General features: G+C 38.3%; 1 protein-coding gene across 1 annotated transcript; it reads right to left on the minus strand.

The window, feature by feature from the left end:
• Positions 1–628: 628 nt before the first annotated feature.
• WDFY1 (WD repeat and FYVE domain containing 1) lies at positions 629–59162 on the minus strand. The gene is made up of 12 exons (XM_069104533.1): positions 58903–59162; positions 29445–29512; positions 24784–24857; positions 22940–22994; positions 20641–20791; positions 19599–19711; positions 17082–17208; positions 14152–14257; positions 9915–10016; positions 8162–8292; positions 5688–5796; positions 629–4028 (listed from the first exon to the last, which is right to left on the minus strand). The coding sequence occupies exons 1-12, from the start codon at positions 59037–59039 to the stop codon at positions 3969–3971; spliced, it is 1233 nt and encodes a 410-aa protein (XP_068960634.1). The 5' UTR covers positions 59040–59162; the 3' UTR covers positions 629–3968.
• Between the last annotated feature and the right edge of the window lie 1786 nt (positions 59163–60948).

Below are 60948 nucleotides of genomic sequence, written 5' to 3' on the forward strand. Positions count from 1 at the left end.
GCAAACAGATTTGCCTGACAGTTCTTCATAGTGGTACAGATGTAAATCCATTCTCTTGAACGATAATTCTCAATGTCTTTGAGGTAGGACACCTATCATTACCTAGATTTTTACAGCATCCTTTCTTTGAGTTTTATTTGAAATAAAGACTTTAGTTTTGAGAATTTCATGACATGCAATATAACTGAAAAGATCCCAGGTCATTATAAGACCAAGATTAACAATCATTTCTCTAGAGACTGATAAGAAATAAAATAAATCAAGGGTTACTACTTCTTTCAGCATGCATATTCTAGCACTGATTAATTAACTTTTGGCACACTACTGGTCTCACAAAAGCTATCATAATAACTGACACCTCTTTTAATTTCCTAAAAACAAATTTGTTGTTCAGTGGAATTCAAACACCATTTCTCTCTTAAAGCAGAACTTCTTAGTTAGAGTGAATAAACAGGACAGGCTGATAAAGAAGTAAAACTTAATTCTGACTTAATTCTACTGTATGAAAAGCGTCCAGATAGTTTTGGATTTCTTCAGAGCTATCCATTACATACATAGTTGGTGAGCATTATACTTCAGTATCTAAACTTTGTTCAGATGTATCCAGATAAAACATCAGGACAACATATTAACAAGCAAGAAACATTTTTTATTGTACATGTATTCCAAAAAATCCCCACAAAAACAAAACCCACAAATAGAGAGGAGCAAGGGAAAAAGTTTACCTAGTCTCTCCAAGTTATGCAGGGCACAGCATATGGCAGAAACATAGCTAGTAAGAGACTAAAATACACAACTTAACAGTACCCTAAACTCCCCCATTCGAAAAAGACCCTACAAGAAAAAAAACACTTAAAATTGTATCCTAAATACAAATTTCTTACACAATTAAATTGGTATTGTATAGTAAACTGCAGAAAATACAGTAGGCATTCAATAATCTGCTTGCATTTAACAACAAAGCAATAGACACTTGAATACATATACTACACATTACTCACTGTTAAACCTCAAGTTTAGAATGAGTAATTGGTATTTCACCAAAAGCAACGATGAGTTTGTTCAATTTCTGGAGGTAACAGAATCAATAACTTAAACATGTTATTTAAATTCAAATTGGTTTTAGAAAATAACTGTTTAGGTTTTAATCACTATGTATATGTATACGTATACATGTATGTGTGTCTGTATGTATATTTTTATATGTATATTTTAACCACAATTAGGGCAAGTTTAACAAACTGCAAATTTAAGATACAATTCACTTGGATTCTTCAGGAAAAGAATAAGAACTGGAAAGTGCAATAATAATTTTTAATTGCCCTAGACAGCAAAATAGGAACTAGGACACACTTTTAGAGAGATACTTGAAGTTATGAATTATCTGTATCTATGTGATGCTGAGGGGTTAAGGGGATTGGCCCTACCACTGAGACTGACACAGGGAAATTAAAGAATTGTATTAAATAAGCAATTGGTCTTTCTTCATCACAATCCTTTCTACTAGCACTTAACACAGGGATCTACTTTCCCAGTATCATGAGCCTGAAATTCCTTCATAATGCTTAGGAGTGTGAGCAGATAGGAATGAAGAGATCAATGAACTGCTATTTATGAACAATCTGAAATAACCGTCTCTTCTCCACAAAGAAAAATTAATGAACTACCTATAACATAACCTTACCAGTACTCTTTCCAACAAGCAAACTTCAGGAAATAAATTTTATTTGTTTCTCTAAACTGTATTACTTATACATTTTTGCCACTGAATTTGTGATAGTGATATTTCTGTAACATGGGGTTTTAAAAATAAAAACTCAAGTGAAAAAAAAAACTGAACCATCTTCCTTTGCTTTCCCTAGATATTGCACTCCCATTTTTGTTTAACATCCATTTCTTCCCTGATTTATATTAACCTAATACCTTAGGAGTTGCTATAGCAACATCATGTCACTCTCTGGAACACTGGATTTTTCATTAAGTATCTCAAAAATGGAAACAGTTCAAAACTGTACAGTCCTGCCTAAAGCCCTGATAATGCATCCTGTCTATCACAGGGAAGAAACATAACATTTTGACAAAGTTTAGGAAAAAAACAAAACAGTTCAGTACTTTTCACAAGGCAAAGGGTAAGTCATATGCTAGCTTCCTGGTAAGGACCAATCTCAGATCCCCAGGAAAGCACCTTCATATGGGCTGAACACAGGGGAAGAACATTTGTTCAAATGAAGTTACTATATGGTGTCTAACATTCAATGTTACATATTTTTTAAAATGACCACATTTTCTGTAAGCAACATGTGGGGCCTTTGGCAGAAAGTCCTCTATATTTTCAAAAGCTAAACCTCTTCCAAGTACAGTAACCCAAAAAACAGTATTTAATACCAAAAAGTGGTTGGTGTTCAGAAATAAGTGAATTCAAAACATGATACATTTGACAGCCCTCCCCCCAACTCCCTATCAGTTTCGTGTCGGCTGGATGTTAAAACATTTATTTCTAACTTATACTTCCTAAATTTGATATTCCACTTAACTATTACTATAAAACAGAGTCTGTGACTCATTTTAATCCCACAAAATTAACCACAAACTAGCAGAGCCTTTTAATCCGAATATATCAGTGCACAGGAACAGACACCATTACCATCTGTTTTAAAAATCTTCCTTCAAAAAGTCTGAGTATACTAAAAAGTGTGCCCATTTCTGCAGCCCAACAGGCAATAAATCATAAATATTTTAATATTAAAATGGATGGAATGCTGACATTGTCAAGGAAAAGACAAGCTAAAAAGTTTTAACAAGACTTGGCCTCTACACCAAACTTGGTTAACAACTAAAAGAAAGTGTTAGGTCTCATATCAGCAAGTTACTACTTACTGTGCAAAGTCTGATTTAGAACTATTGTCTTGAGTCATCAAGACATCTTAAAGGAGGGCCAAGAAATACTAACACTAAAAAAGCTGCAAAGCTTAAATACTACCTCAATGTTCTGAAGTGCACACTGAATTGCTACCCCAATCTCTCAGATTCTCAATTTAGAACTAGAAAGAGGTTTTCAGTATCAAATGGACCAGACTGTTAGATTGTTTCCCATACAGTCATGCTGGTACCATAATCATTCTTCCATTGCAATGAGAAAAGCGAGGCAGTTTAGTGTGTTTCCCATTTTAACAGCACCATAGAAATGTCTGCAAACTAGCTGCTGGGTGGTAAATGACCAGTTGTGAACTCTGGTTTAGGCGACAGAGAGTCTATGACTGACTTACAAACACCTACAAAGAGTCACCCATGTATATGAGCAAAAACAAAGAAGAAAGCTACAAATGACTGAAGGTGACTGAAACCACGTACAGACTCTCACACGGCCTGGAAAGAACAGACGCCTTGAGGATGCCTGTCAATCACTATGCTACAGAACATGCTCCAGCCCCTGTAGCAGATGGGACTCTGGCACTTCAGAATTCAATCACTGCCCCTCAAGAAGGACAGACCAGGCAGTCTGAGTCTTCCTTGCTCTTCCTTCTTGCTCCAACAATCTGTATAGTCAAAAAAGTGCTTTGGGAATCTGGCTAGACTGGTTTGTGAGTAGATTTAGAATCCTATGGGAACCATTTACTGAAAGTCCTTTATGTCTCTGTTCAATGTTTTCCACTAAGCTCATGTGATTCTTTTTTTTAGGACATTTTAACACACTGTTCACATGCAAACTAAGTTGAAGTTAAGTCCACTTTTCTAGGACTCACATTACAGATAATCCTTTGTACCCATCCTACCAAGACATTGAAGGCATGTCTGCATCAAGGTGGTTCCAGGAGTGTCCTACAGAACAAAAACTTTTTTTTAAACTTTGTTTTTTAAATGGTTACTGGATATTCAAGCAACCAGAAATTGTGGAGCTATTCATGGGAAGGACTTCATTTGGTGCTTGTTGCTGTACATAAGGTGCATAAATTGCCCAGGTCCTAGGGTCAGCGGGAGGAGAATCCAGTTGCAAGACTACAACCAACTACAGGCGTCATGTCCCAGATCTGTAAGAGAAAAGGGAATGTGGGAGAAAGCAGAATTGGTCATCTTATAGATAGCAAATGACAACTCTGGAAAAAACACACTTGCTCAAAATGAAACAGTACTCCTATCGAAGAGAAAAACTAGATTCTTCCCGTTTCTTCTTCTCTCACAATAGTCCCAAATCTCCTTAAGTCTATATTGGGCATTTTTTGAGGCACAAAGGAAAACAGGAACCAAAAGTCATTTTTTTTTTTAAAGCAACTGGGGTTAAGTAACTTGCTCAAGGTTACACAGCCAGGTTTTGTGTGTGTGTGTGTGGGTGGGTGGGTGTTAAGTATGGGAGGCTGGAACCGATCCTGGGTCCTCCTGACTCCAGGGCCAGCGCTCTTACTCACTGCGCCACCTAGCCGCCCCCAAAAGTCATTTCAAAAGGGAAAGACAGGAAGGCATAACAATAGATCAGACTGAAGATTTTCAAACCATGATTAAGCAGTCATGGCTGACTTACAATTGACTATGGATTGTCTCAAAATATAGTATAAAGGCTTTCTATACCTCAGATTCAATCTTACTGCTGCTCAGATCACATCCCCTAGGTATAAACTTGAGCTTTTTAAAAAATGTTTTGATAAGTATATTTTATGCATTTTAAAACATTCTGAGAAGGGGGTCATAGACTGCCACAGGGATTCCTGACAGAAAAAAGGTTAAGAACATCTGTCATTTCATCAATATAAGAACTCCATCCCCCCCCAAAAAAGGTTATAACCCCTCTAAACCTTAACATATGGTTTTGATGAATAGCTATGGAAAGAAAAAATTGCACTGTCTACTGGCCAACCTTTTGGTCCTGAGTCCATCCTAACCTAGTCAGTCTGATCCTCAGACAGCAGAGAAAAAGAGTGCTTTGCAAGGTGGGGACTCAAAGCCATTCTAATAATGCTAGGATGAGGTTCTACTACCTTTTCTTCCCACCTTCACCTCATTTCCTCCAAATAAATGCTAGTATAAATCAAGAACCATGCCAAACACAATTATTTTACCTGCCACAAGTCCAGGGATTTAATTTTTAAAATCTTGTTATGCTTTAAATTTAGAACATAAATATGCCAGTTACAAATACATAAGATATCCAAAGGAAAACCAGAAGTCCAAAAAAGAAAATTACATCAAGAAGGAAGAAAGTATGAGGAAAAATAATAATGGAGATAGGCACAAAACAAAGTTTACTACACAGTAACATGCAGGAGCTGGGGTATATGTAGACAAAGTGATCCTGTGCAGCTGCGAATGGGTCTAAGAAATATAGCTGTTTTGGCACCAACCTTGAAGATGAACATACAAACACAGAACCCCCTCAGCTAGAGAGAAGAGGAAAGAATATGCCAATAATAAGAAAGTTCAGAGAAATGCACCAACAGTGGAAGAAACTCATGGCAAAGTACTGACAATGAAGGGAAATAAAAATGATAACTGCTTTGTGCCTCAACTTTTTAAATGGACATTGTATAGTTTACAGAAAACCAGATGCCACATTCAAAATTATACTGCCAACAAATGATAGAAGACAAATTGCTTTTAATTTTAATTTTGTCAAGTCAATAAAATGGTAATAGTAGAAAAAAGAAAAAAGCCAACTCTAAATCTAGATAGTACCTGACACAATTTTTAAAAGTTACCTTTACAACACGATCAGTCCCACAGGTCACCATTAGTCCCCTAGCAACATCCATAGACATGTGAGAAATGTTATGTTTTCCTTCATGAAAGGTTGCCAGAGAAGTGCGACTAATAAAAGAGAAAACATTAGATTTAAAACTCATTTGGCAAAGTCATCAGAACTTAGTGTCATTTATACATTTCGATGGCTCTAAAAATTGTTTCACAATTAAAGGCCACAACTAAAAGACAAGACAAAAAGCAAGGCTTCTGTAACAGATTAAAGAACCTAGAGTAAGGAAAATCTGAATTCAAATACTGCCTCTGACACATATTAGCTTTTTGAGTCTGGGCAAATCACTTAACCTCTTTCAGCTTCAGGTCCCTCATCAGTAAAGTAGGAATAATACTCAGCACTTACTAAAAAAGAACTGCTGTATCATAGGAGATAATGCATATTAAGTCCTATGTATTCTTTAAAATTCTGAGGGGGAACAACTGAATAAATCAATCATATCCCACCCCAAGATGCTACGCCTTGATATGCTTATTAGGTGAAAATATCTCTTGATTGTTCATGAGAGAGGAACAAGGACTGGACACCTCCTTAGAGGCAAAAGGAAATCTGTTTAGATTGACCTTGATCATGCCCTTTGAGGCCTGTACAAAACTAGTAGGCTACCTGGAATCAGAGATTTGAGCATCTAATAGCACAGTGGAGATTCAAGCCATCTAGGCATGTTGGGTGAGCCACCTGAGAGAGAATTGTTTGGGGAAGTCAAGAGAAGAAAGGGCAGTGGCCTTCATCCCCTCCCCTTTTGCCCTGGGGAGCCTTATTAACTTCAAAGGGTTGGGGCTATTTCTTCAGGATCCTAGCCACTTCCCCTAAAATGGAGGGGCTGAGAATGAGGAGGCTACACAGTCCAGCAGAAGAGCTACACCCAAGCTAGAGAGCCCTGACAAAAGGACTTCACAAAACTGGGACGCCCCCTTTGCTAGATGTCCTGAACTCCCGTAGACGAACCTGAGTTTCTAAAGTGCAGAAGCTGTGTCTTATTTATCTTTCTATTTCTGCAAGTTCCTGGCACTATGATTTTCACATGGTAGGCATGTGGTAAATGTTTGTTGAAAGAATGAATTGTGAACCATGAGCAGAAAAAAAATCTGGAGTTGCTAATATTATAACTTCATTGTTTTAGGGAGCAGGCTGATAAAAAGGCCAAGTAATCCAGAAGATGGCTATCTTGTTATTCTAAATCACAAAACAAAACTGGAGTAGAACTCCACAGTTAGAATGTTTTCTAGGGGCGGCTAGGTAGCGCAGTGAGTAAGATCGCCAGCCCCAGAGTCGGGAGGATCCAGGATCGGTTCTGACCTCAGATACTTAACACCCACACAAAAAAAAACTGGCCATGTAACCTTGGGCAAGTTACTTAACCCCAATTGCTTTAAAAAAAAAAAAAGAATATGTTTTCTAGCCCAGAACTGTGAGAGGATCACAGGTAGTCATTTAGAAACAGACTTCTGGCCTGGCTTTGCTTCTGTACAAGAAAGCTTACTCTACAAAGTTTTCATAACTACAAAATTGACAAAATATAACAGAAGAAAAGAATGAAGTGCGTTAGACTGGCCACAGCCCACACATGGCTATTGCAGACCCCTTCACTGTAGACTAGAAACCACTAGGTAGAGAGAGAGATGTGCGCTGAGCTGTGAGGCTCAAAGGATCACAGAGTCTGATCTTAAAGGGACCCTAAAGGCCACTGAGTCAAACCCCCTCGGTTAACAGATGAGGAAAGTGATATTCAGAGAGGTCACATCATTTGTCCAGAATCACAAAGCTAATAAAGGTGTGAGGCAGGATTCAAACTCGGACCTTGCTGACTGTCAGTCCAACAATTTGTCCATTATGGCACCTAAAGTGCCTGATCAAAGAGCTTCTCCTTGCCCAAAGGTGAGAATGGCCACACACCTCTCTAGAAATAAGTAATGAAGGGGCAGCTAGGTGGCACAGTGAATAGAGCACCAGTCTTGGAGTCAGGAGGACCCAAGTTCAAAGCTGGCCTCAGACACTTAACACTTACTATCCGTGTGACCTTGGGCAAGTCACTTAACTCCAACTGCCCTGCCCCCCCAAAAAATGAAAAAAAAAAAGTAATGGAGATAACCAAAGAATATCAATAAAGCATTTTAAAAGTCGTACAAATGGGTAAAATACAGAGCTATATGCTAGTACTCGGATACATTCACATATCTGTGTGCATGTGTTTGTGTGTGTGTGTGCAATTTAATTTTTCTAAAGAAAATACTAAGTACTGTTGAAGTTTACAGTTTTTTACTATAGCCCTCTTTATCCTTCAGGTTTGGAGTTGTTTGTGGCTGTTGACAACTGAATTTTTTTAAGTTAAAAAAAATTTTCAAGTAGGCCTTTTGGTGAGAAATGGCTTCTGACATTTTCATTTGAAAAAAAAAGCCAAGACATGAAGCTCCTTACTCATCATCTTTGATGGAGTCATAGCAAGAGTCACACATGCGGACCTGGAACTCGAAGCCCATGACTGGGTATGTGGAGCGCCTGGTGCTGCACCTTCCACACACTGCCTGCCCACACTTCCTGCAGTGATGCTTCAAGTGTGATGAAAAAAAAACAAAATAAAAACTGAGAGTTTGCATTTGCATACATGTACTTTCACATTTACAATACACGAAATCTAAGAATCAAATGTGCTTTAGATATTAGATCATTCCTACCCTGGAAAAATAATTTGCAAATTGCCTTGTAATGCTTGACTCTAAATTTATTTTTTTCTTCTGTATTACTTTTTTTTAATCATGCAACAAAGGGTTAGCTGGTGTTAAAGTTTAAAAAGTATATATGGGTGAGACCAAATGACAGACAAAAAATTTTTAGAAAGAACAACCGGAACATCAGAAGATGAAAAAAATGTCTTTAGAGAAAGGTTTATATTTCCTGATTAATATACTGGTGCCAAAGGTTGTGGGTTCTCAATTTTAATCTTTCAAATTAACATAGGAAGATATGAGATTCAAGTAAACTCTACGGTCAATAACTGGATTCCCAGAACCACTTTGAGTTTGGTGACTGGGCACTTTCCACTCTCTACAGGTATTAGCTGTTAGCACAGAAAAGCACAGTTAAATTTCAATATATTCAGTTAGAAATAGGAGTTATTTTACCTATTAAATACAATGCACTGATCAAAAGCACTGCTGGGGAAACAATAAGAACACAGAGGCTAATAATAGAAGAGATACTCTCTTGATGCATTAGACTGTATACATAAGTATTTCCTGAATTGTTTGCTAATCTTACATCACCTCATTCTGGAGCAGCCTTGAAAGTAACAACAAAAAATAATTTGCCAATTCACATAAACTTTGAGACAGCTTCCCATGTAGGTATACTGGTAATTCTATTCTATTAACCAGCAAAAATTCATACTTGCCCTGGGTGAGTGGCTATTTTCAAAGCTGCTGAAGAAATATATTTTTTTTCAGAACTTTAGTATTACATGAATACCTAATTCAAATAATATTTTTTAAAAATTCTATGTGAAGTATAAGGTATTTCTTTAATCCTTAATGTTACACTAAACTGGTCTGTTACTTGAATCATGCGTCTTGAAAATTCTCTAGGTTCAAGTGTGTGGAAAAATTCAGAAGAATTTTAAATATTTATCCTATGTTCTAATCTCTTACATATTCAGTAATATATTACATATATAATTCATATAGACAATAGACACTCTTAGAGACCATGTAAGAACAAAGTTCAAATTAGGCTTCCGTGACCTGTGTGACCTTAGACAGATCACATTACCTTTCTGTAAAATAAGAGAGTTGGACTCTATGGCCTCCAGGTTCCTTCATAGCTTTAAACCTATGATTTATGATCATCCCATGAATAATTCTTCTCTACAAAGATCAGCATCTTCGTTTCTGAATAGCTTTGCTTTCAAAAGACAAGCAATTAAGGAGTAAGAAAGTACCTTTCTTAGTGCACGATCACTACCTTACATATTAAGGTATCAAATTCTTAAAGTACATACTTAAATATTTGCTGAACTGAAGCAGTCCTCCATGGAAGGACACCAAGACGCAGAGGCCATTAAAGATAGAGGAACTCCACAAAGTGAGGTTCAACATACAATCACAATGAAATTAGGAAAAACAAGATGACAAACAGCAGCAAAGGCACTAGTAAAGATCTGAAGCTGGCCTCTTACCTGTCTTAACCCCAGTGTCTTTGTGTCCCACATCTGCTTTATGTTCCAAAAGAAGGGCTGTTCACATTTTTGACAAGAATCACTTTCTAACCACTGAGGAGCCTGGATAGGAAAAACAAACAAACAAATGTATCTAGATTTTTCAGTTTGACTGCTCAATGAGAAATGAAACCATTTAAAAATGTTAATAAAGAAGAGAGAATGCTCATTGTTTCACCTTCCCATATCCAAGATTAAATTGTGACATTATATATCAATACTTCTGGAAAAGGTGTGTTAATTGATTCCCTTATGGCCCCACTCACCAGCCCTATGATGTCCCAAACCCACAACAGGTCAGGAAATGCTTGTATTACCAGTGACTTAAACTGACTATTCAAATGGACCTGTGATCTCACTAACCTGGGAGTTTGCTCCACAAGGAAGAGCAAAACCCATCTATGTCATCCCAGCCTGTACAACTCTCTTCCATATCCCAATATGCTGGGGGCCTTCCTCGCTTTCTCCTGACACTGCTCCATGGGTAAGCTATTCATCTGTCATCTCTCGTCCTTGCCAGGCCATCTTCTGGCTCATTCCTTATCTAGTACATGCTGCAGTCTGCTCACGTCCACCATGAGCCTCCCTACTGCCCACCCCTCCCACCCCCATGTGATAATCATTTTTAACTCTTCAGAAGCCGTTATATTCCTGTCTCACTGCCAAACAGCAGCATCAATGAGCTGTTAGTAATGAAAAGAGAATGGCCTTTGCTTTCATGAAAAGCTTGGAGTCAGTAAAAAAGATTTGCAATCTCCCAAAAGTAATCTATCCCAATCTCCTCTTCATCTTCAAATCTGGGCCTAACTCACTGTTCATCTGTACTGCCTGTACCAGATAATACATACTGACGTGCAAGTTCTACAGGGTGTCTATGCAAACACATGTTGAAATCTGGGCAACATTCTTCATCCACTTCCCTATGTGTCTAGACTACAGAGTCCTCTGAATGATTCTAGATTTCTTCCAGGAAGCTCTGCCATGCTACAGAGCTTGATATAATTCATACAAAGTCATCCACAAGCAGGAACATTTGAAAGATTTATTACCCATAGGGAATCCCTGTTTGACCTGGACTCTGCCTCATTTACAAGTTCTATCTCTTTATGTTTATTCTCTAATTTGGTACAGATTTTATATCATTGCTCTAACTAGGTAATAATTAGTAGTAATAATAATAAATTAAGTAAGACAAAAATTACAGCTAAATGGTGTGACAGTGCCTAGGTTTTCTTTAAAGAGTCAAAAGAATGAATGGCAGTTGATTCTTATCATGCATCTGAAGGAAAAAGAAAATGTCATTCTTTGTCATCTCATATTTTAATGCTCATGAAGAATGCTCGCAAGAACACCAAGATGGTGTTAACCATTCATTATGTTCAGTATCACAAGTCAAAAAAGAACTAAAAATACGCTTAAAATAACCTAAGAAGGCCAGTAAAAAGCACATACAGGATCAGAAAAGAATGATTTGCTTGAGAACTTTAGGAGCAGTAAACTTGCTTCTTTTGGGAATAATAGTGAATACTAAACTGCCAGCTATTTTGGGTTACCTTGTATTTTAATTCTCTACAGATAAAGTTTTATTTTTGTGCTATGTTATGTCATCTAATTGGCCGTATCTTGTCCTCTAAGAACAGTCAGAAGGATTATTAAACTGACATTCCATCAGAAGACTGTCTTTTCTATAACCTACCTCCTCTTCCTAATCCTGATCCCAACAAAAATGAGAGACCAATGCTTACATCCTACTACATGCATCCTCCTGAGCGAAGGTGTGTCTTTTCTAGAGCACTGGCTCTAATTCAAAAATGGTGGAGTAATAGATTTTCTTTCAATCCTCCAGTACAGAGAAAGCAAACCAGTAGGTAAAAAATGAGCTCCCGAAGCTTTCCCAAGGAAGTTAAAAAGCAAACTAGTCATGGAAATGTGACCTAGACTGGCTCCTCAAGTAATACAGAAATTCCCCTTTAAGGTCAAACACTTGGTAGTCATAGGTTACCCACTTTTCCTATATATTTTTAGCCAACTGTGTAATAAAAAAAGAGGATCACAACAGACAAGAATCATAGATAGGAGGTGACTGAGTCTATAGTCAAATCTTGTCAAAGATGTTTTTGTTCAATTTGCCCACTTTCATTTCCGATTTGTAACTCACTTTCACATTCCTAAGAGACATGAACTAGGCACAGCATCAGGATTAACTTCCCTAAGTAACAAAAGAATTATAGGTATGGAATATACTCTCAGCTTCTGCTACTTTTCCCTTCCCAGGGACCAGGCCATCTCCTTTCAATGTAACCATTCGTTCAGTCAGTAGTATTTTTGACTGCCCTGAATCCCTGCAATAGGCCACAATCAAGTATGTCACAAGGAACGCGCCCTGCCTTCTCTCCGTTTATGCACATCTCCTACCATTTCAGTCAAGTTGAGATTACGGTCATCTGCGTGCCTAAATACTCTGTGGAACACACAGCACATTACTGGTGCCTGATAAATATCAAATAAATAGGAATTTTTTAAAAAGCAGCATGATATACATAGTTTATATTATTTTAATTCTGGCTGAATATAAAAGTCAACTCTGAAATTCTCAAATATGAGCACCTTGCAAAGTTTTCTTTAAAAATCTACAGAATAAGGGCAGCTAGGTGGCACAGTGGATAGAGCAATGGCCTTGGAGTCAGGAGGACCTGATTTCAAATTTGGCCTCCAATACTTACTTAGCTGTATGACCCTGGGCAAGTCACTTAACCCGACTGCCTCCCCGCCCCGCCCCCCTTTTTAAAAATCTATAGACTATTACATGTGTAATATGCCCAAGAATCCAATCTTTTCCTCTCTTCTCTCACATAAGGTCATTAATCTACAACTGTGACAGAATAAAATGTGTTTTGTAAATTTCTATGGACTGTCATACCAATTAAAGTGCAAAGAACATACATTGTTGGTTCAAACTTGCCTTGAGTAGCTCCATTTCATGTAAATAAATATACCTTTTTAAATAAACTAAACATATACATCTGTAGGGCTGAACTAAAATGAGAAGGAAATAGAAAATAAAAAGAAACAAAGTGGCATATCTCCACAATAACCCAACAGGAAAATGAGAGCCATGATTGTTGATGTAGACCACCCCAGAACAGGGCTAATCTGGAACAAACACCCCTGGGTTTCCCTACGGGGAAGGATCTCCATGCTGCCTAATTAGGGCAGGATTCTGAGCTATCAAGCCATCCTGACATTCACTAGTACTTGTGGTTCACACTTTTGCTTTACAAGGTCTTCAAGTACTATCTCTTTTTTTTTTAATTATTTTTTGGCAGGGGGGAAGGAGGGGCAATTGGGGTTAAGTGACTTGCCCAAGGTCACAGGCTAGTTTTTGTGTTAAGTGTCTAATGATGGATTTGAACTCAGGTCCTCCTGACTCCAGGGCCAGTGCTCTATTCACTGTACCACCTAGCCACCCCCCAAGTACTATCTCTTAATAAGATAGTAAGACAGAGGCAGCTAGGTGATTCATTGGAAAGGGTGCTGGACCTCGAGTTAAGAAAGAAGAGTTCAAATCTGGCTTTAGACACTGACTAGTTGTGTGACTCTGGCCAAGTCACTGAATCTTTCAGCCTCAGCTTCCTCATCAGTAAAATAAGAATAATAGCAGCTATCCCCTCCACCCTGGGTTGTTGTAAGGACAAAATGAGATATGTATAAAGCACTTCACAAACTTTAAAGCTCTATGTAATTGCTCTGATGAGTTTATTATCATCATTATTACTACTGAGCACATACTGTTCTATTTGCTATTATTCAAATATGTTCAACATCTTCATAAAAAAAAACAGTGAAGAGCTCAGTAAGGAAGGGGAAAGTAAGGCAGCACCATGCTTCTCAGGCTCTGGGGAAGAAGCAGAGCCAGGAAAGGAGGGGACTTTTGGACCCAGTCACAAGAGTCACGTTGTAGAACCAGAGGGGGGCGGCCAGGTGGTGCAGTGAGTTAAGAGCGCCGGCCCCAGCGTTGGGAGACCCGGGATTGGTTCCGGCCTCAGATACTTGGCACCCACACAAAATAACTGGCCGTGTAACCTTGAGCAAGTTACTTAACCCCAATTGCTTTAAAAAAAACAAAACCAGAGGGGCGACACATTGACAAGTGGCCCGGAATGGAGGCCCCACTGCCTCTTCACAGCTCCCCTCTTACCTCTTCTCTCCGGACGTCCATATTCCAAACAGCAATTCCCCCATCGGATGAACAAGAAACCAGTTGTCTTGTGAGTGCAAGGTAACAAAGAGACTGTACCCGGTCACTGTGAACAAAACACACAACAGACCTCTTTCTCAATAGGGAAAGACAAGGGGCTGCCCTGGCCAGGCCGGGCTCAAGCCTCTGCTGTTCAGAACCCTGAACCTTCTCTCGGTGTCAAGATGTTCTCTGAAAGGGAGATTTTGAGACAAGTGACCCTACCCTGCAAAACAAGGGTAAAGACCACCTCATGTTTGCCTTTGTATCCCCTGCGTCTGCCTAGCATGCAGGAGACACTTTACAAATATTTACTGACTTGAATTTTGAAAACCAGTAGCTAAAAATTGCTAATTCCCTTGACTTAGTGAAAACGAGGCTAGTCTTCTACCCCAGAGAATTCAAAGAAAAAGGGAAAGGACCGCTATGTATAAATATATTTGTAGTAGCACTTTGATGGTAGCAAAAACTGGAAAATAGGGGTGGCCAGGTAGCACAGGGAGTAAGAGCACCGGCCCCAGAGTCGGGATGACCTGGGATCAAATCCAGGCTCAGATACTTAGCACCACACCCAGAAATAACTGGCCGTGTAACCTTGAGCAAGTTACTTAACCCCAGTTGCTTAAAAAAAAAAAAAACCTGGAAAATATGAAAGAATTGTTAACTGGGGAATGGTTAAGCAAATGATTGTACATGAACATAACTGTAAAAACACAACAAAAGGGATGGATCCTGGTAGGAACTGATGAAGAATGAAGAGAGCAGTCCCAGGAGACCAATTCATACAGTAACTACAACACAGCAAACAAAAACAGCTCTGAAAAACTACAGAAGTCTGATCAATGCATAACCATTTGTGATTCCAGAAAACCAAAAGTATGCTGCCCATCTCCTGCCAGAGAGCTGACAGACTTGAGAAGCAAAATGTGATACACATTTTCAGACATGGCCAATGTGTGAATTTTGTGACAGGAATTATTGGATACAAGGGAAGTTGTTTTTCAAATGGGATGAGGGGAACTGGTTGAGGGAAGGTGATGAAGAATTAATAATATACACAGAACAGAAGGCAGTACAGAGGGAGATACAAACGAGCAAGATGGCTCTGGAACTTACATGTTTATTATGTTGTTAAAAAAAAGAGGGTCAGGCTTTTCATGGTAGAACTCAGTTGTATTTTTTTTTCTGTTCTTTGTATGCAGAGATGCTCAAGGTAAACGCTTACTTGATAGGTGCAAAATAATAAAAATTACTTTAAAAAAGAAAAAAGTTAAGTATTTTTACTTGAGAAGATGGGAATGAGTTTCAAGATTCTCTGATTTATGCACCATGGTTTTCCAAAATGTGTATTACTGAAACACTTAACATGGAGAAAAAACTTTTCTGGCTATGGTAACCTCAATCACAAAGGCTTAGATGAAAAAGAAACCAAGAAATGGGAGGGGCCTGAAGGGTGACAGTGAACTTTTTTTTCCTTTTCAATATTCTGGCAGAAAATACAGACAGGAGTATTGAGTACAATGAACATTGGGTTCCATTTCTCCTTCTGTCAGGTGCTGGGCAGATGGAAAAAGGAAAAAAACCCTCAGCCATTCCTCAGGACTCATAGGAAAAGCCCCTGGGCAATCTAAGAATTCCTCTTTTGTCATATTTTAGATAGAACTGGGTTCTTAAAGGTCACGACATCTAATCTCCTCATTTTAGAGACAATGATGTTCAGAAAGGGACATGAACTGCCAAGGTCCCAGAGCCAATGAATGGCTGAACTAGGTTTAGAACACAGGGCTCCTACCTTTCATCCCACTATTTTAGGAGATCAAAGGGAACTAAAGAGGGGCAGCTTAACATGACATCAGTATATAATCATGACATTTATATTTGTTACAAGGGTTTATTTTCTCTGAAATACCAGAGTTTTTATTTGAAATAAAACATTAACCTAAGAAATGATGAATATGAAGAATACAGGGCATTGCAGCCCAGCTGAGAGAGAGCTGGCCTTGGAGTCAGGAGAACCTGGGGTCAAGTCCTACCTTTAGTACACCCTATCTTGGGCATGTTATTTAACCCTTTCAGTACTGCCAAGCTGCAGGAGTGCCAAGAAGCATCTGTGAAAGAAGTTGCTCACTATGCCAAATGAAATCACAAGTTCACTTGTGAAAACAAACAAACATCAAAGAAAAACGGAAAGCATAGGAAGATTTACATGAACTGATACAAACTGAAGTAAGGAGAAGCAGGAAAACAAAACACACAATGACTACAACAATGTACACAGAACAAAACAACAACAAAAATTGGAACTAATACTGTAAAACTCTCAGGACTCCCTCTGGCCCTGACTAAGTAATAGAAGAAGGTACCTCCTTCTCTTCTTGCAGAGGTGGGAGGGCTATAACACCTCCTGTCAGATGTGATCTGTGCTGCTTAATTTTGCTAAATGGCCCTTTTCCTCTTCCTTTTTTATTCTTAGTTAGAAAGGATATCTCTCTCAGTGAAAGAGATACATGGGGAAATGGAGTGATAAAAAAACCAAAGACACCAATAAAATTTTAAAAAGGAAAGAAAGGAAGAAGAGAAATATGGATATTCATAAAACAGCATTATACGAAATAAGCATCAAAAACTGAAGACTTTTATTTGACAGCAAAAGTTTTAAAAAATTAACTCTCTGAGGGAAGGGACTATGTTGTCTCTAACTGTATCTTTCCCAGAACCAAAAATGGCACTCAGTACATAACAGATACTTAATAAATGCCTGTCACATGACCGGAATAGGGCATGCAGTTGGATGGTCACTCCACTGAGTCATTCCATTAGTACATGTTTCTTGGAAAAGCACAAGGAGCCCCAAACTTTCTTTCAGAGATGAAAACAAACAGGTCACCTACTGATGGCCCTGAAGCAACAGCATCCGGCCTTTTCTTCCCCCAATGTCCCACATGATAATGCTGTTGTCAGAAGCTCCAGAGAAGAGTAACCGCTGAATAGGATCCCACCACAGTGAAGCCACACTGCCTGAGGGTATAAAGATAAACATTTACATTCAGTCTTACAAAGACAGGTAGGCCAAACAACAACAAAACACACAACTGGGTGAGGGGTTACTGGACGGGAGTTACAGACAGGAGATGGAGGCCCACAATAAATGGAATGAACAGCAGCTGTGTCAGCTGCCTACTGAATTCTGTGAACACAATATGAATATTTAAAAACATTTTCCTCTGTAGTTAACCAAAAAAATATAAGACAGCAAAAATCAAACACTAGAGAATGGCTTGGAAGTTAACGAACCTGTTTGCTTCAGAAAACAAAAGGATCCTAGCATTTAATAAATCAGGAAAGTTTTCTTTTTTTTTTTCATAGAATAGCTATAAGCCTAAGTTATTAAATTTCTCCAAGTCCTTAAGAAGAGTTTTTCTTGAAAGTTGACATGTTTAATTTCATTTCTAACTAGGTGTTTCATAGAAATAACCTACTCTTAGGTTTGCAAAGACCCTTAGTGTTAAACAAATCATAGAATCATCACTTTAGGAAAAAAAGGAAACCGAGGCCTATGTAGGTTTGCCCAAATTAGCACATAGCACTCAGTCCAGTGCTCTCTGCAGCTATCCAGCTGGCTAGATTGTGCTAATCCAACGTGCCAGACTACTGAAAACTGTCCCAAAAGTTCAGCTGCAAGGTCTAAACTCTTAGACCTAATTCCACTTGGTATTGACTAACTTATCTATTTTGACAGTGCATTCTTGTTTTGAAGCAATATTGTCTTGTCCTTTAAAAAACATTCTTTTTGTAAAATTTCCTGAACCTTCTCATTATTAATATTTATTGCTGCTTGCCTAAAGAAAAAAAAAGAAAAGAAATATCCAGAGGTGTAAAGTCCTTCATTAGATCTGAAAAACTAGAACAAGTCCAGAAAGCTGATAAAGACCAACCTTTAAAATTCTGAATATACTCAATGACTGGAGCAGCCATAGTGAGAAGGTAAACAGCAAAAGGAGTCTTCTACATTAATTTTCTTCTACTCAACCCAATGAAAGAAGGAAAGGAATAAATCTACAAACCTAGCTACAGTGGTTTATTTCATATTAGCTTCGGGCCAACTTCAGTCACTGTCCTGCCCTTTTGACAGAGAGCGTTAGCAGTTGTGACCCCTGAGTTTCTCATTACAGACACCATGAAACAATAATGGAACTCACCTTGCCCTAAATGGCCCAAAAAGGGAAAAGAGGGATCAGGAAGGAACCAGTCACAACCAACAGAGACAACAACCTGGTTTTGCCAAATCCCACACCCCATGCTAATAATGGTATGAATGTCCATCAGTCCTTCTTTCCCTCTTTCTTTTGGATAAATGTTTCCAATCTCTCCTGGGAACAGACGAGTCAGGAAGGATGCAGTTAGTCAACAAGCATCTTTTAAGCACTCGGTATTGCAAGGACTACGCTAAACAGTGAGGATACAAAGGGAGGTAAAAACAGAGTGCCCAAGAACAATATTCATCTTATTAAAAATTGCTGATTCTTTCCCCACAAACCCGAGATTTCCTCCAATTCAAACACGGCTACAAAACTTCTCATTTAGAGTCCCTATGAAAATTCTATTTTGTGGCTTGCTGGTTTTTTTTAACTGCACGAAGGGATAGTTTGCCATTGAAGGGAACTTTTTACTATGGATTTCTGCATCAAGCAATCACAAATCCAACCAAAGAGATTCGGAGCCCTGCCACAAAGGCCTACCATAATGCAGAAAGCTCATACCACACTAAAGAAATCTTCCAATATCACATCTGTGTAGATTCTACACCCACTATTTAGCTCTAGTCCTTGAGCTTTGATTAATGTGCACTGTCTCCAACAGTACAATACACAGCCCAATCTTCCTCACTGGCTTGAATCCTGAAAAACAAATGAAAACCAATTCCTCCAAAAGTTTTACCTTCCTCTGCATGAATTTTACATGTTTTTGAAAAAAAAATTTTTTGATTAAAAAAAAGTATAATAAAAAATATATTTAAGGAGGCAAAGTTTCCTCTTCACCCTCATTCAATCTCAATTCATCCTTTGGGATCTATACCCTGTAGCTCAATGGTTCTTGACATTTTTTTGTACCAAGGTCCCCTTGGACAGTCTGAAGAAACACATGAAGCCCTTCTCAGAATCATGTTTTTCAGTGCATACAACAAAATACATTAGATTACAAAGGAAATCAATTATGTTGAAATACAGCCATCAAAGTTTGTTGTTTTTTTTTTTAAAGAAGTTCATAGACCCCAGGTTAAGAAGCCCCATGCTGGTACAGCCAAAATTCAAACTTACAAATACTCAACAGGAACTAATTATGCAGATAGAATGCTCAGAATCTGGGTTCTAAAACAAAGTGGAAAAGTCTGTGTGAAAACAATTTACCTTCATGCCCTTTAAGGGTTGTAATAATTGAAGAGGTGTTCTGTTCAAGCTTTAGCAGTGTGATCTGCCCAGAATAGTCTCCAACAAAGGCATGTTGAGTATCAGAATCATATCTGAATAGAATTAGTCAAGGATAAGTAATGAATTACTATTCTCAAATTACTTCTTTAAAAACAAACCACTATCAACTTTTGTCTCAAAGCTATGCAGAAGAACATATGAATAGTAGATATGTACAAGATTAAAATGATAGAGAGTAATGAGACAAATAAACACATCTGTAAAATTCAAGTTTCTGAGTCTAAGTCTCCTGCAGCTCTTTCCTCGGTGTGTGCATCTCAGCTTGCAAAGTTACCCATGGATGGGAATTAGCTCTTTCCCAGGGTCCTTATCTGTTAAAACCCCTCCCTCTGTTCAAGGCCCAATTCAAGAGCACAGTCTATATGAAAACTTTCTTGACCCATTCCCACAACCCACCCCAGGACAAAAGATTCTTTATCAAATTTCTCATAGCTCTTTGTCTATACTTTTCTCATCTCTCACTCTTCATACCATCATAGTTATGTACTTCAGCCCCTGTTCAGTAGATCAATAAGCATTTATTAAGTGACTAATAATGCCCATTATGTTCTAGCTGCTGTGTTAAACACTGGGGATACAAAGAAAGGAAAAAGGCAGTCCCTGTTCTCAAGGAACTCTAGTGAAGGAAAAAAATACACAAACCACTATATACAAACAAGACCTATACAGGATAAATTGGAGATAAATCAATAGAAGTAAGGCACTGGGATTAAGAGAGATCAAGAAAGGCTGTGATTTGACACTGTTACAAGAAAAGGCAAGGTTCAACTGATTTATAGTGAAGAAAAAAAATTATAAAGTTGCAAAAGCAAACAGAAAATGTCTAAGAATTATTCAATAACTTAAAAATTTATTCAACATTTAGTGGCCAAAATTCAAAACTAAAACTCAGAATTATAAATATGATTTATTGGAAAGATTACCTTTCAATAAGGGAATTAGAATACTTTTTAAAGGATACTGTAAGCATGAAGCCCAAGAAGTGAAGTAGTGTCTCCCAAGCATATTTCCACTCCTAGTACACATCCAGCTGACACACTTATCATGTCCTGTGCTGATAACCCACTCTGCTCCCAAGCAGAAGATAACTGCAGACACCCGGTTCTGATGAGCTATTGAATTAGAAGGGGAAAAAAAGTGCTTATCTTGGTTAGAAATACTATCACTGGAAATAACCCACTGTTTACTATTAGAAAAGGAGGCTTAGCTTCTCAACCTCAACATTAAATTGACATTCTGCCCAAATGGACTTAAGGTGCAAAGGTTCATGGGGACAGCAAATAACCTTAGCCTTTACTGATCATTGCCTCCAACCTCTACATTCCTGTTTCTGAATATTAGTAGGTTTCAAATATTTCAAGGTTTGCCAATACATCACGGGTTCAACTGCCCTTTGATCTAAGAAGCAGTCTCATCCACATTCTTTTCCTAAAAAGGGTTACTTAAGCAGCCCTCCTTGATCAAAGACAATCAGAATCTATAAAATATCAAAGCAAGATTAGCACCTTTTCTATAATTTGAATTAATAGAGCAGTGAAAAAGGAGAGTTGAAATACTATAGGGCAAAAACAATCCCCCTGCACATGCTATTTGTATAGCGCAATAGTTAATGCCTCAAAATGTGAAGGGTAGCCTGTATACTCTTAAAATGGTTTCTAACGTTTATCACAGTGAACCCAGGCACCCTTAGATCTACAAGTACTCTTCCTATAGAACTTGTTGCAGTGGTATGTGTATAAGTAAGTACCTGATAACTTAGATGCTTAACTCAGAAATATAGCTAATAATGATAGCAAATGATAGGCAGAAAAAACTTGTAACATTATTTTAAAATGTATAGGCCACACAGGATGATCCTGGGTTAATTTATTAACTTAAGTATCTTTCTAGAACTTAGATGATGTCATATCTAGCTTTAAAAAAATTATATTATGGGCAGCTAGGTGGCTCAATGGATAGAGCACAGGCCCTGAAGTCAGGAGGACCAGGGTTCAAATCTGGCCTCAGACACTTGACACTTCACACTTAACTAGCTGTGTGATCTGGGGCAAGTCATTTAACCCTAATTACCTTGCCTTCCCCCCTCAAAAAAAATTATATCAACTTCTAAGATGTGAATGAAATATTCTGAAAAATATAAAAGGCAATACTGTTATTTATTTTATAAACAAGGCCACATCTCAGATACTGAGGAGGCAAAGTGTAATGATCAAATAGATGTTAGAAATGTAATGATCAAAGTAAAGCCATCTTCTTATCATGAGACACATTTCTAAAAGACAAATGTTAGAATAAAGCAGGAAGCATTCTTCTAGATACTTTCAAAAGATAATTTGTACAAGTGGTAACTGAGATAAATAAGCTTTCCAAAGACAGCTAACAAGCTGGTTATAAACTTGTCCATTTACCCAAGAGTGAAAAAGTATTCCATCCCTTTGGTGCAATGAAAACCCAGCCTGTACCACTGACATCCTCCAAACTGACATTACTCCACACTGTTACATCATCCTCCTGTCTTAAACATAGCCCAAATTCCCAACTGCCTTGGGAAAGGCAATTTGGCCTTATTTATAGAAATCTTTCCAGAGTTAACAACTATGTCGATTCATATAGGAAAGTAAATTTGTAGCCAAAGTAAAAGTTTAAACTCTAAATCCATTAACCATAAGCATGAACTTTGAAAAATTCATGAGGATTATGGATTGAATGACCCAATACTATGTTCTCTCAGAATGGGCAATCTGCATATGGTTAAATCTGGTGTCACTTTGCAACAATGGCCTAAAATTAATTATGTACTTGATCTCCTGGGCCCTACAAAGAACTATATGGGTTCATATTTTCCCAAACTTCTGTCTCAAATAAACAATTTTACTTTTAAGAAATACCTGAAACCTTTACATAATATTACATCATGCAAATTATCATGGGCCTAGAATTCCTAGGCCTAAAGATATCTGAGGAGTACAAGAACTGTTTTTAACCTGATAATGGGACCGCTGCCAATGGATGACTATAAAGTTAAAGGCTTATAAAAAATAAATACATTGTACCTGGCATATAGCCTAGGTGTCGGTAGGGGGGCGGGGGGGGGGGGGGGGGGAGGTTGAGATACCTTTTCTGAGAACTGATAGCCTCCTCAGTACTTCTGATAACTAAGCTATGCAATGTGAAAACTTCATTCAGATAATGTGAGTGGTACTACAAATTTTTAAAAATGCTTTAAAGAATAAAGCAAATAATTGTGCATATGGTATTACCTGGGTAGGTCTTAACAAAGTTCATCTTATTAAAATCTTCAGAGACATGAAATTCCTATAATTGAACATAGCAAATAAACAAATTATATTTTTAAACATGTGTGGTAATGATAAATGTCAGAAAAAAATAAAATGCCAGTATAGCCTATGAAAAGATGGAGGATTTTCAGGATCAGTTCTATGAATTAAGCTATTTCAGCAAAGAGGCCTCAGACTATTATTTCTAACATTTAACACTTTAGAGCAAAATGTTCAAACCTAGATTTCATAAATTTTTAATATCTTGATAATGACATCAATATAACTTGTTTTTCTTTATAACCCATATATTTTATTTTATGCATTTAAATAAATTATTCTGAGCAGGGGCCCATCGGCTTCCCACACGGCCAAAGCTATTCAAAACACCAAAAAAGGTAAGAATCCCAGGTCTACTGGGCAAAACTAAGCATCTACAATATTAATGTTTATTGTATTTGAAGGTAGAAAGTTGGACGGTCTTCTCGGAGTGTTTCCTTCTACCTTTTCTATACACCCAAAAGGTGCCGTTTATTTGTCCGACTATAATGGCTCGAGACGAATTAAGCAAACCACACTGATGAGAGTTGTTTCTGACAAAGTACTTTACCTACCCCCACCCCTAAAAGATAAATCAATAAAGTAAGGTAAATACTTCATACAAAAATTGGGGAAATGCAACAAAGGAGTATGAGAAGGGAGGCAACTTTCAAATTGGTTAGATGAGCTTGATCTTTGCATTCTCCACAACCTGGAGGGCACAGCTGGTATGAACTGCTTGCTGATGGACCAAATTAAGGAAAAACAACAAAGGAGAATCATTTTTAATCCAAAGGAAGTGCAAATACTTTAACAACCTACACCCTGTCATTGATAAGATTATATTAAACTTGGGAAAGTAACTGCTTTTCGTAAAATGGGGGAAGGATCCTCATCATATGGATTACATCATTCAGTAGAAGACAGTGCCATAATAAAGGCAAACGATAATTTGTAAATTTGACTTAAATGCATCTTTTTTTGTCAAGAGTTTCACAAGTGCTATTTCATAGCTCCTGAGGGTGAGTTTTAAGGGAAAGTAAAAATTCATTCCTGCTCCTGGCAAAGCCAAACACATGATCCTCCTCCTTTTTTGTTGCTCAGTGACTGTCTAGGAAAGCCAGTACACGAGCTGGCCTCTTTAATAAACAGAGATAGGTATCATCCTCACTTTGGAGAATAAAGAAATAAGGGCTTTGACTTCTAATCCTGAAGGATTTCTGGTTCCAGCTTAAAGATACCTTTGAATATAGATACATGTATATATGCGTATATAGATAATTTGTAAATATAACAGCTATCCCTTAGTATCACAGTTCTCCCTGCTTCCGTCTGCTGAGTCTTTCACATGTAACTCATCTCTTGCCTACAGAGTCCCCACCTTTCTTATCCCTGGGGCCACAACCATTCCTCTGCTCCCAGGCAATCTCTTTCAGGCTCAAGACTTAGAACTACTATTAATCTAGTGCCAGATATATTAAGGGCAAAATACATTTGTGGGCTGGTCAAGGAAACTACAAATTATAATTGTTTTTACAGAGAAATGTGTTCTAAGTTCCTACAGAGAAACTTTTGGAACACACCCATTCATAAATGGGGATAATTCTGTAATGAATTGAGAATGATTTTGACGGAGTCAGAATTATCTATTAGACAATGATAACTTTGCATTTACAATGTCTAAAACTAACAAATGCTTAGAGGTCAGAATACAGAGAAACTGTGATATAGACAAGATTCAAGTGGTTTATATGCATTTAATATTTCAAATTCCCAAAGCTACCTACCATTATGGCTCCATTATCCTGGCCCACAAATATCCTTCTGCTGTCATGATGGTATGCCATTGTTGAGCAAGGAGCTGCCAAAAAACCCAAGGCCACATTAATAACAGAGCTAAGTTTTTAAGTCTTTTCTCATATGATATGTCCCAAACAGCTAAACTAAAGGCAAAAGAGAAAATACTTAAGATTAAATAACTTCAAATAGTAATAAACTCGTTTTCCTCCACTGACGTGTGGTGGAGATGCTTCAGAAAACTAAGATTGTCTTACTACTTTTTAAAGAAGGCACGCAATTGTGTGATACAAACAGAAAAAAATACTTTTCTTCAAGATTTATTTTTTAATACATCACTAAGAAAAAGCCTACTCAGAGTCCTAAAACATCCATGAAAAAGTTGGCCCATTCAAATAGTTTTATGGAGGAAGCCAGAGTAGGAAAGGTTTTAAGTACCAAAGAAAAGCTTTTATATTTGATCCTGGAGATGATAAGGAGTCACTAGGATTTATCTGAACAGGGAGAATGAAATGATCAGATTTGCTTCTAGGAAGATCAACCTGACTCATTGTTATTCATATATAATACTATTACCCATTATTATTTTATAATAATTTTAATATGACTATTCTCTCTATCCCAAGCGAGGAACTACTATACTACAGGTATGTACGTAGGTAGTGGTAGAATGGAAAGAGTGCTGAATTAGTAGTCAGGAGAGACCTGTGTTCAAATCCTGCTTAAATACTTCCTAACTGTGACCCTGGGCAAATCACTTAACCTCTGTGAGACTAAGCTTCCTTCCCCATTGGTACAAAGGGGATAATAATAACATTTCCAAAGTTGTTGTGAGGGTTGAATGGAATAAGGCATATAAAACGCTTTGCAGAACTTAATTCTATATATAAAAGTTAGTTATTACAATAATTACTGTTCAGCTGGGAGGAAAGCAGGAAGAAAGTCAATCTTTTTACAGTAGGAAGCCAAAGCAATCTACCAGGAGAGCTGGTTCAAGAAGACCTGTCTAGTTCTGTGCCCTGAGTGACCTAGGTCAGGCCTAATTCCAAAGCTGTCCTTGACAGAAGGTGATGGCATTATCAAACAAGCAAAAAATGAATGGGGAGTAATGGATTTAGAGTCAGAGGACCTGTGTTTGGATCTGTTTTGCCATTTGATTTTCATGATCTGCAATAATCATAATAACAATAACAACTAGCATTATAGAGAGCACTTTAAGATTTGCAAAATACTTTACATATGTTAACCACATTTGCTCCTCAAAAAGTTAGAAACAATTGTTATTTTCCTCATTTTAAAGATGAGGAAGATTAATCTGACAGAGGTTAAGTGACTTGACCTGGATCACACAGCTAGTAGGTGTCTACAATAGGTTTAGACTTAAGACCTCTTGACTCCAGGGCCATTGCTCTATCCACTGCACCCGTCCGTACCTGCCTGTGAAATGCAGGGGCTCATTTCTGTGACTGCTTCCAGTCCTAAGTGTATGATCCTGAAGTGTAAATAGATTAAGTCATTTTAATGAGCATGGGGATTGCAACTTTAAGGCCTAAAAGAAATTAGGCTAAGATTCCTGTAAAGGGGAAAAAGCCAACAAACCAGCAGTATTAACAAAGCTTTCCAGAAAAGCTGCATGTACAGCAGCCAGGGCAGAGATCCCACTTCCTCAGATTCCTGAGTCTGAGTTTCTAGCAGTAATCATGATGATGCAGAGGGAAGCATCATTCCTTGGCGGGCAGAAGACATTTTATGAGGGGAGAAGGAGACATCTACTTCACACAAAGAGATGAGAAATGGAAATAAGAGCTCACTCAGTCAGAATGACAGGAAGCTTCCTCAAAACAGGCAAAAATATAGGTTGCAGGTGTCCCAAGACTTTCATAACCACTTCCTAATTGCTCATAGCCAGCCCCTTCTAAAGCAGATGCAGCAGATAGCCTGGGCCTCTGCCACCAGGACAGGAATGAGTTATTATAAGAACAGTTTTTTCAATGCACAGCTTGAGCTCAGAAGACTTTGGTGCCCCCAAACTTCTCAGAGCTAGCCAAGAAAGCGTCTGTGGTTATACTGTCAACAAAGAGGGTACCTGCAGGGTTCACACTATGGATATGGGTCCCACCACTATAAAAACAGAGAAGCTAGGAAGCCAGGTGTGTAGCTGTAGGACAAGCTGAGGGGTAGTTCTATTTTGTAGAGCAAGCTTTAATTTTGTTTTCTAGAAGTGCTGTTCATATGCTTCCCTATTTCTGTATTGTTTTCAGAAATTCATCTATCGAGAATAACTGTTTAGTTTCACTGAATATATAACATATGGCAGAAATAAAAAGCAGGGCAGCTCACCAAAATGGGCAATCAGCTTGCCAACAAAAACCTCAGTAGTGGGGCAGCTGAGTGGCTCGGTGAATAGAGCACCAATCCTGGAGTCAGGAGGGCCTGAGTTCAAATCTGATTTCAGACACTTGACACTTACTGGGTGTGTGACCTTGGGCAAGTCACTTAACCCCAATTGCCTTGTCTTCTCCTCTCCAAAAACAAACCAAAAAAACTCCCACAAACAAACAAAAAACCTCAGTAGCCTCTCCCCTGTGCAGAAGACAAGTGATAAATGTAATGTCAGAGGATTCAAGTCCAAATCTCACCCCTGCTAATTACAATCAAAGTGACCTTGGGCAAGTCACAGCCTCCCTGACTCCCTTCCTCATCATTCAAATGGGGGTAGGAGGGTGTTGGTTTGAAGTAGATGGCCTCTGAAGTCCCTTTCAGTTCTAAACCCTAGGACCCTGTGAAAACTTACATGGCTGATTAATACACACGCCATACACATGAAAAATAAAGGTAAGGTAAAAAGAAGCTGGTAAAAAAGAAAAAGAAGGTATTTGCTTGGAAGGGAGACTAGGGCTAAAGGCTGAAATTTATTTAAATTTTTCCTTTGTCTTCCTTTTTTTTTTTTTTGCTTTATGGTAGGGGCAATTGGGGTTAAGTGACTTGCCCAAGGTAACATGGCTAGTAAGTGTTAAGTGTCTAAGGCCAAATTTGAACTCAGGTCCTCCTGAATCTAGGGCCTGTGCTCTATTCACAGTACCACCTAGCCAGCGGCCTCTTTCCTTTGTCTTTCTAACAATTTCTGGAATTCCTCAAGAGCTCAATATTCATGCATTCAATACTCACCTGAATCATAAAAACTTAGAGCAAGACCTCTGAGCCTTCTAGTTCAACCTCTTAATTTTGCAGATGATGAGTCCCAGAAAGACTCAGTAACTAAAGTCACATATACAGTTCAACCAAGATCAACATCCAGATCTAAAACCAGGTAAGTAGGGGCGGCCAAGTAGCACAGTGAGTAAGAGCACCAGCTCCAGTGTGAGGATGACCTGGAGATCAAATCCCAGGCTCAGACACTTAGCACCCACCCAGAAACACCTGGCCATGTAACCTTGAGTAAGTTACTTAACCCCAATTGCTTAGGGGCGGCCAGGTGGCTCAGCAAGTAAGAGCACCGGCTCTAGTGTCGGGATGACCTGGGGATCAAATCCGGGCTCAGATACTCAGCACCACACCCAGAAATAACTGGCCGTGTAACCTTGAGCAAGCTACTTAACCCTGATTGCTTAAAAAAAAATAAAAAATAAAACCAGGTAAGTGACCCTTATAAAAAATGCATGTGCGTACATGGGAGGCCTTCCTCATTCTTGGAAATACTGTGAATCATTGGGTGAGTATACAGAGCAGCAAGCCCAGAGTCAGGAAGACCTGAGTTCAAATCTGTCCTCAGATACTTAATATTTGTGCAACTCTGGGCAAGTCATTTAAACCTGCCTCAGTTTTCCCAACTGTATAATGAGGATAATAATAGCACTTAACTCCCAGAGTTGTTGTAAGGATCAAAGGAGGTAACTGAAAAGTGCTTAGTACCTGGCACATAGCTATATAAATATTAGCCATTATTATATTTATTGAATATAAAAACACCCCCAAATCCCAAAAAGTTACACAAAAAAATAGCCCTCAATTAAAAAACAAAACTACAAAGCATTTGACATCTATGGACTGGCTATTTCCAATACTGACTCTAACTACCTAGGTTATCAGGGCCCTGTCAAACTGGGAGATTTTCTTATATTCAATTGCTATTAGAACTAGCATTTAATGCTCTAGCAACTTTCTACTGTGCTTAGGGCCTCACTGAAATACGGACTCTTCTATCAAAGCATGCATATGTAAGGGAATCATCTCTTCTAGGTCTGCTATGATTAATGAGATATTCCCCCAGTTTTACTTTGCAAGTAAACCTCTTAAATTTCTGAAAACCTTACTAAATGATTTAGCCTCAATGGGCCTGAGTTCCCTCAATCTATAGAAAAGGGGAGGGAGTTACATGACTACATGGTTCCTTCCAGTTCTAACATTCTATCACATACTAAGGGAAATATGCAAAAGCATAATGACCCTATTTTTATGACAACTGTGTTGCCCAACGATAGGTAGTAGCATGTTAAGTCTGATAGATATCAATTAAAAAGCACATAAAGAGGTAAATGAACAACCAGAAAACTTCAAATGCTAAAGCTCTCAATTAGCCTTTGAGGCACTAGCACTCAAATCCAGAAGTGTAGCGAGGGCTGTTAGATCCCAAACAACAAAGTTTACTTACACGCCATTGTGTGATAAATGCTGGGCCAATACTGACCACTGTCTCGTTTTAGCCATACACGGATTGTTCTGTAGAGACAAAGAAAGGAAGGTGAGTCTATACTTACATTGTCCAGAACAGTCTCATCTCTATTTGCTCTAGAAACCCCAACGAGGGGGTTGGATGAAGCGGGGCAGGAGGTTTTGTAATGCCAAACTATACAACTTGATCTTTTTTAGTACCTCTAAGACATTATTCTAAAAGTATTTTGATGCCTGGCATATAATGGGTGCTTAAGAAATACTAGTTACCTCGACCATCACATTTCCCTTATAATGTATTAGAGAATGGTTATACAAAAAGATAAGGATATTCCTAAAACAGACTACACATTTGTATTTTCTTCTTGTACCAAATCTAATAGTGATGCTTCTTTTTTGGTCATCTTTCAGCATATAAATAAGGAATGACTTTCTTCAAGTTTTAATATTCTGGGACCTGGTGATCAAGCTTGTATTAATACCATGAATATACTTAATCCTACTCTCAGAAATAGCTGGGTATAATGAAAATACTAGAATGAAAATCCAGAAACCTGAGTTCTAATCATTTTATTATCTGTGTTACCTACATAATCACAGAGCTGGAAGGGAGATTACAACAACAACAATTTACACTTGAGAAAGTGTGGTTGTACTCAGGTTAAGTAAATGCCCAGGGTCAGACAACAAGTAAGTTACAGGGCCAATTCAATTAGGGGAGACTGCTCTGGCACGTGTCTCTGACAAGCCCCTAAAATGTTTTGTGTCTGTGATCTCATCTGTACAATGTTAGTATCTGTATACCTGCCCCATCCACCTTTTGTGAGAATAAAATAAGATATAAAAAAGTGTACATGATGAGATAATATCAATGAAATCAAAACCCTAGGAATTCCAAATTCAACACACAGTCCCTTCTTTAAGGGCTTTATGATTTACTAGAGGTGGGTCAGGCACCTAACATCCATCTCTAAGAATCCATTGCTGTCCCGCCTACCTCAATGTAGGTAACACACACACACACACAACAGACACAAATTTAGAGGGCATATCTGGGTTTTTGAATTCTGGGGAATGTGTCCTGACTGGGATTTATATTGAGTACATTATTATTCACTTATTTCACTATACCTATATGTATTATATAAACACATATATATTATAACAGAAGTAATTCTAAGAGATAAGTAAGATAAAGTAATATAAAGATAAGTAAAGATAAGCTTTTCTCTAACCTCCCTTAAGGAAATAGCAATCTGAATTATAAATATGGTTTTTGGATCCCCTACAAGCTAAGAAATAACAAATTAAGAACATTAGTTTTCAAAGTTCAATCAAGATATCTAAAAAGTATTACTGGAATGGAATGTCACTGACTGAATAGATTATCACTTTTTTTCTTCCACTTTATGGTCACACGCCCACAATAATGTTTTCCTAACAGAAGGGTTGTGTCTGTCTGGAGCCTAGAAAAAGCCAGTCCAAGAGTGGGTGTTGGTGTTTACTGACTATAAGAGGGGACACTGACAGCATAGACTACTCAGTCACAAATACTCTAAGAGTGCCAAAGAAAATTCACTATACCAGAAACTGAAGGAAATATAGTTTAAGAATATCCAACTTTCTTTGTTAGAACTCTATAGTCATTAAACACTGATTTTTAATTTGGTCTCCTGAGTAAAATAACCGACTAGTAAGGAATACCCTGTGAGACTGACCAACATCAGTAATCTTGTGCGCGTGCGCACGCGCACACACACACACACACACACACACACACACACACAAAGTGATACTCACTCTTTCAAAATCCTTCAAAGAATCAGTAAATCCTTTTCATTCACTGGCACTCTCAATTAATTACCAAGCTCTACAGCTCTTTAACTACACCCTTTCTTTCCATTCCCACTGCCAATACTCTTATTACCTGGAATGTGGAAAGTGCCTCCTAAATTATCACTTTTTGACCAATAATTAAGTTGTTAAAAGTCCATACGATACCAAGGGCAAATCAGTCTGGAACATAAATACCTTAGAGAGGAGAACACTAGAAAGAAGATTCTGAGCAACATTATCTTATAAAAACAGCTCAACGGTTAAAGATTAAAAAACAAGTTTACAGAAAACAATGAGAAGCCCAACTAAAAATAATTCAAAGTTCATTTAAGGGTGAAATTAGAAATATAACAGATAAGGAAAGAAAAAAGATCTACAAAGACTTATAATAAACTCTTTTCTCCACCAATTACTATGAAACCACCACATCTTCATCCTGAATATTCTGTGTAAAGAATTTTAAATGGTACCATAGAATACACAGAAAAACTTAATACCAGATACAACAAAATGTTGAAGACACTGAGGAATCAGTTCTCAAGAGAGATATGAGGAGTAAGAACTCATTATTTGACAAAAAACTTCCAGGAGAACTGGAAAATAGTATGGCAGAAAGTAGGCATAAAACAATATCTTACACTGTATGCCAAGATAAAGTCAAAATGGGTACACAATTTAGATATAAAGGTTGATACTATAAGCAAACTGAGAGAGCAAGGAACAGTTTACCTGTCAGATTTATGGAGAAGGGAAGAATTTATGACCAAACAAGAGATGGAGAACATTATAAAATGCAAAATGGGCAATTTTGATTACATTAAATTGAAAAGTTTTTGCACAAACAAAGCCAATGCAACCAAGATTAGAAGGGAAGAAGAAAGCTGGGAATCAATTTTTACAATTGGCGTCTCTGATAAAGACCGCATTTCTAAAATATGCACAGAACTGAGTCAAATTTGTAAGAATACAAGCCATTCTCCAATTGATAAAAGGTCAAAGGATATGAACAGGAAGTTTTCAGACACAGAAATTAAAGCTACCTATAGTCATATGAAAAAAAATGCTCTAAATCACTATTGAGAGATATGCAAATCAAAGCAACTCTTAGGTACCACATCACACGGCTAACATGACAAAACAGGAAAATTATAAATCCTGGAGAAGATGTGGGAAAATTGGAACACTAATGCACTGCTAGTGGAGTTGTGGACTGATCTAACCATTTTGGAGAACAATTTGGAACTATGATCAAAGGGCTATAAAAATGTTCATACCCTTTGACCCAGTAATACCATTGCTAGGACTGCATCCCAAAAAGATCATAAAAATGGCGAAAGGACTCAAATGTACAAAGATATTTATAGCAGTTCTTTTTGTGGTGGCCAAGAACTGGAAATTGAGGGGGTGCCCATCAATTGGGGAATGGCTGAACAAGTTGTAATTGTGCTATAAAAAATGATGAGCTGAGGAACTTCAGAAAAACCTGCAAAGACATATGAATTGATGCTGAGTGAGGTGAACAGAATCAGAAGAACATTGTACACAGTAAAAGCCACCTTGTTCAATGACTAACTTTGTTAGACTTGGCTCTTCTCAGCAATGCAAGGTTCTAAGACAACTCCAAAAGGTTCATGATGGAAAATCCTACGCACATCCAGAGAAAGAACTATGGAGTCTGAATGCAGATCAAACATACTATTTGCTCTCTCTCTTTTTTTTTTGTTTGGTTTTGTTTTGTTTCTTCTTTCTTGTGGTTCATCCCGTTGGTTTCTAATTCTTCTTTACAACATGACTAATGTGAAAGTATGTTTAATATGAATATATATGTAGAGCCTCTGTTGGATTGAACTCCCTTGGGCGGGGGGGAGGGAGGCAGAGAAAATTTAAAACTCAAAAGCTTGTGGAACTAAATGTTGAAAAATAAAAACTTAATTTTAAAAAGAAAAAAGAGAGGAGGATACTAAACACTTCTAGAGAAAACAACAACAAACTTCAAACCTTACTATAAATAAAAAAAAAAAAGTGACACAAAATGCCATGAGAGCTTGCAGGTCAAATATCTCCTTTTCCCATCACTACAACTTTCATGACAACAAGGCATATACATATAGAAAACATCCTTATAGAATGTAAAAGGAATAGGTATGCTTTTGTAAATGACAGTAGGCAGCAAACTATTGCTTTGACAGTCAGTCACACAACTGACTGAAAAGTATAGAACAAACATCCTACTGTGTATCCTGTTGGCTATAAAAAAAAGCATTTTATTTAGTAGATTAGTACTTTCAAAGCCTTCTTTCAACAAACTGTCTCCCAAGTTTATGCCTAAATCATGCAATATTCCTCAAAAGATATAACAGATAACTGTTTAATGAACTCCTGATTTTAACAAGTAATACAATAAGGAAATATATTTGCCAAAGGCTCCTAAATAAGATTCATTAACATCTAACATTTAAATAGTGCTCAAAGGTTTGCAAAGATTATCTCTCATTTATCATCACAACAATTCTATGATGGGCATAGGTGCCATTATTATCTCCATTTTACAGATGAGAAAACTGAGGTCAAGAGAAGTTAAGTGATTTGATCAGCTAATAATTGTCTGAAGCATGATTTGAACTCTGGTATTCCTGACTCAAAGTCCAGCATTCTAACCAGTAGGTCACCTAGCACCTTCAGAGCTCAATCTAATTATTCACACTGGAAACACAGACTGGATGAAGAATGCAAAATTTTCCAGACTATTATGTATATATATGGATAAACAGTCCATAGTCTCTTAGTATATAATTGTAAAAGTCGGCATTTTTCCTTTTTAACAGATTCTAGATACTTTCACCATTTAATCACAGAATCAGTCAGAAAGAAACTTGAAGCCAATATCAAGGGATCTTTTCTGAAGCAGAGTAATCCTTTTATACCTCCCTAATAAATCTTGATGTGCATATGGCATGATTTTAAATAAATTCCAGCAAACCATCAAGATGAACTATAAACTATTACGTTGAACAGTTCTTCACATTTCTTACCTTCCTACTCCAAAATATCAAACTAAAAGAACTAAGCATCATCCATTCTAGAAATTACTCTTTCAAGAGAAGAGGTGAGGCCACCTCTTCTGCATTTTCTGTACATATCCTATCTTCAGCTCTCTTCATTTTCTATACTTTTCACAGGTCTATCGTCTCAGCACTGCTGAGTTCCAAATCTAATTTCCAGACCATTGTCCCCAAGTATACCTTTACCTCCCATTGATATATTAAAAACTAAACATGTCCAAAATGCTTCCAAAAACAATACCACTGCTCCTTCTTCTCACTTCTCTATATTAATGTCATTATCTGCTATGTTCAAAACTCTTGTGCTATTTTTTTGTCCTTCCCTCTCTCTCCTATCAAATCCAATCAGTTTCCAAATTCTGTTAATTCTCACTCTTTAACAACTCTCCTGACCCCTCCTCTTCCCTACCCCCACTGTCACCACCCTATTATCATTCTCATTACCACACATTAGGATTATTACCTAAGGTACTGCTAGCCAGGTATGCCTCACACTGTCCCAGACAAATATCCTTTTTCATTTACTTACTGTTCATAGACAACCAGTTAAAAGCATACAAGGCACTAAGCTAGAACTAGAAATATGATGTTATATTTAACAAAGACATTCCTTTCAAAGGCACTTGGGGGCAGGGAAGACAGTCAAAGTAAAATAGCACAGAAATCATTATGAGAGGGTGAGATTAGTATAAAGGGAAGGTCGAGGCAAGGTGCTGAGAAAACTGAGAAGGTAAAGAAAAATGAGGAATGGAGGAAGGCCTCTTCAAGAGGTCACAGCTTATTTGGGCCCCAGCAGAAGACAGACTTTTACAGCTCTTCCTGGGGTCCCCTTCTCTTTCTCTCTATATTCTCTCGTTTGGTGACCTCATCAGCACTCATGGGTCCAATGCCATCACTATGCAGATGACTTCCAGCCCTAGCATCTCTCCTGAGCTCCAGTCCCACATTACCAATTGTTTAATGGATATTTCAAACTGGATGTCTTTGAGGTATCTCAAATTCAATATGCCCAAAACAGAAGTCAGTATCTTTCCCTCTATACCCACCACCCTTAGGAATTTTCCCACTGCTGTAACTTCCATGTTGGTAGTAACACCTAGATTTACAAACTCAGTATCATTCTCAACTGCATTTTCACTCTCTCCACATAACTAATTAGTTGCCAAATCCTGTCATTTTTAAAAAATCTCCACATGTCTTATATACCCTCTCCCCCCTCAGCCCCTACCCTTGTTTGGGCCCTTATCATCTCTTCCCTGGACCACTGCAATAGTCTACAATTTCATCTCCCTCTCCTCCCCACTCAAATCCAATCCTCTACAAAGAAGATAAAGTAATTTGCCTAATGTCCGGGTCTGATAAAGACTGACCATGTCCCACTATGCCCCACCACCCTTCAAACTTCAGTGACTCCCTATCACTTATGAGACTAAATACAAAGTACATCACAACCTTGCCCCTTCCTACCTCCCCAGTCTTTTTACACATCCGTCACCTCACAAGCCTTCTACAATCTAGCCACAGCATCCTAGTATTTGTTTCATCGTCTATCCATACCCCTTTCTCTCTCCTTCCTCCCACTTTTGAAAAGTTTTTAAAAGATAAAAAAGAACCTTTGCAACAAACAAGCATTGTAAAGCAAAACAATCCCTTTACTGGCCATGTCCCAAAAGGTAGTCTCATTCTGCATCATTAGTCTATCAGCTTTCTAGAAAGGCAGACAGTGTGCTAATGATATTTTTCATTACTGGTACTCTAGAACAGTGTTTGGTCATTTCATTTATCAGAGTTCTTGAGTCTTTCAAAGTCGTTACTATATAAATTTTTCTCCTGGTTCTACTCATTTCACTAAATATCAGTTCATAAGTATCCCCAGGCTTCTCTGAGATTGTCCCTACAACACAGTAAGATTCTATTATATCCCTATGCCCAAATTTTTTCATCATTCCCCACTTACCTTCAAAAGAGCTTATGTATGTATGTCACAAAACACATATAGATGCAGAAACATGTAAATACATACACATTTGTTTATATGTTTATATGCTGGTATACACACACACTTTGACATGTAGGTTCTTTTCCTCTTTTTTTTTTTATCTCTTTGGGGTAAAGGTCTATTCCCAGTTTAGTGACTTCTTGGGCATAATTCTAAACCATGTTCAAGAATGGTCAGACCACTTGTGCATTAATGTGCCTATTTTTCCACTGGCCCTCCTTGCTGGTTATCTTTGCCAATCTGATGTCAACTCCCTTGTTTTAGAGATTCAGGAACTGAGGCCTGGAAAGCTTGCAACCTAACCAAGGTCACAAGGACTGTAAGTGGCTGAGTTAGGAACCAGACCCAGGAATACTCTGAATCACCACTCAATGATCTTTCACACTACTGGAATATACCACACCTCAGGATGAAGAGGTAGAAAAATTTGAAGAATTTAGACTTTCCAGATTAAATACCTAGCCTTAGATATTCAGTGATTTCAAAGTAAAGGTGGTCATAAGGTACAGTATCAGAAAATATTTTGGAAAACATGGTTCTAGGATAAAAAACAAGGGAGGACACAGACTTACAGACTACATAGAAGCCTCAGAACTCTATATCTGAACACTTTCTAAAACTAGAAGAGGATCATAATAATAGCCAGCATTTAAATAGTGATGTAAGGTTTACTAAGCACTTCATACGTGTTATCTCAGCTAATCTTCACAACAACCCTGGGAAATAGTTGCTATTATTATCCTCATTTTTACAAATGAAGAAACTGTTGCTGAGAGAGTTTTAAGAGACTTGCCCAGAATCATGGTTGGTAGGCATCCGAGGCTGGATTCCTGCTAGGATCTCCCTGTCTCCAAGGTCAACACTATCCACAACTTTACTTTACAGTCTCATAAGGTACTGGACCCCCAAGTAATGTCACCAAAAATTACATCTGAAACTGATTATATTATAACATAGGCTATGGCAGCCAAAGGCAGCACTAGAGTTTAAAACAACAGCTCATATTTATAAAGCATTTTGAGGTACTTTCTGTACATGATCTCATGTGAATCTTACAACAACCCTGTGAAACAAGCGTTATAAGCCCCATTTCATAGATAAGGAAATTGAGGCCAAAAGAAGTTAAGGATCACAAAGAATATCAGCAGCAGGATCTGAACCAAGGTCCTCTGACTCAAAAAGCTAGTGTTCTTTCCTCTTATCATGCTGGTAGGCAGTGAAAATGTACTGGTGAGAACTGAAGAGGAGGTAACAAGTGGGCTGAATTTCCTTTGGGAAATTGCATAGTGCTAATTTTAATGACCACAGGTTTCTCCTCATAACAGAGGCTCCATTTTTTTTTACTGTCAGTATTCTTCTGGTGATGCTGTATGCATGCAAGTCGCAGAACAAAATTAAAGCTGAGAGTCACCCAAAGGGCAACAGAGAAATCCACGGTCATAGGATCATAATATCATAGATTTAGGGCTTAAGAGGACCTGAGAGACCACTGAGCTCAGTCCCAAACATTTTATAACTATGTAGCAGTAAGCACCCTAGCATATAGATGGCTGCTAGCACAGGTTCTTAGATCTGCTTTTCTAAAGGAAAGCAGCTCAAAATGGGTTAACAAACTTACTTTAATCAATCATATTATCATTTACCTAGTTCAGGGGAAAAAGTCAGCATCCTGAACTTCAGCAAATACAAACAGAAGTTACACAGAAAATAACACAATTTAGCAGACAGGGCTTCCAGCTGTCTGACCATTACATTCATACCTAGTTAGTTACCAGACAGGGAAGCACCAACATCTGGGTTTTCAAAGCCGGGGGGCTCAACAGCTGCCCAGAGCCTCATCTGGCCAAATTACACAACTCTTCCCAAAGTGAGCCCCAAAGCAAAACCTCATATCAGAGTATCTACAGGCTTCTCTTGGCTCAGAGAATATAACCACCCTCTTGACCCACTGCCCAATCACAAAGTAACAAGGTGTGGGGGTTCCTAAAAAAACAAGCCTTAAGCCACAGGCTCCATGTGACCACATTCAGCCTATTAGGGGGCAGAGTATATTTTCAAATCAGTGAAGGTTCTCAGATTCACTCAAGCCTGCCAAGGGGCAGGGAAGATCTTCAGATTCCCATTAAAACCTGGAGGCCCAGAGATTTGCTTAACATTTGAACCTAAATCCTCTGACTTTAAAAAGCCCAGGGTTCTTGCCACTGTTTCATATAGGAGGGCATTTGACGGCAACATACTGTACTGCCAACAAGGAATTATAGAGAATAAGCCTCCTAAAGGGTATCAGAAAAATGTATGATTAGAAATGGAGACAAGCAAGTCAAACAGTCAGGGTAAGGACTAATCAATGCTCCACTGAGAAACACAAGGTAATATACCAGTCAAGCGTTCCATTGATATGATACACATGAGGTGTCAAGAGACCAAGTGGACTAGACTTTACCCCTAACCTCAAAGCCTGGAAGGTTTATAGGAAGGCACAGAGAAGGGCTGTAAAGCCTGAGAAGGCACTCACAAGCCATGACTGGCAGAACACAGTGAGGTCACAGAGCTATCCGAGTAAGCCAACAACGAGCACCTATCACGCAGTCACTCTGTATAGTTATTTGAATACTATCCTCCTACTGGAATGAGCTCCATGAGCAGGAGGGCCCAGTCATATCAAAGTGCAGCCTCCCTGAGCAGTCCTGAGAAGCCTGTTCTGCACAGAGTAGACAATTATCTGCAGTGAATCTTCTGATGACCCACAGTCCATGGTCAAGACACAGTAGAGAAATTACACACAGCAGATGTTCACTAAATAGTTGTGGAATGAATGAAGACAGAACCTAGAAATCTCCATTTCTTTATGTGGTAAAGCCAAGCTGTGTGACCTTCGGCATTTGACTTTTGTGCAAAATGGAAAAATAGTCGGGGCACAGGATAAGAAGAAAGATAGAGAAAAATGACCTTCAAAGCATAAGAAAGCTTCAAAGGGTCTGCAACTTTATAAAAATGTATTTAGGTAACTATATTTCAATATAATTAATTTCCTTTGTGATCCCATGTGGTTGTTTTGTTTTTTGTTTTTTTGTTTTTTGCTTTTTGGAAGGCAATTGGGGTTAAGCGACTTGCCTAAGGTCACACGGCTAGTTTTTGTGTTAAGTGTCTGAGGCCAAATTTGAACTCTGGTCCTCCTGACTCCAGGGCCGGTGCTCTATTCACTGCGCCACCTAGCCACCCCAATCCCATGTGTTTTAATTTATGTATTTAAAAACCTTATTCTGAGAAAGAGTCCACAGGCTTCACTAGTCAATTGAAGGGGCCCATAACCCAAAGAATAACCCCTCCTGTAGACAGAAAGTACAATTTGGGATTCACTAACAAGACCAGACAGCCACTACACTAACAAGGGAGAAATGCATTTTAACATCCCTAGATTTCTTTGGATACAAATGAGGAACCCATTCATATCTGGAATATAATTTACAAATTTACAGAATTTACAAAGGAAGTTAAATGCCTAAAAGAGTGATCACAAACTTAACTGCTCACTGCTTTAGAAACACAAAGACTAGTTGCCAACCTTCATTCAATCATCTTTCAATTAATACTGGGCATCTATTGCATATATAACATTATGCAAAATTAATTAATAAACATTTCTTGAGCACCTACTATATACCACACACTGTGCTAAGTGCTATGGAAACAAAAGTAAGCAAAGACAGTCCCTGCCCAAGGAGTTCACAATCTAAGGGGGGAAATAACATACAAAGAAACATATACAAACAAGCATATGCAGAATAAATAGGAAATAATTAGCAGAAGGAAAACACTAGAATTAAGAGGGGTTTTGGAAAGACTTCCTGTAAAAAAAAAAAGAATTCTGGTTGGGGCTTAAAGGATGCCAGGGAAGGCAGTAGGCGGAGATGAAGAGAGAGCATTCCAGATATCAGAGGTAGTCAGAAAAAATGCCCAGAGATGAGAGATGGAACAGGAAGGAGGCCAGTGTCACTGGATCAATGAGTATGTGGCAAGGCATATGGTATAAGAAGACTAGAAGGGAAAGGCAGGGTAGAAACTAGGCTATGAAGGGCTCTGAAAGCCACACAGAAGATTTTGTATTTGATCCTGGAAGTGATAGGGAGCCACTTTTGTTAAATAGGAGGGTAATACAATCAGACCTGTTTGAGGAAAATCTCTCTGGTGGGTGAATGGAGGATGGATTGTAGTGGGAAGAGACTTGAGGCAGACAGTCCCACCAGTATTGCAAATAGTTCACGGATGAGGGGATGAGGGCCTGTACCAAAATGGTGGCTGTGTCAGGGGAGAGAGGGGGGGCACATCTGAGAGATGTTACAAAGGTGAAACTGACAGGCCTTGCCAACAGGCTTGGATATGGGGGGTGTGAGAGATAGAAAGGAGTCTAAGAAGACTCCTAGGTTGTGAGCCCAAAGGGCTGGGAGGATGGTGATACTCTCAAAAGTAAAAGAGAAAGTAGGAGGAGAGGAGGGTTTAAGGGAACAGATGAGTTCCACTTTGGACGTTTAGTTTAAGATATGGGAAAGATAGTTGGAGATGTATAGAAGGAGAAGAGAGCCCAGGACAGATGCTGAGGGATACCTATGGTTAAAGGGTGTGATCTGAAGGAAGATCCAATAAAGGAAACTGAAAAGACTCAGATAAGCAGGAGGAGAACAAGAGAGAATGATGTACCTGAAACCAAGAAAGAAGAATATCAAGGAGGAATGAGCAACAGTGTCCTAGGCTGCAGAGAGGTCAAGGAGAATGAGGACTGAAGGAAATGACATTGGATTTGGCAATTAAGAGATGACTAACTTTAGAAAGAGCAATTTCAGTGGAATAATAAGGTCAGAAGACAGACTGTAAGGGATTTTTTTTTTTGTGCTTTTTGGAGGGGGAAAAGCACAGCAATTGGGGTTAAGTGACTTGCCCAAAGTCACATGCCTAGTAAGTGTTAAGGGTCGAAGGCCAAATTTGAACTCAGGTCCTCCAGACTCCAGGGCCAGTGCTCTATTCACTGTGCCACCTAGCCACCCTGTAAGGGATTAAGAACAAAGTAAGAAGAGAGAAAGTGGAGATGCATATTATAAACCAAAAAGTTTAGCTACAAAAGTTGTGGGGAGATATAAAATACATATACACTTATTTTGTGAGTGTGCCCATATATACTCATGATTATGTATAAGTATATGTTATATAATTGTTACCTATTAAGACTATTCAAACTCCTATATACTAAAACCCCTTGGTCAGAATGAGTACCCAGAATAGTGTGTATACATACACATGTATGTATGTATGTATGCGTGCATGCACTGATATTGATATACCTGCATATATGAAATGGGGAAAAGTTCCTATAGTTGGATAGAAATTGCTTTGTACTCTCCTGCCAAGAAGAAGGAAGGAAATAAGTATTTTATTAAGTACCTACTATGTATCAAGCACTGTTAAGCCTTTACAAAGATTATTCCATTTTACCCTAACAACCACCCTGGAAGGCAGGAGCTTTAATTATCCTCATTTTACAGATGTGGAAACTGAGGCAGATAGTTTAAATGACTTGCCCAGGGTCAAACAGCAAAGAAGTGATAGAGGTTGGATCTATAGTCAGGTCTTCTAGACTCCAGGCCTCATGTTCTACTCACTGTGCCACCGTGCTGTACAAAAACATCCTCACTAAATAAATGAAAAGAAAACTGAGGCTAGACTCTAAACAAAAGAAAATAATGCACAAATAGGGTAGTGATTTCTCTCACTGGGACTTCTACTTTAAGAAGTCGAGGAAGTGAAATCTTACCATCTTTATCAATATTTAACATTTCTTGAAATATCCTTTGAACTACTATTTGTGAAAGGGAGGGGGTTGGGGGGAGTTTGTCCCCACAGAGAGAGGACAAAAAATCTACTCTCTGGTTTCTGTTTGTTTCCTAGCCCAAGCTTTCAGTCACATCTAGCTCCAGTACCAGTGATTTCTGGCTTTTCTCTCCCACACACAAAACCACCATCTTAATACTACAGTTCTTTTTCACAAAACTATTATGTCCATACAGCAAAAACGCAGGAACTTTAGTGAAAAAGCATCAACCCTGGCACCAAAGAACCCCTGCTCAAATCTCTGCTCTGCTACTCGTGACCTGGACAAATTTGGGTGAAGTCACTCAATCATCACTGGGCTTCAGGTCCTCATATGGACTGCAAAGTCTCTATGGTTTGTTCCAGCTCTAAATGCAAATGCATGGTCCTCTGAGACAGCAATGGAACCACCAGGCGGCACAATCAGGATACCTAGATGGCTCAGCGATGTGCCTTACGGAGCTTTTGTAAACAGCAGGTATCCACGATCACTGCAAAATAACTGATATTGCATCATGTCTTCTTGCCTTTTTAAACTTAATTCTCTGTAGGTAAGATTTTTTTTTGAAAGAGAAAGAAAAGGACAGAAGGAAGGTAATAAAAATAAGACATTAGTAGCTTTCAGGTCTTTTCAGTACCAATTATGACAAGAGCACAGGTGAAAAGTTCTTTTTATTACCTGTCTAACCCTATAAGACTAGAATACTGATTTTTTGGTATTTTCTGTTAGAATCCTAAAGGTATCTGATACGTACTGAGAACAGTAAGAGAACAAGTAGAGCTTGTGTGCTATTATTAAGCTTTTACTGTTTCCCAAGTAAAATTCCCCTTTACTTGTTCCTAAGAGCAGCATTTTCCACAGAACACTGGTATTCAAATGATATGAACAAGAGCCCTGTGAAAAGAATGCTTATGTTAGTCATATATTAAAACCTATGCACTAAATATTTAATCATGTATCAAAATTCTGATCTCAGGCATTTTTTTTGTCTGGCAATAGCCTCGTCTCCATTTTGCTCCAATCTTCCCCAGCCCAGAGCCCTCACAAACCAGCTCTTATTGGTTATCTATGTAAAGCGTTCTGCAGTAAAACAGAGCTAGAAAATGTTGCTTGAATGCATAGAATGTGGCAAAATTACACTTGTAATTATTTCATTTATATTCTGACAAGAAACCACCCTTGACCTCTCAGTTCCAAAGCTAATTACTCATTCAGATTTGTACAGTTTCTAAAGTTTTTAGCTTCTACCATTTACAACTCAACATAATCAAGCTCTTCATCTTCCCTGCTCTCCTCTGCTGCCAAAGATGGACCTTTCTAACTCTCCTACTTACCTTATTTTCTGTCAGTTCCAGGCCTGTGAGGGCCCTGATTGGTAGATTTGGTCTGATCCTCTACTGCCCTAACCCAATTTCATCAGATGTGTGCCACTGTTGGGACAGACCAGCTAACCAATTGTGAACAAAGACTCTTAGACCAAGTCTCATATGTAACAAATTGGAAGTAACTATAGTTAATATAAATGGTTTAGGATTGACCACAACTGTCAATCTACATAAGAACTACCAGCTGGTCTGGAGCAGCTCACCAGGCCTCAGCTCCTACACAGAGAGCACTGTGTACCCTGAAGACCTGTAGAATATTCAACAGGACCCTGGACAAAAAGCCCACCCACCAGAAGACTGCTGCCATTCTGAGAGGTCTCTCAGGCAGAAAAAAAAAACAATGTCTCTGCTGATCTCAAGCAGCACTCTGATCATTTGAGATCTGGCTCTCACAGGGTCCAAGCTTTACCATCACTTTAACCAGATGAAGAATCCATCTAGCTAGAACCATTACCCCCATTGGACTGGGCAAACCAGTCTACAAAAGAGAGGGCAAATAGAGGGTCATAATTTGGGGTGAAAGTACCAACCTCTGGGCATAAACCTTTTATATTAGAACAATATGATGTGTTCACAGATCGTTCCCAAGCTCACTGTTTGGGGAACAATCTACTGGCTTCCCAGTGTCAATATAAATTTCAAATGAAAACAATCAACATAATAAAACTGCAGTCTTTAATCAGGGTAAGTGAACTGCAGCTCCAGCTACCTCACAGCAAGTGCTGGAGTAGCCCAGGAGGGAGCTGGGGACAGGATTTATATAGGGTAATAAGGCAGAGAGAGAATGACTAGGCGGCAGGTGGGTGGGGTTGGGCACCTCAGTTTCACAAGGTAAGAGTTTTGCCTAACAAGCAAAAGCCCATAAAGAAAGCTTGGGAGGGAAAAGTTTGGGAGATTTACAAAATAATCAGAGGCTGAAAATGACAAAGGTCAGTCCAGATAAGGGCCAGGGACCAGACCAGGCCAGCTTCAGGCAGTTCTTAATCAACAGTGTTTAGTCACCAGGCAGAGAACCTTTCTCAGTTTCTTCCTCAGCCTACAAAATCCATATCTAATCAGTCACAAGGTCTTATATTTCCTTATTTCTCCAGTCACAGATACCATCCCTATTCCATGCTCTCAACATTTTATACCCAGATTACTGAATCAGCTTCCTGGCTGATAACCTTGACTCACCTTTTCCCCTCTAAATCATCCTGCAGATGGGCTGCCAGACTAATCTTCATAAAATGTCACTTTCAAGAATTCATGTCGTACTTAAAGGCCTTCCATGGTTCGCTCTGCCAGCCACATTGAGTCTAAACATCGCTACCAAATGTTCAAGCCCTTCTGTCTATGAAAACTCATTATTCTCCAATGACATAGCTTATTTCAGTTAGGCCCATTTCCTCTCCCATACACTATTCTCATGCCATCAGACCTATCTACCTCTAAGATCCTCAGAAAATTGGAACTGGGAATTTAAAATTAAGGCTATTCCCCAAGGATAAATTCCAGTGTAACAATCTTATTTGCTCGTACTAGACAAATGAGAAAACTGAAAGAGGAACTTTCAATACTATCTCTAGAATGTGTTTTCAGCTTAAATATGTCTTTGTAATATTAAGGGAAAAGGCTGCTTGTTTTGGAAACCGAATCTCAACACCCACACTTGACCTTATTCCTCCACCCATCTATTCTAACACCCAAACAAATAGTAGGTACATACCTATCGAAGGAATGGCTAGCTAGTACTGGGACACAGCAGGAAGAACCACCAGATAGGAATCACAGGTTCTGGGCTCTCGCTCTAGTTCTGCTGCCTTCTGAGTTTGGATGAAAATGCAAGAACCTGATAGCTCTAACTAGGAATGTATGATCTCTCCCTCCCCTTTTCCCAACTTTACCTTTGATTTTAAAAATTCTCCCATAAGACCTCCCAGATTAACTTTAGCACACTGAGGTCACTCCTAAAACTCCTGGAATATAACTTTGTTCAACCACAAATCACACAATTATTTCATGTTATGTTCATATTTCTCACTGTCTTAATGAGGGTTCCAAAGTAGTCTTCAGCTGACTTGCTTATCAACAAATTCCACATACACATACACTAGGAATATGGAATTCAATACATTACAAAGAAGCATAAGAAAGAGCAGGAAGCAACATTCTTACAGAGGCAATAAGAACTCACTTCGAAGAAAGCTGTCTTTAAAAGCAAGTCAGCTAGGTCAGTCAGGTAGGTGGCAGAGTGGATAGGGCTGGGGCAGGAGAGGAAGACTGCAGTTCAAATCCCGCCTCTGACATGCATTAGATGTATGACCCTAGGCAAGTCACTTCACCTGTTTGCTTCAGTTTCTTCATCTGTAAAATGGGGATGATAACAGCACCTGCCTCTCAGGGTTGTTGTGAGGATCAAATGAGATAATATTTGTATAAAGCTTAGCATGGTACCTGGCACACTGTAGATACTACATAAATGGTAGCTATTATTTATTACAGCAATCAACCACCAGTCTACAATGTATATCAGATGCTTTCATCCTGTATCAAATATTAGGGACCAAATAAATCTCTAAGATTCCCTTCCCACAGGTCAACTTTCCCTTTAACGTTTTGATCTTTATATACTGTCTTGCCTATAGTCTTATTTTATTTTCTCTTAATGCCTGTTTAAATCTTGGTAAAGGATGATCTTCCTTGACTCTGGTCCTAAAGTATATAGTGCAAAATCCAAGAAAAATGAAAATGTTCCTCCACACTATAACATCACATGCTGTACTTGGGAGAAAAATCTCTCTTAAGTTGCTTTGAAACAAAAAATCAACATTCAAAGGAAAAAAAAGAAGGGTGATATTTCTTGCAGGTCCTAGAGGATAATAAACTTAGGGACATAAGAACCATAGGAGGCCCCAGAGATCCGGCTATTCATGCTCTCATCTTACAGACGACGGCACTAAGCCCAGGGGAGGCCCGGTAACTTGTCCATAGTTACAATGGGAACAATCATCAGAAGTAGAATTTGAACTCAAGGCCTCTACTTCCAGGGCTGCCTCCAAACAAATGGTTCTCACACTTCCATATGCTACCATCCTCCTTGAAGACTGATATACCTTCCCAACTAGAAAAGTATGCCTGCATATATCTACCAAAAAATTTTGTGAAAAAGCCTAGCATCTCCTTAAGATATTATAACAACCCCTAAATAAGGTAAATATTTTTTCCCTTCTCACTCATCTTGCAAGATTCAAGCCCTGTTTGTACCACCTAGCTAATTTAAGAATAGGACAGAAAATGTTCCACATAAAGACACTAAGTGTTCCACTAAGACCCTTTAAAAAACTTTTTAACCATTTCAGAGGAAAATATTTTTCACGTGTATCAACTATTTCCTTGCCTTTTTAAATACAGCCCACAGCACACAATTCAACCTTTTCTTGATGACTGTCACCATTATTAACATCCATTACAGTCCTTTGCCATAATACAGTTAATACCTAAGGCAGAGATGTCAAACATATGGGCGCCATATGGACTCCCAAATGAGGCTTGAAGCAGATTAAAATGTAGTTCTTATCTGATTTTAATGTGTTGATCTGTTAATAAAAAAGAGAAATATATAATAAACATGTGGTTTTCTTAGTCAATATATAGCCCACAGGGAACCTTAGGTACAGTTAGGTGATGCCTCGATCGGTGATATTTACTTGGCCCTGACCTCCTTGGGGTTTACATCCTGGTTCCCAGCTGTGTTCTGCCTTTAAGTCACCTCTCTAAGGATAAGAAAAGAGCTAAGTTAAACTAAGCTGTTCTTCCCTATTTGGGAAAGGAGGGAAGGTCCAGTTTGAGATCTATTTCCTATACAGGCTGTTCTCAATCTGGAGAATCCCACAAAGCCACAGATAATCAAGGAATCAGGGGATGTCACAAACGTGGTTAAATCAGTTTTGGTTTTTTGCACACTAAGTCAGAACCTAGGAGACAAACAGTTGGGTTTTATTAGTACCTTACTCAGTAATCTTACTTTGCTGATCTGCGCTGTTGCTAAATATAAAGAGTGATTCTGCTTAGGTTTTGATTCTTTGGAGAAGATTTTGCCCACAGGTGAGCCTGTTAATGACTACCTATGTGAGATTTCTGCAGGACAGTTGAAGAGCATCCTATCCTGACAAATAGAAATGAGCCCAAAAATAGGCTCCCTTCCTTTAAAAAGTCACACATGTATTCTTATGCAGATATGTCCATATATATATCTCTCCAGGTTCAGGCAAGAAGGGAGTTCAGAAGAAAGGCTAATTTAGTATAGGCCTTAGAAGAACCTGAAGGTCAGATGAGGCCAGGGTGGCAAACCTGTGGCCTCGAGGCCACAGTAGCCCTCTAGGTCCTCTAGTGCAGCCCTTTGACTGAATCCAAACTTCACAGAACCAATCCTGAATTAGGCCTTGTTAGTCATCAGAACTTCTGTCTAATACAGCTGGCTCCCAAGATGCTCTGAGCTCCCTTGTTGAGCCTTTCCAAAAGATGCTTCAAAATTCTCCTGAAGACCCACTGTTCCACCTGAAGATGAAAATTCACATCCTACAGCAGTTTATTTCTTTCTTCTTGTCACTTATTTTTCATTTTTTATTCCTTGAAAGCTGAAAAATTCCTCTGGCCCTCGATCCAAAACAAATGTGCATTAAATTCTGCTTTGAATAAGCTCTGAAAAGGAGAAAACAGGCAGACTGAGTTCAAAAGGAAAAGATGTTTAAAAAAGGTAATTAGTTCATTGCGAAAATTCCTATACTCACTGGATTTTCCCATCTACCACCTCATGAGCACCATGGCACACTAGAAAATGCAGAGTAACAACTCTAGATTCTTCCTGAATTAAGCAAACAGATCCAGTTGGCTGAAAAAGAACCAGCTCCTACTCCTACTGCATAATCAGTCAAAACAATCCCTAACTACTCCCCTAATAGAAGCTGTAATCCCTAATTAAAGCAGTACTACTTCAGACTAAATTTAGGGAAGCAGGGTCTAACTACAGTATTCAACAAGGAAATGCCATCTGCTTCAGATGAATGCTTTATATTTAAGAATAACTAGGACTCTGATCCCATGATATCATTTTATAACTGAGCAATAACGTTAGGTATTATATATATATATATATATATATATATATATATATATATATATATAAGCCAAGATCACAAAACACCTTCTGACTTAATAACAATGAGCAACAAAGCTTCAGTTCTTTCCTGAAGTAAATTAACACCGTCCATTGTTCAAAGAAGTCAACATCCAAAAATCGCAGAAAAGGTCCTTGGCAAGGAATTATTAGGCACGAATCTTGGTGATTGTACAAGTTTACCTGTCTGCCTAATTCTAGACAGCAGGAATACTCCCCCCATCCTCACCCCAACATGCCACTGACAGTTTATAACTCTGGGAATGTTATTTTATCTGTGTTTCCTCATTTATAAAATGAGGAGTATGTTACTAATTTTCCAGGTTTTTAAAAAAATTAGACTTTAAAAGAAAATTACATACATGATTGTGATAAGGAATAAAGTATTCTCTGAGGATTTGAGAGAAGTTCAAAGTTAACTAAAATGATAAGCACAGACAAGGGTGGTTCCTTTTTCCTTCCTTCAAATCACATATTCTTGTGAAATCAAAAGTTTTTAGATCCAAAGCAAATTTGTTGAGCTTTGATATGAATAATATTTATAGTCAAAGGCAGAATAAATTAAAAAGAAAAAAAAAGTTTTAAAAGGCAGCTCATTCTGAAAGTTCCTACTACCATACTTTTCAGAAGAAAACTATCTTGTATGTGAGGTTTTGAGTTACCACCACCTACCATATATGTTGTAGTTTGTACAGATAAAACTTCATAAAAATCAGTGACCCATTAAAATGTTTTTCCTTGATATTTTCTTTTTCCTCTTTTTTTTCATACAAACAAGAAATCTCCCTCTGATGCCTCACTGTGGAAGGTAGTCTGAGTTCTTATGAGACTGTAAGTTCTATTGTGTTCAGACACATCAAAAGTCTTCCAAAGTGTGTTTGTTTTCTGAGGACTAACCTAGTTAAGAGCAGACAAGCTTATCCCACAAACAGCTAGCAACAGCAACCAATGAAACAAAGATCATACAAAATAGCTCTCTGTCCTAATCAAATAACCTTCTGCTTCTACAGTGATGGTAGGAAAATAGCAGAAAAGGGGGCAGGGAGCAGTAATTATCATGTGGTTTTTATTAACTATCAGTACTCTAAATGTAAAGTCCTTATCCAGTGAAAAATGACATTTAAATCAGCTGAAATCTTTTGTTTGTCTAGATGAACAACTTTCAGAATGAGTGTGTCATCCAAGAAGAGACCTCAGAAGTCATCTGCTCTAACCCATATCTGAGCAGATATGGGGAGAAAATGATGAAGAAAAACAAACCAACAAATTGTGTGGTATGAGAAACATGCTGCTCTTAGTGAAGTTTGTAACAGAATAGAAAATGCCCTATTGCCATTGCATTATGTTGTTTCTGATCCCCCAATACTGCCTAGAAGGGTTCTGGAAGCTGCAAGCATGGGCTTATTATTACACTGGATCTGGCACATGGCTCAACCACTCCAAAACCCTCCAGCTCTACACCAAAATGGTACAGGTTGAGGAACATATTACAAATACAGTTTTAAAAATCTTTAATTCCATTTGGCAGCTTGATACAGATCCCTTTTTATAATGGAATTTGAACCAATACTCAGATCAACATTTTCAGGGTACCACATGCCAGTAGAGGAACTGAGGGCAACAGCTGGGTTTGCAGACACCAAGAAGAGGGCTCCTTCCACAGCAGCCTGATCACTGATGTCCGTGTCACTGCCTCCATCCTAGAGTATTTTCCCTGAAAGTAAGAGCTAGTTTATTTTGTTTCCCAAGGCTTTCCCTGTCATGACTAATAAATGGTTGCTGAAGTTAAATTGAACAGAACCACAAACAGTTCTGAAAAGTTATCAGATTATGTTCTTTGGGGCCCATAAATTCTACTATTTCTTTCCCAACTAATCCTAAAATATGAAATAAGGCAACTCAATCTTTTTCTAATAATATGTGCACTCAACATTCCCCTGCATATTCTGAACAGAAAGGAAACAAACTATACATATAATTTATCTCTGGAACAATGCCTTATTTTTTTTGAAACTTTCGGCACTTATTTTTATTTCAGGGCTACTCTATAAAGTTTTTTATTAGTACCTCTAGTCCTGCTTATAAATTATCTTGGTTAATCAAATCATTTTTTTCTCTTCTATGCCAGAAAGAACAAATTTTCTCACTTTGTCACTATCTCCCAGGGACACAGTACAAACTCTGTACTGTATTAACTCAGCAGCTTCATGGTTTCTGAAATGTCATCCTAAAACAATACTATATGACGTTAGCAATTGCAATGCTCGTCCATGTAAGTGCAATTCATGAAACAGCAATTTCTTTCAAGTTTTTTCTCCCTGATTTATATCAAGGAAAACACCAGTGAGTGAATTCTACATGCTAAAAAAAAAAAAGGAAAGAAAATCATTTTGAAAGAAGAAGTATAAATGTACTGATGGAGGAAAAGAAACTCAACTCAATTTCTATTCCCTGCTATACTTTGTTGAAGAGAAAATGGGTAGCTCAAAAAGGTGAAAAATAAGGAAGTATGAAGTCACTGATTTGATTGAATGTAGGTTTTCAGTCACTCAGCTTGAAACTGTTAGTCATTCTTATATTTAGCTTTAAATTACTCTGATGCTAAGTATACATAAATGATCTCAACAACTATTACTGGGTGACCCAAGTCCCTGTAATGCCTCCAGGGAAGTTGGATAATTAGTTTTCTACCTGAAAAGATTTTTTTTTTAATTTGAGAGACTAACTCCTGCTTCTGTAACCCCACTAACAGTCATTTATTTCTATTTCAACATTTATTAAGCACTTGTTATTTACTGTGTTAAGAAATGGGGTACAAAGATAACTATAACGGATCCAGATTTCATGAGAACCTCACAATCTAATACACGTAAGGTCAATAAATAACTATTAATACCCCAGAGATCAAAGGAAAAAGGAAAAGGATCCCCATTACCCCCATACACAGCATTCTTTTTGATGAGCAAGTCAAGATCAAACAAATGTCGAAGGGAAAAACAGAGGAATGACCCTTGACAATTTCAAGCTAAAAGCTGTATGAAATGAGTCATCTCTGTTGCAGATCCATCCAGTACTTCACAGAGAGGCTGTCCAGTGTAAAACCAGTATGAGGTCATGTGGGCCCTCAAATGTCTAATCTGCAATAAAAGCAACTGAGGCAGAGCTCTGAGCCAATAACCATTTATTGAAGGCCCCTTTAATGAATAGGAACTCAGATCTTCCTCCTGATCTGAGATGCCCCTTTCTCCAGGGCCTTGGTTTTATAGTGTTTGGCAAGATGATACAGATGATGCAGAGTAAAATGAAGGATCTCACTGACTGACAGACCTATAGCCTGACCCTCCAAAATGGAAGATAGAAAGCATCTATATCAGGAAAAAAATGGGCAGGGCTGATGGTCATAGTGAGGCACAGATGGGCAAGGCAACAATCATCTGATGGCTAAATGCTTATGACTATTTCCCCATTTTTGGGGGTGGGAGGGAAGAAAGGATGGAAGGACAAAAAGAAACTAGGGAATTTTCCAGATCATCAGGACATCTCAGCCACAGTAGGCCTGGTCACTTAGTTATCAGGCATAAAGGGTGGAGGTCTTTTAGTTAGCTTCCTGTGGTCAAGCAAGTGACCCTATAACCCACAGTTTAAATAAGTTCACTTGCTTAACCAAAAGGAAGCCAACCTCATCTAATTATCCCTAAATATAAGTTGACTAAAAGCAACCGACTAAATATACATTAATAGATAAGTATAATAAAAATAATCACTACTCCTATGGAATCACATTAAATTGAATAATACTAATCGGAATAAAATAGGAGTTAGATTAATCATTTGACATAGACAATAAAGAAAAATGGATTGGGCAAAAGATCTAGCTCAGTAGAAAGGATGGCATTAAATAATTCAGCATGGATGCTTATAAAACACAAATTTAAAACTTAAGAAAAGCTGGAACTGGGGTGGCTAGGTGGTGCAATGAATGGAGCACCATCCCTGGAGTCAGGAGGACCTAAATTCAAATCCAGCCTCAGACACTTAACACTAGCTGTGTGGCCTTGGGCAAGTCACTTAACCCCAATTGCCCTACCTTCCCCCCTCCAAAAAGAGGCAAAAAAAACCAACCAAAAACAAACAAACAAACAAAAAAGGCTAGAATCTGAGAATCAATGTATGGTATAGGCCAGAAGTTCTCAACTTTTTTGTCTCAGGACTCCAGTATAGTCTTTAAATTTCCTAAAGACTGCTATTCTCACACATGAAGCTTTTATTGATGTAGATTATATCTACTAATATTTATCATATTAGAAATCATGGGGGCAGAGCCAAGATGTTGGAGTAAAAACAAAAATCATGAAAAACTTTGATCTCTCAGATTACCTGTAAACAGTCTAAGGGACTCCTGGAGGTCTCTGGATAACATCTTGAGAAACCATAATTTAGGCTTTGAAAGCTATAGGCCCCTAAAGGAGAAGGGGGATAGATTGAGGGCTGAGAGTAGTTTGGGAGAACTCAATGGAAAGCTGCCCATAGAGTGTGGATTTAATTAAGAGCTTGCTGTTACCGGTAGTATATGAATAAACCTTGAAAGACCAGAAGATCTGGACAGGTAGAAAAAAGGAAGTTCTGGCAAAGATAAACACACTAAGGAACAGGAACATACAAACAGGAATGAACACAACAGGTTCTAGGAGAAAAACAAAACTGTCCTGACTGAAGCATCATATCAGTACTATGCTAGAGAATAATCTGAGCTAAGGCTAGAGGTAGGGGGGAGACAGATTATTGAAGTCCCTGAAAAGAAGGGGTAAAAGAGGGCTATACTTGACATGGGAAGAAAGGCATCCATTGAAGGTTCTTAAGTGAAGATGAGGCATGATAAAAATGGTCAAGTTTATTCAGGAAGGTTAGATTAGAATGGAGAAAAATCTAAACTGCATGAGATTTTCTAGGTTGTTTCAGTCATCCACATGTCATCTGAAGACCTAAACACGGTGGTAATGATAGAAGGGACAATTATTGCATATTTCTAAGGAAAAACTGACAAGATTCTAAATACAAGAACAAAGGAATGACTCAAATGACAACCAGGTTTTGAGTTTGGGTGACTGGGAACCAGTGACAGGAGTGTTCATGAGATCCTTGTAACAGAAACAGAACCATCCTGAGATGAAGTACTGAAAGGAAAAACAAGACTGCTACAAGTAAAACAAATACTCTAACAATGGTGAAATGGACTCATTTTCTTACAGGTTTCCTGCCTTCCTGTTTTTTTTTTTTTGTCTTGATTTCTAAATCAAATTTGAATGCCATTTTCATTTGTTTCATGAGAACCAAAACATATCAGCAAACATTAGAATTTAGTTATAAACTAACAATTTAGTCATCTGTAGGTTTCACAGACCACCACATTGTTACAGCTTCCAACCTTTTTTTCTAAACTTTACTTAACATTGTTTCCACTAAAGGTTTTTTTAACTGCAAAAATTTTCAAAGATATCTCTATGTAGCAATCACTTGTAATTTAATAGGAAAAAAAAAGACTTTTGGTTTAACACAGATGACTAGAATTCTTAAATAGATTTTAAAATATGCTAGAAGACAATAGAGACTAAGAAAATATATAAATGAAGTACAATGTTCTAAAATATTTGCAGCCAAATGGAATCTGTCTTTGTTCCACTATTGCCAAACAAAATTGGCTTCCCTGCAGAGACCAATACCCCAACAGCAATTTCATTATAAGCATGCTGATATGCAATCTGTGTTTTCTTTTTAATCAAAGTAACAGGCCTACAGCCTGTTATATTCCCTAATAAAGTCTTTATCTACTTTAAATTCCTCTTTATCCAAATGAATACCTGAATCCTTACTTTATTTTTTTTTACACTGTTACTGATGTGTTCTGTTTTTACACTGATTACATTTACAGATTACTCTCTGGCTTTTGAGAGATCTTTGACAGTGGCATCATATAAAAGTTCATGCAATATTTCATGCTGTACCACTGCCCCTTCTCTGTTCTTGCTGTATTGTTTTTCAAATTAACAGAAATTTACTTTCTCTCCTTCTAGGACCTGTTAATTTCATTAATATAAGGAACTGAAGGTGAGAGTAAACTTTTATTTACCCAAGTCTCAAGGACTTGCCTAGAGCAAAGGTGTCAAACTCCCCAGGGGGCTTGAGTCATATCAAAATGTAACTGGAAAACGTTTAACAAAATAAATAAAAGTAAAATACAATACAGATATTGTTAATTTGTGGTTTTCTAAGTCTATATGTAGCCCCAGGGATCCATTTCTACCCAATGGCCTCTACAGATGAGGTAACTGAGGGGATTAGGAGAGCCTAGTGGTTAATTGTGGGAATTTAGTGAACCACTTCTAAGTCTGTCTTGTGTCTCAATTCTGGAGCTAGCTCAGTTACCTTTCTATTCAATTATGGGTCTAATCCAACTTCTATTTTGTAAGAAAACTTTATTCAATTGTAAGAACTGGGAGAAAACTATAGTGTATTGTTATAATTTTATTATGGCTGGGAAACTAGACCACCTCTACTTTCTATTTAGAGACCCTTAACTAAGGACCTAAGTTAGGCTGTTCAGAAGCCCAGTCAGACCAGAAGATTGATGCAAGGAAATTCCTCACAACTGTACATCTCAAGCAACCCATATGTCTTATCTGAAAACTGGCCCATATGTTCAGACACTTGGTGGGAGTGGGTCACAGCTTATTCTTATTTCAAGGAATTACACCTGTCCTCTCCCCATCCCAACTTGTAAAGTGCCTTATTTTTCTTCCAACCAGAAATCATATTCCCAAATGTTGTATCCTGATTAATTTTTTCTTTCAATTAACTGGTCTTATATGATTGTTTTTAATGTATAAAAGTCTGTTTCCCCCTGCATTCTGGGTCCAGACCAAAGCTGAGGAAGGATACTGGTCCTGATTTGTTGGGCAACTGGCATTCATTGATCAATAAACCAATATGCTCAGATGGGCCAAACCTTTGTTTCCTCAGTTGTTTCCTCTTACACCCACCACATAGAGGTTAAGTGACTTGCCAAGGGTCACAGGGCCAGCATGTGTCAAGAGGCAGGACTGCCTTCCCAAGACAGCTCTCATTGTATCACGAAAAGATTCTAAAAAATAAAGTTATCCAAGGAATAAGTTCTTGCTGCTTCTCAACTTTCATGATTGATGTGAGCAGTCTAGTTTGCTATCTTTCACACTAAGAAAAAGCTAGCAGCCAATTAAATTCTTAAGTCTTACTATTTAAGTTAATTGATATATCCACTAGGTTAATTGTTATATAGAGATACTTAAACTAGCAAAGCTATTGTTAACTTATCATTGAAAAAGAATGCAATTCTTACTTAGGTGACTTTTTATAAAGACAACTGCAGCACTTTTCAATCATTCTTTTTTTTTTATACTGACTTAAGATAAAAAAATGGGGGTTTGGGAGAAAAATTGAGCTTATAGCAATGTGTCACAAGAATAAACACAAAGTCAGTCAAAGATTTTAGTACATTTCCCTGACAAAATATAAGTGAAAACTATGAAAGGAATACTCCACTGTCTGCAGCCACCCACCTTACCAGCTTAATTATACCTAGTTTTCTAAATGGACCCACAAGTCTCACTTTCCAAAGTAACAATGACCAATGACCCCCTCAAGTACAAAAGAATTTAATTCCTATAATCTACTTTGAATGAACACTCCTTAAGGTAATCTGGGAAAAAAGGTATTTTCTTTTAACTAAATTGAGTAATCCAGTGATCATAATCAGAAACAGGTGAATGTCTAGAATGTCAAACAAACTGATTACATAAACTTTAAAGACAACCCCAAATGAATAACCTACTGATAGTGGGTTACAAATCTTAGTAGCATCTTTATATATAAAGAACAGGGTCTTAATGAAAAGCTAACAAAAGATCACAAACAGCTCTCCTTTATGAAAAAAGAAAAACACCAGACCATTGCACTAGTATCAGATATGAGTTCAAATACTAATTCTCTCACTACTAAACTTGTGACTCTGGGCAGGTCAACCTCTCTGGGCCTCAGTCTACTCATCTGAAAAATGAGGGTGTTTTATCAGATGATCACTAAGGTCCCTTTCGGCTCTTAGATCCCATAATAAGTATTCTAATTCCAGAGTCCAAAAAGTGGACTTGAAGTTCAACACAGCTGTTTTGCCCTTCCCCCAAATAATGTCAGTCCTTTAGCTTTTTTTTTTTTAAAGGTCCTGCTTGTAGAAAAATTAGGTTTCTGGGCAATAAAGCAGAAGTTGCACCAAAAATAGTTCTGAAGAAATAGAAAGTGAGTGTCAAGGAAGACTAGGGAAATTAAGAATGATCAAGAAAATAAAGTTTAGAGGCATGGACAGTCAGTTACAGTCAGAATTTATTTTATCTTCTATCCAGCTTTAAAAAGAGGATCAAGTTGTGGCTCAGTTAAGGTCAAAGAACCAAGAGTACCACTAAAATCAATGACAATGAGATTATAAACAAAAAGAGAGCTCGGGGTACAAATTTCAAATCCCCAAGATGTGGAGTTCATTGCCTCAAGAAGTGACAGCCATCTAAAAACAAAAGAAAGAACACCACAATTCAAACACTAGAGTATAGTAGTCCATGAGGTCACCATTGTGGCTGGACTAAGAAATAAGCAGTTATGTCAACTGTTTATAGAAAATGTCCTTGAAAATTATATCCTGCCTTCCCTTAGTAACTAAACAATCACCATAAAACATTTATCACCACTGCTGCCAGTCAATAATCTCAAATATTCAACAATTTACCAACAGACATGGGCCATGAGCAAGACATTTTGATGAATAAATATCATCATCTAAGTACTGACTGTGTTGAAATTAGGCTCCTAATATTTTAACATCAACATTCAGGGCTTTCACTTTTACCTTCCTTCCTTCTCCAGACCCCAAAAAATAATCAACAAAAACTGAATGGGATCCTATTATGTGCTGGGCTCTGAGGAACCTTAAGGTACTACTACCCTAACTAACTTATAATCAGGATAAGACAAAGCATAACTATAAGAAGCTAAGCATGAACTGAGAGAATTAATTCTTTAACTTTTGATCCAGATCAGGTCCCCAAGTTAAGTAGTGTCTTAAGAGGAAAGTTACTTTTCCTGACCTTTCAGAAACCTTTAGTGTTTAGCCTATTGGGTTTCTTTAACAGCCTCGATCTGTAGGATACCAGAAAACTTCCTCAAAGAAACACAAAAACAGCTTGCATTTATATAGCTCTTTAAGGTATGCAAAGAGTGTAACGTGCATTATCTCATTACTCCTTACTATCTCCTTAACATGTTATCCCATTTCTTTCTCTAGACCACGCATGGCAGCCAAGCCAAAGACAAATCCTATCAGCCTAGCCCTAGAGCTGGACAGGACCTCAGAGGGTCATCTAATCCAGCATCTTCCACAGTTTCCCAGAGGAAATTCGAATTTGAGAATTTACGTTTTGAGAACTTAAGTTCTCAAATTTTAGAGCAAAAAGTACCACGTTATCAATAACGTGAGCTAAGGAGGATAGAGCTGAAATCAGGAGGACTTGAGTTCAAATTCTGCCTCAGATCCTCACTAGCTGGCCAGGTACTCTTTGCCACAAAATTTTCGCCTGTAAAACGGTGATAAATAACAGCAACTACTTCGGATTCATCAGTCTCCTAGGATTCTGGCGAGGATCAAATAGGACAATACACAGCACTTTTCAAACAAGACAAATAAGATAAGGTAAAGCACTTTGCAAACCTTGGAAGCGCTGTTATTATTAAATACCTTAGAGACGGAATAAATCTGGGAATCTGGGTAAGAAATTAACCATTTGGGCACGGGGGGGAGGATGCCAATGGAGAAAATACAATCGGAGCAAGTAGAGAAGGAAACAACGACTAGAAGCGAGAGCACCCGCCCACGGGCAACAGGGGGCGGAAGAAAGCTCTCGGCCCAACTAGAACTTGGGGCCCCTGGGGGAGGACCGAGGCGGAAGCGGACCGGAGGGGAAGGGGCGCGCGGCCCCGGGCTGGGGGCTCGGAGCTAACGGGAGCCGGCAGCCCGGGCGGCAGCGCCGCGCTCCTCCACCCGGGTCCCGTGCTCCCCGACCTGTCCTCGCTGGCCGTGATCACGCCGTCCTCTTTGGGGATGAGGAGCGCCGCCGTCACGGCGTCCTGGTGGCCCTCGATCTTGTTGAGCAGGACCGGGCGGCTGCTCTGCGGCCGCGAGTGGATTTCCGCCGCCATCTTCGCAGCGGCGGCGGCGTCGGGGGCGACGGGAGCGACGGGAGCGACGGGAGCGTGGGCAGCGTCGGGAGTGACGGCGGCGAGCTCCCCTGCTCACGCGGACCGCCCGTCAGCTGACGGCCCGAGATCCTCGGGCCGTATACCTGCGAATAGCGCCGCAGCCACCCGCCGTATTGTCTGAAGACGTTGCGCCTCAGCCAAAACGAGGCTGGGCCGGACAGTCCCGCGGCCCGGGCCTCTCCAGGCAGAAAGTTCAGAAGACCTCTATTTCAGAAGGGCGGACTTGTGTGGCTGTGGGCTGTCAGTTACCGGGTGTGCCCCTCCCCCCCGGAAAAAAAAAGAATATATAAAACAAAAACCGAAACAGGACAACTTTGTTACTACCTTCTCACATTTAACATATGCCCTTTTAAAGTAACAATCGGAATATTTTCGCCAAACCTCAGATCTAGGATCTTATGAAAACTAGTATTTGTCAAAGGAGATCTTGTAAAAGCAAGAGGACTGAATTACTGGAAGATAATAATAACTAGGAAAAAAATAGTTTCCAATAATTCAGAAGGAGGCAGAAATAGGGCAATTTTTATCACTACCTTATTACATATAATGCCCTTTCTAAGTAAACAAATTGCACGTTTCCCCTAGCCTCCCAATCTAGGTTCTTAAGAAAACTAGTATTTTTCAAAGGAGACCTTGTAGGCAGAAGAGGGAAGGAGTTGCTGGATAATAATAGATATGCAGAAAAATAATGGTTTTAATGAATATATTTTTTTTAAGTTCAGAAGGGGCACAAACTGGGCGACTTTGTTACTACCTACTATTTGATATGATAAATTTGAAAACGTTGTTTCCTTTAAACTCCACCCAGGTCAATCTAGGATCTTCAGAAAGATAGTATTTGTCAAAGGAAGGCTTAATTCGGGGTGAAGAGGTATGTGAGGAGTGTTCCTGGCGAGCCACAGGTATGGCAAAAATCAATAAAACACTTTCTTTTACAGAAAAGTTAAGAAAAGTACGAAAAAAAGATGATTTGGCTACTACCTTATTGAAGGTAATAATATGCTGTAAAAGATATAGATCAAGTTCACAGTTTCATGTTCAAAATTCTTTTTGTTTTTTGCTTATTGAAAAGTGGAACACATTGTATATAATATATATATATATATATATATATATTATATGAATGAGCACAGCAATTTAGTGCTTGATAAACCCAAAGATCCCAGTTATTTATTTAGTAAGGCAAAAATTCATTATTTAACAAACCTGTTTGGATAAACTGGAAAGTAGTCTAGCAAACATGAACCAGTATCTCACACTATTAATATAATATACTCAAAATGGGTACATGACTTAAACATAAAGGTGATATCATAAGCAGATTAGTAGAACTTGGGAAAAAAAAATTACTGTTTAGATCTATGGAAAGGGGAAAGGAGCTCATGACCAAACAAAAGATCACGGGAGATAAAATTGATGAATTTGATAATACAAAATTCAAAAGGTTTTGTACAAATAAAAACCAGTCATGAAAATTAGAAGAGAAGCAAGGAGAAAAAAAACTTTGCAACATGTTCCTTTGATCTCATTTTTAAGACACATAGGGAACTGAGTCAAATTTACAAGAATAAAAACTATTCCCCCAATTGATTATTGGCCAAAGAATGTGAACAGAATTTTCAGAGGAAAAAATCCCATGAAAAAATGCTCTAAACTGTTAATAATTAGAGATGTGCAAATTCAGACAACTCTGAGGTACCACTTCATACATGTCAGATTAACTAAGATGTCATATAGTAAAATGATAAATGCTGGAGGGGATGTGGGAAAATAAGTATACTAATGCACAACTAGAGTTGTGAACTAATTTGACTATTCTGGAAAGCAATTGGGATCTAAGCTGAAAAAA

This window comes from Petaurus breviceps, unplaced genomic scaffold, assembly GCF_028583685.1.
Source record: "Petaurus breviceps papuanus isolate PSGF00001 unplaced genomic scaffold, PetGlider_PUasm1.0 688, whole genome shotgun sequence".
In the NCBI taxonomy this organism is placed as follows: domain Eukaryota; kingdom Metazoa; phylum Chordata; class Mammalia; order Diprotodontia; family Petauridae; genus Petaurus; species Petaurus breviceps.

What these genes read in the sequence shown, in the direction of transcription:
- WDFY1 (XM_069104533.1), bottom strand. Translation starts at nt 59,039, where the DNA reads ATGGCGGCGGAAATCCACTCGCGGCCGCAGAGCAGCCGCCCGGTCCTG. An exon ending in CATTTATCACACAATGGCGT is followed by an intron (nt 24,858 to 29,444) that starts GTAAGTAAACTT and finishes GTTTTTTGGCAG; the next exon opens with CTCCTTGCTCAACAATGGCA. An exon ending in AGGATAATGGAGCCATAATG is followed by an intron (nt 22,995 to 24,783) that starts GTAGGTAGCTTT and finishes GTTCAATTATAG; the next exon opens with GAATTTCATGTCTCTGAAGA.